The sequence below is a fragment of the Triticum aestivum genome, chromosome 2A (assembly GCF_018294505.1).
Source record: "Triticum aestivum cultivar Chinese Spring chromosome 2A, IWGSC CS RefSeq v2.1, whole genome shotgun sequence".
In the NCBI taxonomy this organism is placed as follows: Eukaryota; Viridiplantae; Streptophyta; class Magnoliopsida; order Poales; family Poaceae; genus Triticum; species Triticum aestivum.
In genome coordinates this window covers 94,289,174-94,361,262 of record NC_057797.1, presented here as the reverse complement: position 1 = coordinate 94,361,262, position 72,089 = coordinate 94,289,174, and the positions used below count along the sequence as shown (strand labels likewise).

Here is a 72,089-nt window from a genome sequence, read left to right as displayed (position 1 = left end):
CTCCCGGATACCGTAGGAATGCTTTGGGTGTGCCAAACGTCACAACGTAACTGGGTGGCTATAAAGGTACACTACGGGTATCTCCGAAAGTGTCTGTTGGGTTGGCACGAATCGAGACTGGGATTTGTCACTCCGTGTGACGGAGAGGTATCTCTGGGCCCACTCGGTAGGACATCATCATATGCCAATGTGACCAAGGAGTTGATCACGGGATGATGTGTTACGGAACGAGTAAAGAGACTTGCCGGTAACAAGATTGAACAAGGTATCGGATACCGACGATCGAATCTCGGGCAAGTACAATACCGCTGGACAAAGGGAATTGTATACGGGATTGACTGAATCCTTGACATCGTGGTTCATCCGATGAGATCATCGTGGAACATGTGGGAGCCAACATGGGTATCCAGATCCCGCTGTTGGTTATTGGCCGGAGAGGTGTCTCGGTCATGTCTGCATGATTCCCGAACCCGTAGGGTCTACACACTTAAGGTTCGATGACGCTAGGGTTATAGGGAAAGTATGTACGCGGTTACCGAATGTTGTTAGGAGTCCCGGATGAGATCCCAGACGTTACGAGGAGTTCCGGAATGGTCCGGAGGTAAAGATTGATATATTGGACGAAGGGTTTTGGAGTCCGGGAGTGTTCCGGAGGTACCGGGTGATGACCAGCATGACCGAAAGGTGTTTCGGGAGCCCCGGCAAGTGTTGGGGGGCTTCATGGGCCAAGGGAAGGGGGCAAACCAGCCCACTAAGGGGCTGTGCGCCCCCCTCACCTATTCCCACGTGACCAGGGGGTTTGGGGCGCCCCATCTAGGGTTCCCACCTCCTGGCTTGGGGGCCAAGTCACCCAAGGGGGAGATCCCATCTGCCCTGGCCGCCGCCCCCCCTAGGGAAAACCCTAGGGCGCCTCCCCTACCCCTTGCCCCTATATATAGTGGAGGTTTTGGGGCTGCCCAAGAGAAGAGATGGACTCTCCCAAGGCGCAGCCCTACCTCTCTCCCTCCTCGTCTCTCGTAGTGCTTGGCGAAGCCCTGCTGAAGTTTCGCGCTCCTCCACCACCACCACGCCGTCGTGCTGCTGCTGGACGGAGTCTTCCCCAACCTCTCCTTCTCCCCTTGCTAGATCAAGGCGTGGGAGACGTCATCGGGCTGCATGTGTGTTGAACACGGAGGTGCCTTCCGTTCGGCACTAGGATCATCGGTGATTTGGATCACGGCGAGTACGACTCCATCAACCCCGTTCACTTGAACGCTTCCGCTTAGCGATCTACAAGGGTATGTAGATGCACTCTCCTTCCCTCGTTGCTAGATTACTCCATAGATTGATCTTGGTGTTGCGTAGAAAATTTTGAATTTCTGCTACGTTCCCCAACAGCTTCCCCCTTGACCGCTTCCCGAACTATGGAAATTGCCAATTTGCAGCGGAAGCTTGATGTGGCAGGGGATGATCTTGCTTTAATCAATATGCATCTTGACGAGTCACAAGGTTTGTATTCGGGGTAATCCTCATACATTTTTGTGGTATAAGCATGATGCTGAGATTTAGATGCTGGAATATGCATGGCTGCAGATGGTGCTGCCGCCGTTGAAGTTTTTCGAGCGGAGTAGGCCCGGGCCAAGGAGCAGGCCCGTCGTAGTAATGTTGCTGCCGAAAAGGCATCAGCTGGATTAAAAGCCGAACAAGCTCCACGGCGCCAAGATGAGGAGAAGATATCCACTATGATTCTCGGACTGGAGAATGCTACCGGCTGCTGTGAATTTCTAGAGAAGGAGAGTAAAGCCTTAATGGCTGATCTTGACAAGGCCTTAGAAGAGGCTAGATCAGCACGGTCGGAATCTAGAGCAGCCCATGAGGAGGTTCGACATGCGAGGGAGATTGCGTCTGGAAAGCCCTTTGTGATGCAAACTAAGTTCGGTGACCCGAACTATGACCAGCTTAACCAAGTATGGAGTTCTCCGGACGAGTTCTTGGACTTGCCGAGGAGTTCTGCCGATGCGGCACAGTATTACCAAGCGCGAGATGGATATGCAACGGAGAAGCTTTTTTGGTCGCAGTTTGGCGCATCAAAGCGCCTGAGGGAGTCCTAGATTAGGGGGTGTCCGGATGGCCGGACTATACCTTCGGCCAGACTCCTGAACTATGAAGATACAAGATCGAAGACTTCGTCCCGTGTCCGGAAGGGACTTTCCTTGGTGTGGAAGGCAAGCTTGGTGATACGGATATGTAGATCTCCTACCATTGTAACCGACTCTGTGTAACCCTAGCCCTCTCCGATGTCTATATAAACCGGAGAAGTTTTAGTCCGTAGGGCGAACAACAATCATACCATAGGCTAGCTTCTAGGGTTTAGCCTCTCTGATCTCGTGGTAGATCTACTCTTGTACTACCCATATCATCAATATCAATCAAGCAGGACATAGGGTTTTACCTCCATCAAGAGGGCCCGAACCTGGGTAAAACATCGTGTCCCCTGCCTCCTGTTACCATCCGGCCTAGAAGCACAGTTCAGGACCGCCTACCCGAGATCCGCCGGTTTTGACACCGACATTGGTGCTTTCATTGAGAGTTCCTCTGTGTCGTCACTTTTAGGCCCGATGGCTTCTCCGATCATCAACAGCGATGCGATCCAGGGTGAGACTTTTCTCCCCGGACAGATCTTCGTATTCGGCGGCTTTGCACTGCGGGCCAATTCGCTTGGTCATCTGGAGCAGATCAAAAGCTACGCCCCTGGCCATCAAGTCAGATTTGGAAGTTTGAACTACACGGCCGACATCCGCGGAGACTTGATCTTCGACGGATTTGAGCCACAGCCGAGCGCGCCGCACTATCACGATGGGCATGATTTAGCTCTGCCGCCGAACAGTGCCCTGGAGGCCGCACCTGTGTCCGCTCTTACCCCTAGCTCGGAGCTGATCACACCAATCGAGGATGGGTGGTTAGACACCGCCTCGGAGGCTGCAATCTCTACGGCGATCGAGCCGAACACCAGCCCTATTCTCTGCGAAGCCCGTGACTCCAAGGAGCCGGACTCCTCTCCAGACTCCGAGCCCTCTGCGCCCCGACCGATCGAACCCGATTGGGCACCGATCATGGAGTTCACCGCCGCGGACATCTTTCAGCACTCGCCCTTCGGCGATATTCTAAATTCACTAAAGTCTCTCTCTTTGTCAGGAGAGCCCTGGCTGGACTATGGTCAGCAAGGTTGGGATGCGGATGATGAATAAATTCAAAGCCCACCCACCACCCACTTCATAGCCACTGTCGATGATTTAACCGACAGGCTCGACTTCGACTCCGAAGACATCGACGGTATGGATGCCGATGCAGGAGACGATCAAGAACCAGCGCCTATAGGGCACTGGAAAGCCACCTCGTCATACGATATATACATGGTGGACACCCCAAAAGAAGGCAATGGCGATGGAACAACGGAGGATGACCCCTACGAGAAGCAACCTAAGCGCCGGCGTCAACGGCGCCGCTCTAAATCTCGCCAAAGCAAAAACGGTGATTCCGACACGGGAGATAATAACACCCCGGACAGTGCCGAAGACAACCACCTCCAGCAAGACTCAGCATAGGAGGATAGAGAAGCCAGCCCTCATGAGAGAGTGGCAGACAGAGAGGTCGAGGATGATAATTATATGCCTCCCTCCGAAGACGAGGCAAGCCTCGACGACGACGAATTTGTTGTGCCAGAGGATCCCGTCAAACAAGAGCGTTTCAAACGCAGGCTTATGGCCACGGCGAGCAGCCTCAAGAAAAAACAGCAACAACTTAGAGCTGATCAAGATTTGCTAGCCAACAGATGGACTGAAGTCCTTGCGGCCGAAGAGTATGAACTCGAACGTCCCTCCAAGAGCTACCCAAAGCGCAGGTTGCTACCCCAATTAGAGGAGGAAGCACCTAAACCTACATCACCAGCACATGATGCGGCCGACCGGCCACCCCGTGGCCGCGACAGAGAGGCCTCTCGGCCCTCCACTCAAGCCGCACCCCGGCGCCGCTCAAAAAATACCAAGGCATGGGAAAATGCGCCAGACCTGTGAGATATATTGGAGGACAAGGCAAGGCAAACAAGATTGATCTACGGATCACGTGGGCGCCCCACGGCACGAGACGGTACTCGTCACGCCGGATACAGTAAATCCGGCCGGGCCGAACACAGTAGACAAAGCTCGTCTGAGCTGCGTCGTGATATAGCCCAATATAGAGGCGCCGCACACCCACTATGCTTCACAGATGAAGTAATGGATCATCAAATCCCCGAGGGTTTCAAACCCGTGAACATTGAATCATACGATGGCACAATAGATCCTGCGGTATGGATCGAGGACTATCTCCTTCATATCCACATGGCCCGCGGTGATGACCTACACGCCATCAAATACCTCCCACTCAAGCTTAAAGGACCATCTGGGCATTGGCTTAACAGCTTGCCAGCAGAATCAATTGGTTGTTGGGAGGACCTGGAAGCCGCATTCCTCGACAATTTCCAGGGCACTTATGTGCGACACCAGATGCTGATGACCTAAGCCACATAATTCAGAAGCCAGAGGAATCGGCCAGACAATTCTGGACACGGTCCCTAACCAAGAAAAATCAAATTATCGACTGTCCGGACGCAGAGGCCCTAGCAGCCTTCAAGCATAACATCCGTGACGAGTGGCTTGCACGGCACCTAGGACAGGAAAAGCCGAAATCTATGGCAGCCCTCACGACACTTATGACCCACTTTTGCGCGGGAGAAGACAGCTGGCTAGCTCGCAGCAATAACATGACCAAGAGCCCTGGTAATTCAGATACCAAGGACAGTAGTGGCAGGTCGCGTCGCAAGAAGCAAAAGTGCCGCATTAACGACGACAACGCTGAGGATACGGCAGTTAATGCCAAATTTAGAGGTTCTAAACCCTGTCAGCGGAAAAAGCAATTCAAAAGAAATACTCTGAGCCCGTCAAGTTTGGACCGAATACTCGACCGCTCATGCCAGATACATGGCACCCCCGAAAAACCAGCCAATCACACCAACAGGGATTGTTGGGTGTTCAAGCAGGCAGGCAAGTTAAATGCCGAAAGCAGAGACAAGGGGCTGCATAGCGATGACGAGGAGGAGCCTCAGCCGCCGAACAACAGTGGACAGAAAGGTTTTCCCCCGCAAGTGCGGATGGTGAACATGATATACGCAACCCCCATCCCCAAGAGGGAGCGGAAGCGTGTGCTAAGGGACGTATACGCGATGGAGCCAGTCGCCCCAAAGTTCAACCCATGGTCTTCCCACCCGATCACTTTTGATCGAAGGGACCACCCCACTAGCATCCATCATGGCGGATTCGCCGCATTGGTTCTAGACCCAATTATTGACGGATTTCACCTCACTAGAGTCCTTATGGACGGCGGCAGCAGCCTGAACCTGCTCTATCAGGATACAATGCGGAAAATGGGCATCGATCCCTCGAGGATTAAACCCACTAGAACGACCTTTAAAGGCGTCATACTAGGTGTAGAAGCCAACTGTACAGGCTCAGTTACACTTGAAGTGGTCTTCGGATCTCCGGGTAATTTCCGAAGCGAGGAGTTAATCTTCGACATAGTCCCGTTCCACAGTGGCTATCACGCACTGCTCGGGCGAACCGCATTTGCCAAGTTCAATGTGGTGCTGCACTACGCATACCTCAAGCTCAAGATGCCAGGCCCTCGAGGCGTCATCACGGTCAATGGAAACACCGAACGCTCTCTCTGAACGGAGGAGCATACGGCGGCTATCGCAGCGAAAGTACAAAGCAGCCTCTCAAGGCAATTCTCTAGTCCGGCCATTAAAAGTCTGGACACCGTCAAGTGCGCCCGGAGTAACCTACACCAAGACCGCCCGGCACGTTCAGAGCAAGCGTAGCAATGTGTCCCCAACCCCAGCCCTCGCGAACTTGTGAAACCAGTGTTGCGCGTACATAATTGCGCTCTGGAAATACCATGGGCACAGGGGGAGGGGCACCATCATGGCATGCCTGAAACACGGCTTAAACCGCACTAGGGGCTGCCGATTTCTTAATTTTCTCTTATTTTCAGGACTCCATTCTTCGGAAGGCTTGTCCCGTAGTACAATCGCCGCACAAACGATACAACCAGGGAAGCAGAAAGTTACGCCGCACTATGGAGCTCTAAGGTGGTCTCTATAACAAGCAGTATACCTGTTTTACATACCATTCCGCAGCTCGCCCCTGGAAAGGACATGTTAAATAGTCCCATCTTTTGCTTATTGCACTATTTGTATCATTCTGCTTTGATCGCAGCTTTTTTAAAATAAACAATGCATAGCTTCCGTCTATTATTGCATTACCTTTTTTTACGAATATATGTTCATTAATGACATGTTGCACCCGTACACTTTGGTACGGCCAATACGCCAGGGGCTCAAGTACCCCACAATACGGCGTGAGAAATCCGAACACTTTCACAAGTGTGGCACCCCGAACTTATAGCATTATGTGCATCGGCTCCGAATCATGTCTTGGGTCAAATGTTGGGTTTGCCCGGCTCCTATGTTTTGGTACCTTACGTTCCATTATATCGGCTAAGGTAGCACTAGGAGAACTACTGCGATTGTGCCCCAGTTGATCTGGGCTAAGCACCTCAGTAGAGAAAGCTAAAACTGACTGTGATGATAAGGTGAGAGCTGGTCGCTGTTCGAGAGGTTTTCGAGTCCCTAAAGACTTATGCCGCTTAGAACGAGGAGTCGGCTTTGTCCGGCCTAGGCGTGGATAGCGCCCCGAACTCGGTCTTCCGAACACTAGGGGCTTCGCCGAAATTTAAAATTACAGAATTCTATGGCTAAGTGAGAGTGTTCAAGCATTATAGTCTGATTGCCTTGTTTGTTGTGTTGAGCGCCTCCCTCGAAGGACCCAAGAATGGGAAAAAGAGCGCTCATGTTTATCCCGAACACCCCAGCACTCATGGCATGGGGGCAAAAGCCAACGACTCGCCATCTCTCAAATTTGATAAACGGCCGCACAGAAGGTAATATTTTAAATTCAAAAGCGTTGCTTAGCGCATATGAACAAGTTTTCAGCGTACAGGATCACAAATGTGAGTTTACTCAAAAATTACATCTTTGGAGCATTCATCCGCTATAAGGCGGGCACCCTTCAGGACGCCCTCATAATACGCTTCCGGGACGCGATGCTCCTTGCCCGGCGGCGGCCCGTCCTTCACCAGCTTCTCCACATCCATCTTGCCCCAGTGCACTTTAGCACAGGCAAGCGCCATACAGGCACCATCGATGCAGACACAGCACTTGATTAATTCAAGCCGTGGACAGGCATCCACCAGCCGCCTCACTAGCCCGAAGTAGCTCCCAGGCAGAGCCTCTCGAGGCCACAGCCAAACTATGAGGCCCTTTATGGCCTGTTCGGCAACCTTGTGGAGCTCGACCATTTGCTTCAGCTGGTCGCTCAAAGGCACCAGGTGTCCGGCCTCAGCATACTGAGACCAGAACACCTTCTCTGTCGAGCTCCCCTCTTCGGCACGGTAGTAGGCGGCGGCATCCGACGCACTGCGGGGCAAATCTGTGAATGCTCCAGGAGAGCTCCGGACTCGGGTAAGTAACAAGTAATTCACTTTCATGTGCTTGCTTTGCATAATGAATGCCTCACCCGCCGCTATCTTCTTCATCTCTTCAATTTCTTTGAGGGCTTTCTGGGCTTCGGCCTTGGCAGACTTCGCGCTTTTAAGGGCTGCCGCAAGCTCGGACGCTTGCGTCTTTGAGTTAAGCTCCAAACTCTCGTGTTTTTTCACGAGAGCCTGGAGCTCTTTCTGCACCTCCTCCACCCGCGCCTCCTTCTTCCCTCTCTCCGCGCGCTCCGCGGCCGCTCTGTTTTCGGCCTCAGATAGCGCTTGCTTAAGGGTTTCCACCTCGGTCGTGGCCCCTATAATACCACGTTGATCCTTTCATTTTTTGCAACCACATCTTCTCTATATACTTGCGCAAGGTATTACTTACCTTCCTTCTCCTCGAGTTGCCTCTTGGCATGGCCGAGCTCGTTCTCGGACCGCGCAAGGTTTTGCTTCAGCGTATCCACCTCTGCAGTCAGTGCGGCGGAGGCCAGCAGTGAAGCCTGCATACGCATATTGACTTGATTATGTTAGACTCCTGGGAATGTTATTAGATCCTCTATTCGGCTTTTCTTTCCGAACGCCGAACAGAGCATCAGGGGCTACTGTCTATGCGGTAATATTTTTACATATTCTTTACTTACCTCAAAGCCTGTTAGAAGGCTAGCACAAGCTTCAGTCAGTCCGCTCTTGGCGGACTGAACCTTCTGGATCACCGCACTCATAATAGTGCAGTGCTCCTCGTCGATGGAGGCGCTGTTAAGCGTCTCCAGCAAATTGTCTGGTGCCTCCGATTGGACGGAGGTCACCGGCTCGGTAGGCTTGCTCCTCTTGGAAGGAGGCTGCCTACTGGAGTCCGGAACCATTGAAGGTTCCGGCGCGGTGTCCGGCTCAAGGCCGGACTCGGAGCCCTTGGGGGTTTTATCCCCTTTGTGCCTGGAGTCCGGGAGGTCGCCTTGCGGCGCCTCCAGGACCACCTCCTCCTGGCTTGGAACCTGTTGGGACAGCACCTCGGCGTCGTCTGTAGGGTGGGGGAGGTAGCCGTCGGAAGCGAATTCACATCCGACGAATCTAGGGAACCGCTCGATGACACGTCGAGGCGGTCTTTGGGTGGACTGCATAAACATGTTCAACATAAGGAAAAGCTGTGCAATGGAGGAATAGTATGAATCACTCTGGTATCCGGACACTTACGATCTCGCCAGGGGCTTGGCCCTGTGCGGCCACTCCTCTTCGCCGTCGTCGGTGTTGGTGGAGCCGTCCGGAGGAAGGGTTTTCCCCTTCTTGGACCCTTCGGCCTCCCCAGTTGGGGCGGCATTCCTTTTCTTCTCTCCCCGCTGGATGGGGAGAGGTCTCTTCTTCCTCCTCCTCGTCTTCACGGGAGGAGTGCGTCTTGGAGTCGTTGGATGATGAATCTGACACCCCCAGGCGCCGGTCACTCTTCCGAGTCCTCGTGGCCTTCTTCTCCGGCACCACATAGGGTGCTGGAACCAGCAGCTTCGCCAAGCGAGCGTCCGCTGGGCCTTCGGGCAAAGGAGCCGGACAGTTGATCTGTCCGGACATCTCCTGCCAATCCTGTCACAGGTAAGGGAGCTTAAGATCCCGCATGGAGTCAAACTATGAAAAACTAATACCCTATAAAAGGTAAAAACATCTTACCGCACGATCGCGACGCTGCGTGCTGAATCTGCGATCCTCGGTAGCGGATGTGGGGGCCTCGGCGCCCTTGAAAAGCACCTTCCAGGCATCTTCGTACGTCATGTCGAAGAGCCTGCTCAGAGTTTGGTGCTGCGCTGGGTCAAATTCCCACAGGTTGAAAGCCCGTTGTTGACACAGGAGGATCCGGCGGATGAGCATAACCTGGACTACCTTGACAAGTTTGAGCTTCTTGTCCACCAGGGTTTGGACGCATGTTTGGAGTCCGGTCAGCTCTCCTTCTTTACCCCACGACAGGCCCGTCTCTTTCCAGGAGGTGAGCCGCGTAGGGTGTCCGGATCGGAACTCGGGGGCTGCGACCCATTCAGGGTTGCGCGGCTTGGTGATGTGAAACCACCCCGATTGCCACCCCTTTAGGGACTCCACGAAGGAGCCCTCAGGCCATAGAACGTTGGGCATCTTGCCCACCATGGCGCCTCCGCACTCCGCCTGGGTGCCGCGCACCACCTTCGGCTTGACGTTGAAAGTCTTGAGCCATAGGCCGAAATGGGGGCGGATGCAGAAGAAAGCCTCGCACACGACGATAAACGCCAAGATATTGAGGACAAAGTTCGGGGCCAGATCGTGGAAATCCAGGCCATAGTAGAACATGAGCCCCCGGACAAATGGATGGAGAGGGAAGCCCAGTCCGCGGAGGAAATGGGGGAGGAACACCACCCTCTCATGGGGCCTAGGGGTGGGGATGAGCTGCCCCTCTTCGAGAAGCCGGTGCGCAATGTCGTTAGACAAGTATCCGGCCTTCCTCGGTTTTTTGATGTGTCCCTCCATGACGGAGGAGACCATCCACTTGCCTCCCGCTCCGGACATGGCTAGAGAAGGTTGAGGTGGGGTGTGCGGACTTGGGCATTGGATCTCGAGTGCACGGAAATGGATAGGCAAAGGAGGAAGAAGGCGTGGATGAAAAGGTGGATCCTTATCCCCTTATATGGGCGGACGCGACTATGCGCCCCCACCAGCCTGGTAAAACTCGCTTATCTCCCAAGCGCTGTAGTCAATGGCGCGGTTGGGTTACCCACACCCGTATTTATGAGAATCCCGGAATAAGGGGACACGATCTCTGCTTTAACAAGACGTGCCAAGGAAACTGCCTCGCTAAATGCGCTGAGGTGGGACAGTAAAACGATTCGAATAAAGACTTGGCCGTGGTGTGATGTCACGCTACGGAATACATCAGCAGATTAGATTTGTGTAAATATTATTCTCTCTATGGCAATATGTGGAAACTTATTTTGCAGAGCCGGACACTACCTTTGTGTTCAAAATCTTCTATGAAGTACTTGGAGGAGGAACCCGCCTTGCAATGCCGAACACAATCTGCCGCCGGACTCGTCGTCATTGAAGCCTGGTTCAGGGGCTACTGAGGGAGTCCTAGATTAGGGGGTGTCCGGATGGCCAGACTATACCTTCGGCCGGACTCCTGGACTATGAAGATACAAGATCGAAGACTTCGTCCCGTGTCCGGAAGGGACTTTCCTTGGCGTGGAAGGCAAGCTTGGCAATACGGATATGTAGATCTCCTACCATTGTAACCGACTCTGTGTAACCCTAGCCCTCTCCGGTGTCTATATAAACCGGAGAAGTTTTAGTCCGTAGGACGAACAACAATCATACCATAGGCTAGCTTCTAGGGTTTAGCCTCTCTGATCTCATGGTAGATCTACTCTTGTACTACCCATATCATCAATATCAATCAAGCAGGACGTAGGGTTTTACCTCCATCAAGAGGGCCCGAACCTGGGTAAAACATCGTGTACCCTGCCTCCTGTTACCATCCGGCCTAGACGCACAATTCGGGACCCCCTACCCGAGATCCGCCTGTTTTGACACCGACAACGCCCTTTGTTGCTCAATGAACAGATGTCCGAATGGGCCGAACTTCATAGGATATCCGGCGCTGCTATGAAGGATGTCATAATCCGGTTGTTGTTGGGTAACATAGTAATTTCAAAAAAATTCCTACGCACACGCAGGATCATGGTGATGCATAGCAATGAGAGGGGAGAGTGTTGTCTACATATATACCCTCATGGACCGTCCGCGGAAGCGTTGTATCAACGCGGTTGATGTAGTCGTACGTCTTCACGATCCGACCGATCCAAGTACCGAAAGCACGGCACCTCCGAGTTCTGCACACGTTCGGCTTGGTGACATCCTCGCCTTCTTGATCCAGCAAGAGGGGCAAAGTAGTAGATGAGTTCCGGCAGCACGACGGCGTGGTGACGGTGTTGGTGAAGAACAATCTCCGCAGGGCTTCACCTAAGCACTACGAAAACTATGACGGAGGATAAACTAGAGGGGACGGGGTTGCCGGCACACGGCTTGGTGTTTCTTGATGTGTCTTGGGTGTTATCCCTACCCCTCTATTTATATGTTGAGCCTTGGGGTCGAAACTTGGAGTAAAAGCCTCCACAAAGTCGGTTTCACCCGAAAGGCAAGAGTCCTTCTCGGACTCCAGGGCCAGGCGCCAGGGTTCACGGCGTCTGAAACCAGACGCCAGGGACCCTGGCGTCTGGCCCCTGGACTCCGCAAAACTTCCTTTTGCGCTTTCCAAAAACCTTGTGGGCTTTCCCCTTTGGCCCAAATAAATTGTTCTCGTACCCAAACATTTTGGGAAACAACTGGAACCCCTTCCGGTGAATTTCGGAACCCTTCCGGAGTCCAAACACTATTATCCCATATATCAATCTTTATCTCCGGACCATTCCAGAGTTCCTCGTCATGTCCGTGATCTTATCCGGAACTCCGAACAACATTCGGTCACCAACATACATAACTCATAGTACTATATCATCAACGAACGTTAAGCGTGCGGACCCTACGGGTTCGAGAACTATGTAGACATGACCGAGACACCTCTCTGGTCAATAACCAATAGCGGGACCTAGATGCCCATATTGGCTCCTACATATTCTATGAAGATCTTTATCGGCCAGACCGCATAACAACATACGTTGTTCCCTTTGTCATCGGTATGTTACTTGCCCGAGATTCGATCGTTGGTATCTCAATACCTAGTTTAATCTCGTTACCAGCAAGTCTCTTTACTTTTTCCATAATACATCATCCCGCAACTAACTCATTAGTTGCAATCCTTGCAAGGCTTATAGTGATGTGCATTACCGAGTGGGCCCAGAGATACCTCTCCGACAATCAGAGTGACAAATCCTCATCTCGAAATACGCCAACCCAACAAGTACCTTCGGAGACACCTGTAGAGCACCTTTATAATCACCCAGTTACGTTGTGACGTTTTGTGGCACACAAAGTGTTCCTCTGGTAAACGGGAGTTGCATAATCTCATAGGCATAGGAACATGTATAAGTCATGAAGAAAGCAATAGCAACAAACTAAACGGTCAAGTGCTAAGCTAACGGGATGGGTCAAGTCAATAACATCATTCTCCTAATGATGTGATCCCGTTAAACAAATGACAACTCATGTCTATGGTTAGGAAACTTAACCATCTTTAGTCAAGTAAAGGCATACTAGTGACACTCTGTTTGTCTATGTATTCACACATGTATTATGTTTCCGGTTAATACAATTCTAGCATGAATAATAAACATTTATCATGAAATAAGGAAATAAATAATAACTTTATTATTGCCTCTAGGGCATATTTCCTTCACTCTCCCACTTGCACTAGAGTCAATAATCTAGATCACATCGCCATGTGATTTACATCAATAGTTCACATCACCATGTGACCAACACCCAAAGGGTTTACTAGAGTCAGTAATCTAGTTCACATCGCTATGTGATTAACACCCAAAGAGTACTAAGGTGTGATCATGTTTTGCTTGTGAGAGAAGTTTAGTCAACGGGTCTGCAACATTCAGATCCGTGTGTATTTTGCAAATTTCTATGTCAACAATGCTCTGCACGGAGCTACTCTAGCTAATTACTCCCACTTTCAATATGTATCCAGATTGAGATTTAAGAGTCATCTGGATCAGTGTAAAAATTTGCATCGATGTAACCTTTTACGACGAACCTTTTTGTCACTTCCATAATCGAGAAACATATCCTTATTTCACTAAGGATGATTTTGACCGTTGTCCAGTGATCTACTCCTAGATCACTATTGTACTCCCTTGCCAAAATCAGTGTAGGGTATACAAAAGATCTGGTACACAGCATGGCACATTTTATAGAACCTATGGCCATGGCATAGGGAATGAGTTTCATTCTCTTTCTATCTTCTGCCATGGTCGGGCTTTGAGTCTTACTCAGTTTCACACCTTGTAACACAGGCAAGTACTCTTTCTTTGACTGTTCCATTTTGAACTACTTCAAAATCTTGTCAAGTTATGTACTCATTGAAAAACTTATCAAGTGTATTGATCTATCTCTATAGATCTTGATGCTCAATATATAAGCAGCTTCACCGAGGTCTTTCTTTGAAAAACTCCTTTCAAACACTCCTTTATGCTTTGCAGAATAATTCTACATTATCTCCGATCAGCAATATGTCATTCACATATAGTTATCAGAAATAATGTAGTGCTCCCACTCACTTTCTTGTAAATACAGGCTTCACTGCAAGTCTGTATAAAACTATATGCTTTGATCAACTTATCAAAGCGTATATTCCAACTCTGAGATGCTTGCACCAGTCCATAGATGGATCGCTGGAGCTTGCATATTTTGTTAGCAACTTTAGGATTGACAAAACTTTCTTGTTGCATCATATACAACTCTTCTTTAATAAATCCATTAAGGAATGTTGTTTTGTTTATCCATTTGCCAGATTTCATAAAATGTGGCAATTGCTAACATGATTCAGACAGACTTAAGCATACATACGAGTGAGAAACTCTCATCGTAGTCAACACCTTGAACTTGTTGAAAACCTTTTACGACAATTCTAGCTTTGTAGATAGTAACACTACTATCAGCATCCGTCTTCCTCTTGAATATCCATTTAATTTCAATGGCTCACCGATCTTTTGGGCAAGTCAATCAAAAAGTCTATACTTTGTTCTTATACATGGATCTCATCTCATATTTCATGGCCTCAAGCCATTTCGCGGAATCTGGGCTCATCATCGCTTCCTCATAGTTCGTAGGTTCGTCATGGTCAAGTAACATGACCTCCAGAATAGGATTACCGTACCACTCTGGTGCGGATCTCACTCTGGTTTACCTACGAGGTTCGGTAGTAACTTGATCTGAAGTTACATGATCGTCATCATTAGCTTCCTCACTAATTGCTGTAGTAGTCACAGGAACAGATTTCTGCGATGAACTACTTTCCAATAAGAGAGTAGGTATAGTTACCTCATCAAGTTCTACTTTCCTCCCACTCACTTCTTTTGAGAGAAACTCCTTCTCTAGAAAGGATCCATTCTCAGCAATGAATATCTTGCCTTCAGATCTGTGATAGAAGGTGTACCCAACATTTTCTTTTTGGGTATCTTATGAAGACGCACTTCTCCGATTTGGGTTTGAGCTTATCAGGTTGAAACTTTTTCACATAAGTATTGCAACCTCAAACTTTAATAAACGACAACTTTGGTTTCTTACCAAACCATAGTTCATACGATGTCGTCTCAACGGATTTAGATGGTGCCCTATTTAATGTGAATGTAGTTGTCTCTAATGCATAACCCCAAAACGATAGTGGTAAATTGGTGAGAGACGTCATAGATCGCACCATATCTAATAAAGTACGGTTACAACATTCGTACCACCATTACACTGTGGTGTTCCAGGTGGCATGAGTAGTGAAACTATTTCACATTGTTTTAACTGAAGGCCAAACTCGTAACTCAAATATTTTACTTCTGCGATCATATCGTAGAAACTTTTATTTTTGTTACGACGATTCTCCACTTCACTCTGAAATTCTTTGAACTTTTCAAATGTTTCAGACTTGTGTTTCATCAAGTAGATATACGCATATCTGCTCAAATCATCTCTGAAGATCAGAAAACAATGATACCTGCCGCGAGCCTCAATATTCATCGGACCACATACATCAGTATGTATGATTTCCAACAAATCTGTTGCTCGCTCCATTGTTCCTGAGAATGGAGTATTAGTAATCTTGCCCATGAGGCATGGTTCGCAAGCATCAACTGATTCATAATCAAGTGATTCCAAAAGCCCGTCAACATGGATTTTCTTCATGCGCTTTACACCAATATAACCTAAACGGCAGTGCCACAAATAAGTTGCAGTACCATTATTAACTTTGCATCTTTTGGCTTCAATATTATGAAAATGTGTATCACCACGATCGAGATCCAACAAACCATTTTCATTGGGTGTATGGCCATAGAAGGTTTTATTCATGTAAACAGGACAACAATTATTCTCTAACTTACATGAATAACCGTATTTCAATAAACATGATCCAATCATATTCATGCTCAACGCAAACACTAAATAACATTTATTTTAGGTTTAACACTAATCCCGAAAGTATAGGGAGTGTGCGGTGATGATCATATCAATCTTGGAACCATTTCCAATACACATCGTCACTTCACCCTTAACTAGACTCTGTTCATTCTGCAATTCCCGTTTCAAGTTACTATTCTTAGCAACTGAACTAGTATCAAATACTGAGGGGTTGCTATAAACACTAGTAAAGTACACATCAATAACATGTATATCAAATATACCTATGTTCACTTTCCCATCCTTCTTATCTGCCAATTACTTGGGGTAGTTCCGCTTCCAGTGACCAGTCCCTTTGCAGTAGAAGCACTCACTTTCAGGCTAAGGTCCAGACTTGGGTTTTTTCACTTGAGCAGCAACTTGCTTGTCGTTCTTCTTGAAGTTCCCCTTTCTTCCCTTTGTCCCTTTACTTGAAACTACTGGCTTTGTTTACCATCAACACTTGATGCTTTTATTGATTTCTACCTTCGTCGATTTCAGCATCACGAAGAGCTTGGGAATCGTTTCTGTTATCCCTTGCATATTATAGTTCATCACGAAGTTCTACTAACTTGGTGATGGTGACTAGAGAATTCTGTCAATCACTATTTTATCTGAAAGATTAACTCCCACTTGATTCAAGCGATTGTAGTACCCAGACAATCTAAGCACATGCTCACTGCTTGAGCTATTCTCCTCCATCTTTTAGCTATAGAACTTGTTGGAGACTTCATATCTCTCAACTCGGGCATTTGCTTGAAATATTAACTTCAACTCCTGGAACATCTCATATGGCCCATGACGTTCAAAACGTCTTTGAAGTCCCGATTCTAAGCCGTTTAAGCATGGTGCACTAAACTATCAAGTAGTCATCATATTAAGCTAGCCAAATGTTCATAACATCTGCATCTGCTCCTGCAATAGGTTTGTCACCTAGCGGTGCATCAAGGACATAATTCTTCTGTGCAGCAATGAGGATAAACCTCAAATCACGGATCCAATCTGCATCATTGCTACTAACGTCTTTCAACTTAGTTTTCTCTAGGAACATATCAAAAATAAAAGAGGGGAGCTAAACGCGAGCTATTGATCTACAACATAGATATGCTAATACTACGAGGACTAAGTTCATGATAAATTTAAGTTCAGTTAATAATATTACTTAAGAACTCCCACTTAGATAGACATCCCTCTAATCCTCTAAGTGATCACGTGATCCATATCAACTAAACCATGTCCGATCATCACGTGAGATGGAGTAGTTTCAATGGTGAACATCACTATGTTGATCATATCTACTATATGATTCACGCTCGACCTTTCAGTCTCAGTGTTCCAAGGCCATATCTGTTATATGCTAGGCTCGTCAAGTTTAACCTGAGTATTCCACGTGTGCAACTGTTTTGCACCCGTTGTATTTGAACGTAGAGCCTATCACACCCGATCATCACGTGGTGTCTCAGCACGAAGAACTTTCACAGTGGTGCATACTTAGGGAGAACACTTGTACCTTGATAATTAGTGAGAGATCATCTTATAAAGCTACCGTCGAACTAAGCAAAATAAGATGTATAAAAGATAAACATCACATGCAATCAAAATATGTGACATGATATGGCAATCATCATCGTGTGCCTTTGATATCCATCTCCAAAGTATCGTCATGATTTCCATCATCACCGGCATGACACCATGATCTCCATCATCTTGATCTATATCAATGTGTCGTCACATGGTCGTCTCGCCAACTATTTCTCTTGCAACTATTGCTATCGCATAGCGATAAAGTAAGGCAATTATTTGGCGCTTGCATCTTATGCAATAAAGAGACAACCATAAGGCTTCTGCCAGTTGCCGATAACTTCAACAAACCATGATCATCTTATACAACAACTTATATCTCATCACGTCTTGACCATATCACATCACAACATGCCCTGCAAAAACAAGTTAGACGTCCTCTACTTTGTTGTTGCAAGTTTTACGTGGTTGCTATGGGCTGATCAATAACCGTTCTTACCTACGCATCAAAACCACAATGATAGTTCGTCAAGTTGGTGATGTTTTAACCTTTGCAAGGACCGGGTGTAGCCACACTTGGTTCAACTAAAGTTGGAGAAACTGACACCCACCAGCCACCTGTGTGCAAAGCACGTCGGTAGAACCAGTCTCGTGTAAGCGTACGTGTAATGTCGGTCCGGGCCGCTTCATCCAACAATATCGCCGAACCAAAGTATGACATGCCGGTAAGCAGTAAGACTTATATCGCCCACAACTCAGTTGTGTTCTACTCGTGCATATTACATCAACGCATAAAACCTGGCTCTGATGCCACTGTTGGGTAACATAGTAATTAAAAAAAAATTCCTACGCACATGCAGGATCATGGTGATGCATAGCAACGAGAGGGGAGAGTGTTGTCTACATACCCTCGTAAACCGTTCGCAAAAGCGTTGTATCAACGCGGTTGATGTAGTCGTACATCTTCACGATCCGACTGATCCAAGTACCGAAAGCACGGCACCTCCGAGTTCTGCACACGTTCGGCTCGATGACGTCCTCGCCTTCTCGATCCAGCAAGAGGGGCAAAGTAGTAGATGAGTTCCGGCAGCACGACGACGTGGTGACGGTGTTGGTGAAGAACAATCTCCGCAGGGCTTCACCTAAGCACTACGAAAACTATGATGGAGGATAAACTAGAGGGGATGGGGTTGCCGGCACACGGCTTGGTGTTTCTTGATGTGTCTTGGGTGCTAGCCCAACCCCTCTATTTATATGTTGAGCCTTGGGGTCGAAACTTGGAGTAAAAGCCTCCACAAAGTCGGTTTCACCCAAAAGGCAAGAGTCCTTCTCGGACTCCAGGGCCAGACGCCAGGGTTCCCGGTGTCTGGACCCACACGCCAGGGACCCTGGCGTTTGGCCCCTGGACTCCGCAAAACTTCCTTTTGCGCTTTCCAAAAACCTTGTGGGCTTTCCCCTTTGGCCCAAATAAAGTGTTCTCGTACCCAAACATTCCCGGAAACATCCAGAACCCTTTCCGGTGAATTTCGGAACCCTTCCGGAGTCCAAACACTATTATCCCATATATCAATCTTTATCTCCAGACCATTCCGGAGTTCCTCGTCATGTCCGTGATCTTATCCGGAACTCTGAACAACATTCGGTCACCAACATACATAACTCATAGTACTATATCGTCAACGAACGTTAAGCGTGCGGACCCTACAGGTTCGAGAACTATGTAGACATGACCGAGACACCTCTCTGGTCAATAACCAATAGCGGGACCTGGATGTCCATATTGGCTGCTACATATTCTACGAAGATCTTTATCGGTCAGACCGCATAACAACATACGTTGTTCCCTTTGTCATCGGTATGTTACTTGCCCGAGATTCGATCGTCGGTATCTCAATACCTAGTTCAATCTTGTTACCGACAAGTCTCTTTACTCGTTCCGTAATACATCATCCCGCAACTAACTCATTAGTTGCAATGCTTGCAAGGCTTATAGTGATGTGCATTACCGAGTGGGCCCAGAGATACCTCTCCGACAATCGAAGTGACAAATCCTAATCTCGAAATACGCCAACCCAACAAGTACCTTCGGAGACACCTGTAGAGCACATTTATAATCACCCAGTTACGTTGTGACGTTTGGTGGCACACGAAGTGTTCCTATGGTAAACAGGAGTTGCATAATCTCATAGTCATAGGAACATGTATAAGGCATGAAGAAAGCAATAGCAACAAACTAAACAATCAAGTGCTAAGCTAACGGAATGGGTCAAGTCAATCACATCATTCTCCTAATGATGTGATCCCATTAATCAAATGACAACTCATGTCCATGGTTAGGAAACTTAACCATCTTTGATCAATGAGCTAGTCAAGTAGAGGCATACTAGTGACACTCTGTTTGTCTATGTATTCACACATGTATTATGTTTCCGGTTAATACAATCCTAGCGTGAATAATAAACATTTATCATGAAATAAGGAAATAAATAATAACTTTATTATTGCCTCTAGGGCATGTTTCCTTCAGTTGTGGCCAACCGAGCCTGTTCCGAATAGTTATTCCGGTTTGGTGTAGAGGCTTGTTGATGCGGTGTCGCGTATCGATGCTGTGAAGCGATCATCGTGCATTGAGGGTGCGTGAATGACTTTTGCCCGAGTCAAAACATTCCGGGGGAAGATGAAGGACATCGATGTTGCGACGAAGAGTCCGCCCAAAGGCAAGGACCGCCCAAAACCGGAGCATTATTTTGAAGACGTCCTAGAGGCTGCCCGCTTTATGGAGGGTCAGTGCTCAAAAGACATAATGTTCGAGTGAGGTGTATGAAAATTGTAAAAGACAATTTTATAGTTAATCTATTTATGTTTTGCTTGAAAGCTTGAATTCCTCCTGTGAGGCCGTTTTGATATAATCTAAAAGTTTTCCAGTCGTCGGCTTCAACCCCCTCGTAGGAAGTACAGGGGTGTTCGGAAAGGCATTAAATCATTCTTTATCCAACGTCTTGGTCCATGAAGGAGGTGATAAATGCGGTGAACCAGGCAATCGGACTATAGGGCGTTAACGCTTTCACTTATCCATAGGAGTTTTATTGTGGGGCTACGACATAGCCCATGGTATGTATGTGGCATATGGTGCCTTACATATTTGATTTGAAAAAGATCCCTCGTGTGACACGGAGAATCGCTAAAGATTCCAAGAAGTCGTCAAGTGGTTGACCAGCTCACGCCGCATCATGACAGTCAGTTTTCGGCTTTCTCTACTGATGTGCCCATCTGGTTTAGACCAGGGCACAATCGCAGTAGTTCTCCATTTACTACCCTAGCCGAAAGAGCGAAATGTAGGATAGCAAGCACAGGAGCCGGGCAACCCAACTATTGACCCAAGACAATGATTCAGAGATGATGCATATAAGGCCAAACTTGCAACGCTGAAGTATGCTATAGAGCTATTCGGACTTTTACTGGCAACTCATTTGTTCCCACACCAAGCCCCTGGCAGGTTATGCCAAGGAATTTATGTGAAATAACCGTAGGAGCCATATTTGTTGGGGAAACAATGCAGGTGATTAGTTTGGATATTGTTTAATGGGAACTGAGCGATATGCCAATGATTACTTATGATATATACTCCCGGCTATTTGACATGCTCGGGGTTGGAGGCGGAGGAACATGCATAGTACAGACTCGAGAAATAGAGAGTGCGGTCTACGAAAAGTTATTTTGGACCTCCTGTCGCACGTCTGCGCCGCCAGTCCTCGGTGGGGGGAATCCTTGATGGAAATAGCCCCTTAGGTGAGTGTACGGACCCGGACTCTGATAGAGCCAGTTTCCGATGTTTATCTTGTTCGTCACCTGTTTTTAAAGGATAGCGAAGGAAGAAATAAAAAGAAAATAAATTATAATAATAAAAGTTACTGGAGTTCTTGCAGGCTTGTCCGTATTGTGCTTCCGCTAATGCCCATGGTATCTTGAGTGCGTAATGATGTATGCGTGGTACAAACTTTGTAGGTGTACGGAGTGGGCGGCGGAAGCCGGGTTGCTATTTCCGTTATAGGAGTAGTTGATCCTCAGGTGGAGACTGCTTCTGACCCCCGGTGTTTCGTTGGTGAACCTTTCCATCATCCCTGTCGCTTGGCAGCCTCCTCCCCCTGTGTTCGGCGTTGAGCTTGCCGGCCTATTTAAAGACCCAGCAGTTTCTGTTGGTATGATTAGCTGGTTTATCGGGGTGGCCATGAATCTGGCAGGGTCGGTCCAATATCATGTCCAGGTTGGATGGTTCGTCTCGATCCGCCTTGAATGGCTTCTTCCACTGACCGGGCTTGGGGTTGTTGAATCCGGCGTTGACCATTGTGTCGCCTGATCTTTGATTGTCATTGCGACTGTTGTTTTTGCTTCCTCGTGGCTTGTCGTTGCCGTCTCGGGTTTCGGAGGTGCCCTGGTTGCTGGCGCTATTGCTTCTACAAGCGAGCCAGCCGTCTTCTCCCGCGCAAAAGCAGGTCATCAGAGCAGTGAGGGTTGTCATGGATTTAGGTCCTTCTTGGCCGAGGTGGTGTGCAAGCCATTCGTCCCGGACGCTGTGTCTGAAAGCCGCAAGGGCTTCCGCGTCCGGACAGTCGATGATTTGGTTCTTTTTGACTAAGAACCGAGTCCAGAGCTGCCTGGCTGATTCTCTGGGCTGTTGGACAATGTGACTTAGGTCATCGGCATCCGGTGGCCGGACACGTGTTCCTCGGAAGTTATCGAGGAAGGCCTCTTCCAAGTCCTCCCAGCTGCCTATGGAGTTTTCGGGCAGGCTGTTTAACCAGTACCGAGCCGGCCCTTTTAGTTTTAGTGGGAGGTATTTAATGGCGTGGAGGTCGTCCCCATGGGCCATGTGGATGTGGAGGATGAAATCTTCTATCCATACCGCGGGATCGGTTGTCCCGTCGTATGATTCAATATTGACATGTTTGAATCCTTCAGGGAATTCATGATCCATTACTTCATCAATGAAGCAAAGCGGGTGTGCGGTGCCTCTATGTTGGGCCACACTGCGACGTAACTCCGAAAGAGTCCCTTTGCGGTTTTCGGATCGGGCGTGGCGAGGTTTGACACGTCCAAATAGGTAGCCATCGTCGCATGTCGAAGCATGCTTTCACGATCCGTAGATCGGTCTTGCGTTTCCTACTCTATTGTCCAAGTCCCTCTGCAGGTTGTCTGGGTAATCATGACCTGCGTTGTTCTTGCCTTTACGGCGAAGTGGGGCGGTCTGGTGTTCGGCTTGAGTTGCCTCTTTATCCAGACAGAGTTGTCGGCGACCTGCCGCATTGTGTGACTATGGTATGGGCTCCAACGCCCCGTCATCGGACTGGTATAGCGATCTGTGCTTTGGCTAGGCCACTAAGGCCGTATTCTTCGGCGACCAGGATTTCGGTCCATCTGTCATTGAGTAGGTCTTGGTCAGCTTGAAGCTGCTGCTGCTTCTTTTTCAGGCTCCTTGCCGTAGCTATCAGCCTGTGCTTGAAGCACTCCTGCTCCAGGGGCTCTTCGGGTACGATGAAGTCTTCGTCGCTGAGGCTTACCTCATCTTCGGAGAGCGGAAGGTAGTTGTCGTCCTCTAAACCGTCGCTGGGCGGGTCCTGTTCATTGGGGATGGCTTGTCGGTTTTCCTGTTCCTCCTGCTCGGATATTGCTCCCACAGGGTCTTCATTGCTTTCGGCACCGTCCGGAGTACTATTTTATCCAGCGCCATCGTTTCTGCGGCATGACTTGGGGCGGCGTTTTGGGCACCGGAACTTAAACTGTGTCTCAGGAGTTTTAACTGGATCTCCCTTGTCCTTGCCGTGAGGCTTTTTAAGTGTATCGATCATGTACACGTCATATGAAGGGGTGGTCGTTCCACGCCTGCTGACTGGCGGGTCTTGGCCTTGCTCCTTATCGGCATCGCCGTCTATGCCGTCAATGTCTTCGGATCCAGAAGCGGGCATGTTGGTGAAGTCCTCGACAGTGGCTATGAAGTGGGTGGCGGGTGGGAAGCAAAATTCTCCATTGTCAGCCTCAAGCTCGAACCGTACATAGTTCGGCCGTGAGTCCCCCATCGGGGACAGGTTTTTCAACGAATTCAGCACATCGCCAAAGGGAGAGTGTCGGAAGACATCAGCGGCGCTGAACTTGATGATTGATAACCGATCCAGCTCGGTGTCCGGGAGTGCGCAAGGTTCAGAACTTATAGTCGGAAACAAGTCCGAAATTCCGTTGACGCTGATATTGCCTGGTGTTGAGTTTGTGTGCGGCTCCAACGCCGAGGACTCTGTGGCTTCGGATGGTGCAAACTACTCCGGATCTAAGGTCGTAGCAGTTATAGGAACCATCCCCAGAACCTGGTCCGATGACAGATTTAGGTCACGTTCATCGGAGCGAGGGGGAGAGATCGCCGCGGTCTCAAATCCATTAAAGATCAAGTCTCCACGGATATCTGTGACATAGTTCAAGCTTCCAATTCTGACCTGATGGCCAGGGGCATAGCTATCGACCTGCTCCAGACGGCCAAGCGAGTTGGCCCGCAGTACGAAGCCGCCGAACGCGAAAATCTATCCGGGAAGGAAAGTTCCGCCTTGGACAACGTTACTATAGACAATTGAAGGGGCCATCGAACCTTTTGTCGACGGCACAATGGAACTCTCAATGAAAGCACCAATGTCGGTGTCAAAACCGGCGGATCTCGGGTATGGGGTCCCGAATTGTGCGTCTAGGATCAATGGTAACAGGAGACGGGGGACATAATGTTTACCCAGGTTCCGGCCCTCTCTATGGAGGTAATACCCTACTTCCTGCTTGATTGATCTTGATGAATATGAGTATTACAAGAGTTGATCTACCACGAGATCGTGATGGCTAAACCCTAGAAGCCTAGCCTGTATGACTATGGTAATGAGTATATCCTTTCCGGACTAACCCCTCCGGTTTATATAGACACCGTGGGGGGGAATCTGGGGCTACATAGAGTCGGTTACATAAGAAGGAATCTTCATAGTTGGTCGCCAAGCTTGCTTTCCACGCCAAGGAGAGTCCAATCCGGACATAGGTACAGTCTTCGGCCTTCATGTCTTCACAGCCCATCAGTCCGGCCCATGAATAACAGGCCAGACGCCCGAGGACCCCTTAGTCCAGGACTCCCTCACCGACTACCGAAGTGCATGCCGCGACCCGAGCTCCTCTCGACGCCATGATCGTTGCCAAAACAAAAACCAGCGCCCCGCCTCAGCTAACCACGCGGCGAAGATGCCGCCATCCACCGGTCTCCCAGTCGTAGCCGGCTCCAATACTATGCCCCCAAGGAGGAGAAAGACGCGAAGAAGTCTTCCTCGCCTGATCCAGCGGATCTGAGGTTTCCCTCCAGAACCCAAGACGTGGAGAGGAGGAAAACACCTCCACGACGACGCTTCCAATAAAGGGTGCGACACCCGCGGGTGCCGTCGCCGGCTCCGATGCAGACCGGAACAAGGATTTCTCTCAGAGGTGCGCCGACCACCTACTGCCACCGACCGCCGCCCACCAATCACCACACCCCTGCCGAAGCCGACTCCAATCTGGCCGCGGGATCCCTCGATCCGCCACGCCCAGGCACGCACCGCCCCCTGACCGAAGCTGCCACCACCAAAACCCGGGGCCGCCGCCCCGGCAACACCATTAGCCACGAGTCCCCACAACCGGAACTCAGTCAGGGAGACAAGCTGCAGCGAGGACGCCCTCAATGGGGTCATGGCGCCCGTGGACGCCGCCATCGTCGCCCCGTCCATAGACAAGCATGGTTTTCACCAACAGCCGCACCATATGACTAAAGATCGGCTGATCCACCGGCACACCACGGCCACTGCTTCACCCTAACGAACACCGCAGCCGTCGTCACCCATCATCGCCCTAGGGCTGCCGCCCTAGGATCCAGACCGCAGACCTCCACCGCGCGGCCGCCGCATGCTGCACAACAGAGAAGAAGCCCGAGCAGGGAGGGAGGGCCGCCACCCCACCTCAACTCGCCGGACAGGCTGCCAGATCCGCAACCCGCCAGCCGAAACACCAGCCGGCACCACCACGGCACCAGGCCAGAGGAACGCAGCAAGGGCTCTTCCTGGACGCACAACAGGGGGCCGAGCCTCCCTCCACCCCAGCACCACCGACCGCGCTGGCCGTAGCATGCGAGGATCCAGATCGGGCCCTCATGGGCGCCACGACCACGACCACTCGCCCGCAGCGGCGCACCGACCGCCGCGACCGGATCCCGCGCCGAGCGCCGGAGACCATCTTCGCCATGAGCCAGGACACCACCCCAGAGCCAAGGGCCGGTTAGCCGCCGTCCGCACGCGATATCCCCATCTCACGCGCAAGCGGCAGCCAGAGAGCGCCCCGCCGCCGCCGGCTCCTCGTAGGCTTTGCCTGCCGGAGGCCGCCGGCGACGGCGAGGGATAGAAGGCGGAGGGAGGGAAGAGGCTGCGGGGACGGGGGCACCGCCCGTGTCGCCCCGGGGAGGGAGCGGCATGGGGGAGAGATGCGTGGTTTTGGCACCTGAGGAATCCCTGACGGGGATTTCAGCGGAGGGGGAAGAGGGAGATTTGGGGGAGAGACAGGGTGAGGGCGACAATTGCATAGGTATAGGTTTTTTAGATTTTACATGCCACGCTTAAATAGAACAACTAAATATATCAAGAAGTATTTCAAATGCTAGAATTTTTTACCCATTTGTGATAATAGGCTTAATAGCCACATGATACACAAAATAATAGGAATCTAATAACGCCCGGACCTCAAGTATGAGCACATGGCAAATTGAACGTTTTTTATGGCGAGTTTAGTTTTATGAGGAGTTGGCAAGCACGGCCACTTCATGCTTTAGTCTCTTTTTTGACAGAAAATTGTCGTGTGTGTTAACTAACTTGTCATTCTTGCGTCATTAGAATTGCCATAAAAAACGTTCAATTTGCCATTTGCTCGTACATGGCATCAGGTACTTATCATTTCGGAAAGAATATTGCCTAGTACACCGCATACTCACATGTTAGGGTGACCGCGTGAGAGTCCAACGTAAATGGGGATTTGCTATCATTTTCTCAAAACAATTTGATTTAACATACAATCACCACTGGAAAATTTCATCGCCACACATTCAATTGTTCACCGAATCTCTGGGTTGCACATAAAGTTTGGTCCAAACCGTGTGCAATGAGGGGTATCAAGAGACTAGTTTCCATAGTAGTGGACCGAGTTTATAGGAGTTATTATTGCGGAATCGATAACCTCCGAACGTTCGGTTTCTGGGCGTCCCGGCCCGAACGTCCTCATCGCCGTCCATCGTGTCGCACGAATTTTGGAGCATACAAAGTCGCCACGTCAGCCCACAAACTCGTTCGGGATGAAACGAACTCTCCCGAACGCCGTCCACTCCTCTGCCTCACTCCTTTTCCCCACTCTTCCCCTATCCTCCCCCGGCTGCCTCTAATACGGTGAGGCCCGCGGATCCCGGCGACTCCCGGCGAGTAGCCCGCGCTAGATGCGTGGTAGGAGAGCCCCGGATGGCGGTAGATGGCTGGATCCCACCCAAGCACGCCAGGGCACGGAGACGAACCGTGCGGCCGTCTTCATGAGTGGCGGCTCGCCGGAGGCCGGGCGGCCGCGTGGGTATGACCGGGTCAAGGCGCTCACCGCCGATCGCGCGCGCCTGGAAGCGGAGAACGAGAGGCCCTCCATGCGCGGCCGTCTTCATGAGCCGCGGCTCGCCGGAGACCGGGCGGTGGCGTGTGTATGACCGGGTCGAGCCGCTTGTCGCCGACCACGCGCGCCTGGAAGCGGAGAACGAGGCCCTCCACGCGCGACCGTCTCCATGAGCGGCGGCTCGCCAGAGGCCGGGCGGCAGCGTGGTTACGTCCGGGTCGAGGCGCTCGCTGCCGACCGCTCGCCGCGTTTTCTACAAATTGTGCAGCTCGTGTCTAAGGTATGAATCGTGCCCACGCCTCTCCCATTCCAGTTCTTCTACTAACTAGTGTGAGTTTTCTCGAGACGAGTTGTCGTCCTGCCGATTGTTGGATTTTTAGAAGATAATCAACATGGGGTGTTGCTTAGTGTAGTACTTTGGGGACTGGAACGTATGTATTAGCTGCAGGAGATGAATCCTCTATAATTTGTGTCCTGCTAATTTGCACAAATGTGGGTAGATGTTGCCATGGCACATTTTTGCTGCAACATTTTGTTGCAGGCTGCCATTTTTGTGGTTTTGTTCGGGAGCACATGGAAAGTTACAGATTAAAATGTCCCCCTCCCCCTAAAAATGATGGCAAATTTGTTTCCAGTGACGGCAAGTTGATATGCACCCCGACTGCAATTTTGTCATGTTTTGTGCTTCGCAAACATCAATATTTGCCATGGCAAAAATACTTGTATTTCACATGGAAAATTTTAGATTAAGTTGCCATGGCAAAAATACTTGTATTTCACATGGAAAATTTTAGATTAAGTTGCCATGGCAAATTTTATTTTAAGTTACCATGGCAAAATTTTACTCCATTTTTGCCATGGCAAATTTAACTTGATTTTTTGCCATGGAAAAAAATACTTTCATTTTCACATGGCAAATTTTGGATTAAGTCGCCGTGGCAAATTTTCTTCTAAGTTGCCATGGCAAATTTATTGTAAAGAGCATGGCAATTTTTATTTAAATATTATGGCAAATTTGCGTTTATAGAACATGGCAACTTTTACTATGTATAATTGTGTAGCCATGATATTTTTAAGTTATTTCCATGGCAAAAGTACTACATTTTTGCCATGGCAAATTTGACTCCATTTATGGCATGGAAAACTTCTTTAATTAACTTGTCAAAAAACATGCAAACTTGCCATGGAAAAGTTATAGATGTTCAAAAACATGGCAAACTTTTCCATGGTAACTTTAGATGTTCAAAAACATGGCAAACTTTGTAGATGTTCAAAAATATGGCAAATTTTCCATGGCATTTTAAAATGTTCAAAAACATCGCAAACTTTAATGTGTGCAAAAAGATGGTAACTTCTTTTAATTAAGTTTGTTCAAAAACATGGCAAACTTTTTTTAATTAACATGTTCACAAACATGCAAACTTGCCATGGCAACAAAAGATGTTCAAAAACATGGCAATTTAAGATGTCAAATACATTTTACAAACTTGCCATGGCAAACTTAAGATGTGCAAAAACAAGGCAAACTTCTGTTTTAATTAAGTTTGTACAAATAGATGGCAAACATGAACATGACAAACTTGCTATGACAACTAAAGATGTTAAAAAACATGGCAAGCTAAGATGTTCAAACCCATGGCAAACTTGCCATGGCAACTAAAATCAGTATTTGTTTATAGATGCGAATTTTTCCATGGCAACTAAATGCATTTTTTGCCATGGTTCGTTGTGTCTTTTTGCCATGTCCATCCGTAGAATGTTAGTCATGGCCATTTTTACAAATTAGTTTGAGAATACGGCAAGTTTGTTTTTTCAAATTTGTTTTTGCCATGGCAAAAAGTTTTGATCCTTTGAAATTTGTTTTGCCATGGGGATTACATGAACGATATCATTACAACTTAAGATGTTTTCTTTATATTTTTTCTGAATTTTTTCTATGTGTCTACACAGAACCTTTTTCATCATATCACTTCATGGCAACTTTTTTGTTTTTTTGTAAATTTCGTAGTGATGGCAACTTTTCATACCGTAGCGATGCAGATTGCCATGAACTTCTTCCTTTTTTTGTGCCATTTTTGAAAACATAAACTTGAACATGGCAATTTATTTCATAGAATGCCAATAGTCAATGACATTTTTGTCGTGCAAAAGACCAGTGTTTATTAGTCACAGGAAACTGAGCTTTTTACTAGTCATAACTCAATATGGGCTTTATTTTTCGTTTTTCTTTTCACAGGAAAAAGGCCTGTAGGCCCACTTTCTCTACTGGATCGTGTGTTTTGCGTAACGACAAGTTTGATCGTTAGGGGGGGTGAGGCGTTCGGGCTGGAGGTTCTTTTCCACCGAACGAGTTTGTTCGGTCCTTCACTACTCCAGCACGAACGAGTCGTTCGGTCTGGTCCCTCCCTAGACCGAACGTTCGCCAGTTATCGGCGTCCGTATTAATAACATCTTACAATATCCCGGAAATACATAATAAGAAGAGATTTCATGACAAATTATTGATATTGATTTGGTATGGTACTGTGAATGTTGATACATCTTTGTACAAACTTATTCGAAGTTTAAATATTTGACTTAAACAAAATCCACAATCCTTGCAAACCCGAACGCAACAGTAATTAACCCGTGTAGATTTGGTGTAAAAAGAGAAAAGAAAGAAACAGTACAGATTTTGGTGCACTGGTGAGAATAGAACACAAACAAACAGCAGTCCTTACGAAAGCAGCATACCCTTGGACTCCATTTGCTCGACCGGGTGGAGCAAATTACAAAAGGAGCCGATATTGCTCCTCCTATATGGCCTTGACATTGGCGGCGGTCGGACCTTTTGGGCCGTTCTCGATGGTGAATTCGACATTCTGGCCCTCGGCGAGGTTCCGGAGGCCGGGGCCAGCGATTGCCGAGTAGTGGACGAAGACGTCCTTGCTGCCGTCCGAGGGGGTGATGAAGCCGAACCCCTTGGATTCGTTGAACCACTTCACCTGACCAGTAAGCGACATTTTCTCTCGGTATGTATCTCTGCAGTCTCTTCTCTCTCAAGATCTCAACCTGTTCGCTGTGCCTGTGCTTGGGGGTGGGGGTCTTGGCCAGAGGTGGACTGTTATATAGCCGGCGGTGAGGCGAGCAAGGCGAGGAGAGGTGGTGGTGCGACCGGGTATTTTAGTGCAGGATGTCATGTACGATTGATTTCATGTAGCTGGAGAGGTGGGTGCATATCAGGATCAAATCACACACGCAAACCTGCCCAGATACTGTCGCGCCGTTCACGTGCTCCAACGTGCACGCTTTTTTTTTTTGAGAACTGTGTGGCACGCCGACAGTGATGGAAATCGGGCCGGCCCAGTCGGGGGGCTTTCCTCCAGTACAACGTTTTCTTGTTTGTTTTTCTGTTTCCGATTTGGTTTTTCACTCCGGTTTTTGTTATTACGTTTTTCTCCCTTATTTTTAATCACATTTTTTGCGAATAATTTAAATTTGCATTTCTTTATCAAAGATTTTTGAAAATGCACATTGAACTTTTTTAAACACGGTGAATTTTTTTATTCTCGTTTAATATTTTTTAGGGCATTTTTATACATGAACATTTTTCTAATATGCGGTGAATGCTTTTTGCAAAATATGTTGAACATTTTTAATACCTGATGAACAATTTTCAAACACACAATGATTTTTTAAAACACACATTGAACATTTTTTAAAATATGAGAAAAATTTAATACACGTTAATTTTTAAATATGTCATGCACATTTATTAAATAGACGATGAACTTTCCAAAAATCATGCTTTTTAAATAGAATGTTTACACACTTTTTAAGCATGTAACTTGTTTTACTTTGGTTAGAAAATACACCTTTGTATAAGAACCACATACAATTCTTTATCTTTAATGGGGCCATCAACTTAAGAAACATTTGTTTTTTAATGTCGATCCAATTTTTATAATACCAACGTACGCAAACTTAATAGAAAAGCACCCAAATTGGTGAGCTTCCACCGGAAAGAGTCTTCATCAAGCGGGAGGTTATCCGCCGTCAACATTTGGAGCAAATGAACCCAAACGATCCACTTATCCCCAATAAGTGCTTGTTGAAACATAATATTCAACAAACGTGGCTCTAACACAAAAGCCACAAACATGTTATTTCGCTACTTTTTTTTAGCATCAGTACAGACACAAGCGCTCATATACACGCGCATAACCGTAGGCGCCTCGTCGTCGACAGGAACGTCTCCTCCCACTGAAAGCGTATCGCCGGAAATCCTAAAATAAATCCAGGAATAATGCGAGCACTAGTATTTGAACCCTGGTGGGTTGGGAATACCACTGCCCACCAAACCAACTCAACCACAGGTTGATTCGCTGTTATTTCGCTACTTGATGGTATAATGGTTTGGGTATTTAAGGCCTACCCGAGCATCTCTATCCAAGTATCTTCCCAAAATTGTTTAGTTTGACTATTGCCTATTACGAAATCCCCTCAGCTAAAAAAATCAACCTTCATCCTCAACCGACCCTTGCAAAAGGGCGACTTTGTTGGTTTAGCCGTCACCTGGGATAAAGTCTTTTGCGTGTAGGTATTTGTTACGAAGTACTTCTTGCCAAACATATTCCTCTTTGAGTAGCTTGAATAGTCATTTATATGAAGTCACGTCCCCTGCATCGTCTCGCGCAGGCGACTCGGGGGCGATTAGGTTTTTTACCCCAAGCGCCGCCACCCCTGCTACCTCCCCTTGCCGCCGTCACCGGCGGCCTCCGACCGGCCCGCGGCGGCGAGACTCCTTCCACCTCCTCCTCCTCCCTCCATCCTCGCGTTGGCCTCGTCCCTGCTCGCCCGCTTCGTGCTCGGTGGCACGGGGGCTGCGTGGAGGTCGGCGCCGCTGGATCTCGTTCAGGTGGCCTCCCTGCGGGCTGGGGCCATGCCTCTTGCCGCCAGCCGACATGGGGAGCAGGCATGGTCGTTGCTGACTGCTGCCCCGTCCGGTGGGTCGCTCCTTGTGCTTGGAGCGGCCAGATCTAGATCACGGTGCTGGGGTGCTTGAAGGAGGTCGTTCCAGGTGGGGCCTTGGAGTGGTGCTCGCTGCGGTGGATGGACCGGCCGGCTTCACGTGAGCTGCTCGTTTCTTCGGAGACGGGTGAGCGTGGCTCTCTGGATTTGGGCGGCGGCCCTTCCGGTGAGACTCCATTTGCTTTGCAGTGAGAGATGGAGTAGGCGTGGTACCAGTGGCCTGGCCATGCGGCGGGGGTTCGGTGGACTATGGCCTCGGCATGCAGCCCTGGAGGCTGGCGGTGCTAGATCTGCCTGTTGCTTATCTTCCCCTGTTCGGTGTGCTCCTGTAACGCCCTCGATGCGGCTATATCTTCCACGTGTCGAAGCACGACTTAGAGGCATAACCGCATTGAAAGCAATGTCGCAAGTGAGGTAATCTTCACACAACCCATGTAATACATAAGGGAAAAAGATACATAGTTGGCTTACAATCGCCACTTCACACAATTACATGAATAAAGCATTACATCACCAGATACAATCAAGGTCCGACTACAGAACCCAAAATAAAAGAAGACTACCCCAAATGCTACACAGATCCCCGATCGTCCCAACTGGACTCCACTACTGACCAACTGGAAACGGAACAACATAACGAACACGATCTTCATCGAGCTCCTCCTTGAGCTCGGTTGTGTCACCTGCACGGTTTCATCGGCACCTGCAAACTGGTTTTGGAAGGAATCTGTGAGTCACGGGGACTCAGCAATCTCACACCCTCGCGATCAAGACTATTTAAGCTTATAGGTAGGTAAAAGGGTATGAGGTGGAGCTGCAGCAAGCACTAGCATGTATGGTGGCTAACATACGCAAATGAGAGCGAGAAGAGAAGGCAAAGCACGTTCGAGAATCCATGATCAAGAAGTGATCCTAGAACAACCTACGTCAAGCATAACTCCAACACCGTGTTCACTCCCTGAACTCCGGGAAGAGACCATCACGGTTACACACGCGGTTGATGTATTTTAATTAAGTCAAGCTTCAGGTTCTCTACAACCGGACATTAACAAATTCACATCTGTCCATAACCACGGGCACGGCTTTCGAAAGTTCAAAACCCTGTAGGGGTGTCCCAACTTAGCCCATCACAAGCTCTCACGGTCAACGAAGGATATTCCTTCTCCCAAGACAATCCGATCAGACTCGGAATCCCGGTTACAAGACATCTCGCCAATGGTAAAACTAAACCAGTAAAGTCACCCGATGTGCCGACAAATCCCGATAGGAGTCGCACGTACCTCGTTCTCAGGGCAACACCGGATGAGACTAGCTACGAGTAAAACCAGCCCTCAAGTTTCCCCGAGGTGGCCCTGCAGGCAGCTCAGTTCGGACCAACACTTAGAGAAGCACTGGCCCGGGGGGTTAAAATAAAGATGACCCTTGAGTCTGCAGAACCCAAGGGAAGGTGGTAGGTTGTTAGTGCAAATGGTAAAACCAAGGTTGGGCCTTGCTGGAGGAGTTTTATTTAAAGCGATCTGTCAAGGGGTTCCCATTATAACCCAACCGTGTAAGGAACGCAAAATCAAGGAACATAACACCGGTATGACGGAAACTAGGGCGGCAAGAGTGGAACAAAACACTAGGCATAAGGCCGAGCCTTCCATCCTTTACCAAGTATATAGATGCATTAATTAAATAAGAGGTATTGTGATATCCCAACAAATATTCATGTTCCAAACATGGAACAAGCTTCATCTTCACCTGCAACTATCAACGCTATAAGAGGGGCTGAGCAAAGCGATAACATAGCCAAACAACGGTTTGCTAGGACAAGGTGAGTTAGAGGTTTGACATGGCAATATGGGAGACATGATAAGCAAGTGGTGGGTATCGTAGCATAGACATAGCAATAGAGCGAGCATCTAGCAAGCAAAGATAGAAGTGATTTCGAGGGTATGGTCATCTTGCCTGAGATCCCGCAAGGAAGAAGAACGAGTCCATGAAGAAGACAAACGGACGTGGTCGAACGGATCCTCACAAACGCGACGTTAACGGAACTAATCCGAAGAAGCAATACCGGAAAGAAGCAAACACCATGGTAAACAACCATCACATAACCATCGCATGATGCACAACCAAGTATGATGCATGTCCGGTTTAAAGATACATGGCATGGCAAAGTGCACAAACAATTCTACAAATTAAGTGGAGATCAATATGCAACGAGTTGCATATTGACGAAACACCACAACAATTTATTTAGTTCGATCTCATTTATGTACCCAACAATATTAAATATTGTTAAACATGGCAAGAGGTAGAGCATATGAAAACTACCTATCTAGGCAAATTTAAATGAGGCCGGAACAACAAGCAACAAGTCCGGAAAAATCCTCATGTGCATATTTTAAATTTGGTACTGTTCTGCCCTAAAGCATATTTTGGAGTTGTTAAACATGCAAAGCATGCCACCATGTTAATCTAAGCTTTTTTACACCCCATTTACATATAAAGTTTGTTAAGTTCGGAGCTACGGTTATTTATTTATGAAATAAATCATTTTAACATGGCATTTGAGTAAATTTAAGCAAACATTAATTTAAACATCTTAAACATGAATGAAAACATCATATTATGAAACTAGATGCAATTCTAAACATTTTACCTATTTAAAACATTTTAAACCGATGCACGGTTTGTGAGATATTAAATGCATGAACATGAAGGACTGTTCTGTAAATATGCAGTTTTCTGGATAATTGCTAAAATCGCAGCAGCAGAAAAAAAAAACAGAACAGGCTGAAACTAGCTGCCCCGATAGTGCACAGGGGATCTCGGGCGGCTGCTCACATAGCGGGCCATGGCCCAGGACGGCGAGGCCGGATCTGGATGTGGCCCTGGAGCGGTGCAGTAGAAGCGGCCCAAGGCGAAGAGGCCACGCGCATGATGCAGGCCCAGGAACGCGAAGCAGAGGGCGGTCAACGGGATCGGGCGGTTCCAGGCGCGGGGGAACTGCTCTGCTCGTTTTTGAAGACAAACGACAGCGACGGGTTTCAGAGCGACGCCGGTCGGGAACGGGCAAGGGCGGCGGAGGTGATGGCTCGTCGGCGTCGGGGCTCGAGGCGGCCGGGTGCCGCATCCTCCGGCGACGGGGATGACGCCGAAGCAGAGGAGGCGAGCGGAACTGGGCGTCGGGCGGGGATGGAGGTCGGGGCGCCGGTGTCCCGTGGCGGAGGAAGACCATAGTGGTGGCGGCTTGATCCCCTGTCCATGAAAAAAACAAAAAAAGGAGAGAAAGAGAGCTGAGCGACAGGAGAGGGAGAGGTTCAGCAAGGAAAAGGAAAGGGAAGGGAGCAGAGGCCTCGCGGCGCTGCTGGTGGTGCTCTCCGGCCGCGGGAGGACGGTGAGGGAGTCTGGCGGGCAAGGCGCGGACGAACTAGGCGGCGAAGGGCGCTACAAGGAGACGGGCCTCCACGAGCTCGGGCAGGAGAAGGAGGGTCGAGGAGGTCCTGCGGTGGCACTGCCGGCGATGTGCTGGACTTCGGTGAGGCGAAGAGGCAGAGGGCGGATGCGGGGAAGACAGATCCGTCCGTTTCTCTGCTGGAATGGGTGCAAAACAGTGGCGAGGCGGAGCTCTACTACGGGGAGTTGGTTGCCGGCGGCGCGACAGACGGCAGGGTCGAGGGGCTTGCCTTGGGAGGAGCTCGTCTCCCTGAACTCAGGCGGGATCGGGAAGAGGCGAGGCCTCGGGCGCACGAGGCTGTGGGTGCGGGACACAGCAGCTCGATGGTTGGGCGAGGGGATCGAGGGAGATTTGAGTGAGGGGATCCCGATGTGGAAGATGAGACACGGGGTGGCGGCGACAGAGAAGGATGGATGGGACATCTCCCTAAAATTTAGGGTTTTGGTCTGATTTTGTTAGGGGTTGCCCACTATATATAGTAGGTGGCTAAAAAGAGAGGGGATTAGAGCCTCTAGATTTTGATCGAACGGCTTCGGGTGGTCTAAACAAAGAACAGATGATGTTTAGGATAACTCGGGATTGTTCCGGACCCACTGGTCATGACCGTGCGGATTCGGGTTCGGGGAAGTTTCGGACATGGTTGCGAAGGGTTTCGATGCACTGTGCAAAGAGGGATTCCGACAAAAGGCCACGGAGGCAAGGGCGGGTTAGGATGGGTTTCGGAGCCTCTGATCGCGACCGATGGATCCGATCGGGAGGGGGGATAGGTGGGCCTAGGTGGGATGATTGTGACTGTGTAGAAGGCCGAGGGCTGCGGGAGAGAAGAGAGAGAGAGAGAGACCCAGCAACAGTTTTCGGAGACCGAAAACGTCCGACGTTAGACCGGCTATATTGCCGCTATAGTTTAACGGCTGGGCTATCAAACGAGCTCCGAATGCGATGAAACTTGGCAGGCGACCTACTAACAACATAACAACACCACATGCCAACTTTCAACCCATTCCGAGAACATTTTCCGGCCACTTATAAAATAATATTTCGGACATGCCGCTGGCGCGTGCAAGTGTGTCTGGGCTCAGAACGGACAACGGACGGAACGAGGAGAACTCGGACGGATGCAAGTTTTGAAAACATGACGATGCAATGCAGATGATGACATGGCAAGATGCAACACGCAAGCAAATGACATGGCAACGACAGCGAATAACTGAAAGACACCTGGCACATCGGTCTCGCTGGCGTGCTAGTCGACCTTCGTCCGGGTTGCGGTGGGAGCTGGTGGTGGGAATCCAGACTGGGAGAAATCCCTGGTCGGCTTCGGCCGGCCGTGACGACGATGACGCCCGAGGGTGTCGTAGTTCTTCATGGAGACGTTGGCCAAGTCTGCTCCACCTCTTCCTTGCCCAGAGCCTCCCAGGTGAAAATCCTAACAGCGGTGGGCGGCGGCGGTGCTCTGCGTCGTTTCCTTCTTGAAGGCGCTGCCTTGGGAGCTTTGCGGTGATGGGCACTATTGGGTTTGTTCGAGGCGGCAACTGGTGTGCTCTTCTTTGTCCAAACATGTGCTTTTCCTCCGACGTGGTCTCGCCATGTGCAACGTGGCCTCTGCTTGCTCTTGGAGTGCCAAGACGGCGCATCCGGTGTGCGCTAACCCTCTCTAAGTGACCCCCGGTGGCATTCATCCATGTCCTTGGAACTTTCCGAACTTCCGACGGTGCGACGCCTTGCGATCCAGGCGAGGAGGTTGTGGCCTCCTTCAGAGATGGATTTGGATGGACGGATTGCGCCGGGGTCCTTAGTGTTTGGTGATGGCACGCCATGTTGATGCTTACTCATTTCTTCTCCAGTGTTGGCATGCTACTTGTTATGGTTCTGCTGTGGAAGAGGACCTCGACGTTTTAAGCTCTTAGTTTCTTTGTATATCCTTCCTGTGCGAAGCGTTTGGGGCCTTGTTAGGCCTTGTACAATGCTAGGTGCTTAGGAAGCTGCTTAGAAAAATAAACCGGGTTTTCTCTGAAGCACCAGTGCCTATTTCTATAGAAGAGACGCCTAATTAAGCATCTACCCTGTACAAATAAGCATTGATGCTTAAGAAAAGCCTGGTTTATTTCTTCAAGCACCTCTCCTCAGCACCTTGCATTGTACAAGGCCTTAGGTGCTTTCCAGCGCCTTTGTATCTTTCCGTTTCCTATTTGCTCTTGACGGTTGTTTGTTGCAGTTGTATCCTAGCCGGTTGATAGTTTTGTTAATTCAAAGTCGGGCAAGGTGCGAATCCTCTTGGACTCGGCTGCGTCTTTTCTCTAAAAAAGAATAGTCACTTATACTGAGTGAACACAAAGGATGATGGCGGTGCTAGTTGGAGCTAGTTGGTTTTTTTTTTTGAGCGGGAAGCTAGTTGCCCCAAAGGATTTCAGTTGAGGAGAGTGGGAAGGGGGGGTGGGGGTCGGGGGGGTTGTTAAATGCTGGAAATTTTGATCCTTTTGTGATAATGGCATCATCACATTACAAAACAGTAAAACGGAGCTACCCACGCCCCTTCACAGCAATTTGACGTCCTCTGCCGTCGGATCAGGCTAATGGACGCTACAAATCTGCCGTTCGTTCCCTCGGCCGCGCCTGCGCGTTTTTCGCTCCGTCATCGCGCCCCACTTACCCACCATAAACGGGCTGCTGCTCCGCTGATGGACCTAGGCATTCTGTCCTTAATCGGGCTGACTAGTCCTGAGAAACATAGGTTAGGTCCAGGAAAGTAGAGTACACATGCCCGTTCCGTGCTTTCTATCATCTCATGACTTTTCCGCCACATTGCCTCGGTTCTTCCCAAGGCGGCGGCGTGCGCCGTCGGCTTCATTCCTCGCAGTTCAGCGGTCCTCCTAGACGTGCGTTGTCGTCTTCATCCCTCATGGTTAATCCTTCTTTTTCTGAAGGAGCCCTATTCCCCCGATCGGCATACCAGATTAGCCTACAAAGTTGTACTGTTGTACAGTCCGCCCACGTAGAAGAAATTCTTGATGCATGGATTGATCCTTCTTTTTCTGAAGGAGCCCTATTCCCCCGATGAATTCGCATGCGTGATGCATCCTCACGAATCTCATCTTCTGTAGGTAAACACATCTCACCTACCCTTTATTTGGACTATTGAGGAATCGCGTAACAGATTGGTTCGTGCCCTGGTTCCATTGAATTTTTTTTCTTCTTGTGAGCTTGTGAGTCCTATGCTTCTATTTCTTCCCTCAGGTCATGTTGACTCTTGTGCATGGATTGATAATTGAGAAAGAAATCAATGAATTCTAGAAGAAATCGCTTGCCAATGTCACGGGTCCATATGATTCTGCTATGACCACGATGGCAACAATGAAACAAATATACCAATGCCTTTAAAGGTAAATTGTTGTTCTGCTTTACACTTTATAGTAGAAAAAAAATTGATGCCTGATCATTATTATTTTTAGAGTATTGGTTCTTATCCCATTTTTTTTTCAAGCATGTTGTCATTGATCAGCTATCAATCTGTTTCTTCTCAATTTGCAGAAGAGAAGTGAATTCAGAAAAAGTTAAGCATGGGAATGTATAAACCAACTTATGTTATGATCGAGCAACCAGGGATCGCACATCACAGCTCCAAAAACACAATGGTGCCATGGGGTAATTTTTATCATTTACTTCTTCAACACAAATATCAGTTTTTTGGTGCTTGTTGAAAGAGCTGCGTGGATCTTCCATGATTCCTCCCAAGGTGATATAATCTATTTCTATCTCTATCTTCTTTTATTTTGCGTGTGATATTTCTCTGTTTCGGTTGCAAATCAATAGATTTGGAAGTAGTGCTATCGGTGGATGCAAATCCATCGACCTGTAAGTGATGTTGATGCTAGATGTTTAGTTTTGCTCTATATGTATAAATCTGTGCTTGAAAACTGATTGAATTGATCAGATTACCACTTGTATTTGTTCTTTGCCTGATATCATGTGCAAATGCTCTGACACTTCTTGTTCATGACTTCTTATAGTGTAGCCCATTCATGAGAACGTATATGCACTTCTTGTTCTTGTTGAGATTATACACTACCAAAAAGGGATGATTTCATCGATTCAACATTGGTAAGGAAAATTGTGCTACTGGTAAGAACAGATGCTTCACATAATCATTTCTTCCTCGTTTGTCCTCCTAATAAGAATAGGTACATGCTGAATGCGTTTCTTTCTGGCTCATGGTTAAAACAGATGTTCTTTTTGCATTTTTCTGCTGGTAAGAGTAGATGCATCGGTCGAGTCTTCTCTTTTTGTATTTTTTATTGAGTAAAGCTGCTTAACCTGGGTGTATCTTTTGTTGGTCTCTTCTGAAGTGATGTTACACATGTAGATAAATACAAGAAATTATGAGGCCAATTCATATATACACTTGTCATTGTGAAATTATGTCTCAAATTCTTTGACAATGATAAAATAACTATGTTTGTGCATGCCTAGGATCTTGTGCCACACTCATTGCTATGAGACTTGCATTTTGGTTTCATGTTTCTGCAGTACTATTGTAACATACTCCCGCTGTCCTTGAAAGATTGTACTTCCAACTTTGTTGGAGGGTTAAACTATCTCTAAGTTTGACCGAGTTTGTGGAAAAATTTATCAATGTTTATGAAACCAAATAGGTATATGATGAAAATATATCGTGTCATGAATCTAATTCTACTAATTTGATGGCATAAATGTTGATGTATTATTGTATAAATACGGTCAAACATAATAAAATTTGACTTTCCAACAAAGTTGAAAGTATACTCTTTTAAGGACGGAGGGAGTATATGCTTTGTGTTTATCTCTTCTTAATGAAGGTGATCAAGAAATTGTTGAAAACAAGTTACTGCAAAGAGGCTGTATGGTGCAAAGTTTACATGTCAAATAGACGCCGAAGTCAACCTATATTTACAATGCAGGGACGGGCGCGGCAACGCGTCTTCATGGTCTAGTATATATAAAAAACTTGCCTACTACGTTGCATACATGCGTGCTAGGGCAACAGAGTCTGTGTCCAACTTCGATGAGGTTTGGTATCATTTTCTTCGGACAACTTTTCTTTTGCGGGGAATTTCTTCGGACAACTTGATTTGTCATATAACGGCCACTGAAATTTTTCATCGCTACATATGTAGTTGCTTATAAAATCTCTCGGTCGCGCATACCGTTTGGTCAACACCGTGTGCAATGAGGGGTATCAAGAGACTAATTTCCACAGTAGTGGACCAGGTTTATATAAATAGTTATTATCAAAATTTACAATACCCAACAAATACGTTACAGAAACACATTTCATGATAATTCTATTGATACTGATTTGGTACTGTAATTATCAATATTTCGTTGTATACACTCATTTAAAGTAAAAAAAAACATTTGACTCAAACAAAAAACCATATTCCTTGCAAGCCCGAACAGAGCAGTAGTTAACCCATGTAGCTTGATGTAAAAAAGAAAAGGAGAAACGGTACAGATTTTAGTGCACAGGTGAGAAGAGAATACAAACAATAGCAAATCCTTCCGAACGCAGCATAGGATATCACGCATCGCACGATGTGGATGGGTGGAGCATCCTCTTACAATTTGCTCGAAATCCTTTTATCCTCCTCTAGCTCTAGGGCCTTGACATTGACGGCGGACGGGCCTTTTTGGCCGTCTTGAATTTCGAATTCGACACGCTGGCCCTCGGCGAGGGTCTTGAAGCCCTTGCCATGGATTGCGCTGAAGTGGACGAAGACGTCCTTGCTGCCGTCGTCGGGGGTGATGAAGCCGAACCCCTTGGATTCGTTGAACCACTTCACCTTACCAGTAATCTGCATTTTCTCTCCGTATGTATCCGTAGCCTTTTCTCTGTCTAAATCTCACTCTGTTCGCTGTGGTTGGGGGTGGGGGTCTTGGCCAGAGGCCGACTATTATATAGCCGGCGATGAGGCGAGCAAGGCGAGGTGGCGGTGCCCCTTACTTGACTGTAGGACATCATGTATGATTGATTTCGTGTAGCTGGAGAAGTGGGTGCATATCAGGATCATTCCTGATTTTCTTGTATGTGGATCGTATCAGGAAGGACTCCAGTTGTGATTAATGGAAGCTCGTTTCCCCACCAAAAGATCGCGATCGTGCTTGCACGCGCTGCAGTCGCGCCATTCACGTCGCCTAAACGTGTTCAACGTGCAAGCATGTCCATGCCCGTGCGCACCGACTCGCAAGTCGCAACCACCGCGCGATGCCCGGGCCAACTATTCGAACGGTCCCGCATCACCGCGGGCACGCGACGAGGCGCCGTCCGCCGTGACGCCGCAACGCAGCACCGTGCTGCCGCTCGCAACGCCTGTGCTGCACGCTGCATCGTCGGTCGTCGTGCTTCCGCCGCACGCGCTGAGCCTCGCTGCCAGTTGCGTCGCCGCCGCGCGTGCCCCGGCGCACCACCCGCCGCCGCCGAGTGCCATTGTGGGCTTGCCCCCAGGCGAACAGACCACCTGAGGTGGGGAAAACGCCGGCCCAATCAGATAGAGAACTCCGTGTTGGACTTCTTGTAACTGAACCTAGCGTCTGTTTCTGAACCTTTCGTATGGTGTAGTACACCAACGATCGGTCTCCTTTGTAACGCCACGATGGGGGCTCTTCCCATCTATATTAACACGCAACCGGGACCCGAGAAAGCATCCCGTTTCCTGCAATTTCACATGAAATCAGAGCCTGTTAGGAGCTAGGGTTCGGACTCCTCTGGGACGTAGGTGGTAGGGAAAGGAGGGAGTTGGGCGTGGGCTAGAACGCGGCGGCTGGCGGGGAGGCGCCGTCCTTGCGGCTGGGCGGCGGCGGCGCAGGAGAGAGAGGGCTAGGGTTTTAGGGTTCCGGCTCCTCTGGGAGTCGGGCAATAGAATAGTCTTATTGCTTAATCCTCAAAATAGTCTTATAACTTGTATATATAATCATAAATCTGAAAATAAACTAAGATAACTTGGGCCTTAAGCCTGCCCAGTGGGCCCCCGGCGGCCATAGACCTGGCCGGTCATAACATCTCTCCCCGCCTGCTCAAACAGCTCGTCCTCGAGCTGAAAGTCGGGGTAGTGCTGGCGGAACTCCTCGCATTGGTCCCAAGTAGCGTCCTCCTCTGGTAGTCCAGCCCACCGAATCAACACGTACCAGGAGCCTCGGCGCAGCGGAGCCTTCAGCGCCTTCTCCGGTGCGGGAAGGAGACGCCCGTCCGTGAGCGGCGGAAGCGCCGGCGGTGCCGCGGGTGGAACGTCGCGGAATGGCTTGAGCAGCCCGACATGGAAGACATCATGGATCCGTGCGCCTGCCGGAAGCTGAAGACGGTACGCCACTTTGCCAATGCGTTCCAGGATAGCAAAGGGACCGGCATAGTGAGGACCGAGCTTCTTCCTCGCGCGTGGGTCCAACGACTGCGTAGAGCGATGAAGTAGACGCAGCCAGACCCAATCACCCACCGCGAACTCCGCCTCGCGATGGTGGCCATCATAGTATCGTTTGGCCAATTGCTGGGCCTGGAGGAGTCGTTGCCGAACCTCCGCGAGCATCTCATCACGGCTCCTCAAAAGAGCCCCGGCTGCCTCGGTCCGCGCCGAGGCCGGATCAACCGGCAGAATCGGTGGGGCGGCCGGCCATACACCACCTCAAAGGGCGTAGCACGGAGGGCGGAGTGGTAAGAGGTGTTGTAGCAGTACTCTGCCCACGAGAGCTAGTGCACCCATGCGCGAGGGCGATCACCTGTAACACAACGCAAATACATGGAAATCACCTTGTTAACGATCTCAGACTGGCCGTCTGTCTGAGGGTGGAAGGCGGTACTCAGGCGGAGCTTCACGCACGCCAGTCGGAAGAGGTCGCGCCATACATGGCCCGTGAATACAGGATCCCGATCACTGACGATCGAAGAAGGGAACCCGTGGAGACGGACAATGCCATCGAAGAAGGCCCGCGCGACAGATGCCACTGAATATGGATGGCCAAGGGCGATGAAATGAGCATACTTGGAGAAGCGGTCGACCACCGTGAGAATGATGGATTTGCCGCCCACCTTGGGAAGGCCCTCGATGAAGTCCATGGAGATGTCCGCCCAAACCTGAGACGGGACCTCCAAGGGCTGAAGCATACCAGCTGGTCGCAGGGTCTCCGTTTTGTTGCGCTGGCACGTCACACAAGACCGTACCCAGTCGCGGACCAGGGCACGATCACCTGGAATGTAGAAGTCGGCGCGGAGGCGATCGAGCGTCTTCTGCACGCCCTCATGGCCCGCCGAGTGGGCGAGACGCAGCACCTGCTGACGAAGATCGTCGTGGGCCGGAACGAAGACGCGGCGCCCGTGGAGAAGCAGGCCGTCGGCTAGACGCCACGGCTCCTCTAGCTCGCCCGCCGCCAGCTGCTGCTGCAGGAGGAGGGCGTCGGCCGCGGCAGCGGTCGCCCGGCGAATGTCGGCGTAGATGGCGAAAGAGGGCCCGATGATGATGCAGAAGGCAGCCCCTTCCGCCGCATCATCGTCCACATCGGCGTCACGCCGAGATAGGGCGTCGGCGACGGTGTTGAGGCGACCTGGCCGGTACTCGACGGTAAAATCAAAGCCAAAGAGTTTACTGATCCACTGGTGCTGGGGAACCGTCGAGAGCCTCTGATCCAGCATGAACTTGAGGCTGTAGTAGTCCGTGCGGATCCGGAAGGAACGGCCCCAAAGATAGGGCCGCCAATGGCGTACTGCCTGCACCAACCCAATGAGCTCACGCTCATATGCCGCCAATTTAAGATGGCGAGCAGCAAAGGGGTGGCTGAAGAAGGCGAGGGGTCCATCGCCCTGGTGCAGGACCGCACCAAACCCCACACCGGAAGCGTCACAGTCGACGGTGAAGGGAAGGTCGAAGTCCGGCATCTGCAGTACGGGTCCCATCGTGAGGGCCCCCTTGAGGGCCTCGAACGCTGAAGTGGCCTGCGTATCCCAAGAGAAGGCGTCGCGGCGGAGGAGACGCGTGAGCGGGGCCGTGATAAGGACAAACTCCCGGATGAACTTCCGGTAGTACCCGGCAAGACCAAGGAAGCCGCGAAGAGCCCGCGGAGACTGGGGAATGGGCCAGGCGGCGATGGTCGCCACCTTGTCGGCGTCCATGGCCACACCCTCGGCCGAGATGACATGGCCGAGGTAAGCGACCAAAGGTGTCCCGAACGAGCACTTCGAGCTCTTAAGATGAAGATGATGCGCCCGAAGCTCATTGAAGACGATGGCCACATGCTGGAGGTGCTCTGCCCAAGAGGCGCTGTAGATAAGAATGTCATCAAAGAAAACGAGCACAAACCGACGTAAGTAGGGCCGGAGGACATCGTTCATCAAGGCCTGAAATGTCGCCGGGGCGTTGGCGAGGCCAAAGGGCATCACCAAGAACTCGAAGTGGCCGTGATGGGTCCGAAACGCTGTCTTGGCGATGTCGTCAGGATGCATGCGCACCTGATGATACCCCGACCGGAGGTCCAGTTTGGTGAAGAAACGCGCACCATGTAGCTCATCCAGGAGTTCATCGACCACCGGAATAGGAAACTTATCCTTAAGTGTGAGAGCATTAAGGGCGCGGTAGTCGATGCAGAAGCGCCAAGTGCCGTCCGACTTACGTACGAGGAGGACCGGCGCCGTAAAGGGTGATGTAAAGATACGGATAATGCCCGCGGCAAGCATGATGGCGCACTGCCGCTCCAACTCGTCCTTCTGCAACTGAGGGTACCGGTAGGGCCGTACTGCCACCGGAGCCAAGCCCGGCAGGAGATGAATACGGTGGTCGTAGACCCAAGCTGGCGGAAGGCCCTGGGGTTCAGCAAAAAGATCACCGTGTTGCTGCAGGAGGTGATCCAGTAGCGGATGCTCGGCCTCCGTGGTGGCCGCGGCTAGCTGGAGTGGGGGCGACGCTGGGGTGCCGCCAACCCCCTCCCACCGGATGCGGCGGCCGAGGCGCCAGAAGGTCATCGTCAGGGCGTCGAAGTCCCAAAGGATGGGATCGAGAGTCCGCAAAAAGTCGACGCCGAGGATGAAGTCGAAGCAGCCCAAGTCGATGCCGGCACACGTGATGGTGAAGTGCTCGTCGCCGATAGTAATGGGAACGTCCCGAGCGAGCGCATGGCATCGGAGGTGGTCGCCATTAGCGACGGTGACCCGCAGCTGCTCCCCTCCCGTCGGCTGTAGGGCAAGGCGCCGCATAGTAGCCTCCGGAAGGAAGTTATGTGTAGAGCCCGTGTCTAACAGAGCCACCAGAGTCTCGTCGTGGATCATGAACGGAATAAGCATAGTCCGCTCATTGCGGATGCTGGCCAACACGTGGAGGGAGACGACAAGGGCCGTAGTCGGCGCAGGCGCGGGTGCCGGCGCGACCTCGGCGGCGGCTGGGTCACCGAGTCCATCGTCGGTGGCAGCGTCCTCGGTCTCGTCGACTGTCTCCAAGTAGAAGAGGCGCGGGCAGACATGGCCCGGGGCATAGGGCGCATCACAGTTAAAGCACAGCCCCAGGCGGCGGCGCTCGAGCTACTCGGCCTGCAAGAGGCGCCGGAAGGGCCACGTCGCGGCCGGAGTGGCCGTCAGTGAGGCGGCTGCAGAAGCTGGTGCGGCCGGCGGTGGTCGTGGAGGCACTCGGCTCCCCCGAGGTGGTGCGGGCCGTGTTAAGGCCTGGGCACGCTGCTCGAACGCCCGAGCGTAGTACATGGCCGTCTGCAGGTCCTGGGGTCCCTTCATCTCGACGTCCACGCGGATGTGGTCGGGAAGGCCGCCGACGAAGAGCTCAGCCCGCTGTAGTGCCGTCACCCCCGGTGCATGACACGCCAGAGCCTGGAAGCGGTCGGCGAAATCCTGGACCGTGGAGGTGAAGGGTAGGCGGCCCAGCTCGGACAAGCGGCTGCCGCGCCGTGGTGGTCCGAAGCAAAGGAGACACAGCTCGCGGAAACGATCCCAGGGGGGCATGCCGCCCTCGTCCTGCTCGAGGGCGTAGTACCATGTCTGGGCGGCACCCCGGAGGTGGTATGACGCGAGCCAAGTGCGCTCGGACGCGGGTGTGCGCTGCCCCCGGAAGAACTGATCACACTGGTTTAACCAGTTAAGAGGGTCCTCCGAGCCATCATACGTGGCAAAGTCGATCCGGGCAAAGCGAGGTGGTGTCGGAGTCGATGCGCCAGTGCCCACCGGTTCGTCGATGCGAAGGGCCGAGGACGGCGCGCCGAACTGTAGCGTGGGCACCGCCGGTTCGCCGGCCTCTGTGTAGACCGGCGGTGGCGACGTTCCGGTGAGCCAAGCCGGAATCGGAGAGGGCGACGGTGGAAACCGCACCTGCTGGATCGGAAGCCCCCCGGAAGGGCCCTGACTCAGGCCGGCGCTAGGCGGTGGAGACGGCGTGGGGGCCGGTGCAGCCGGCGCGGAGGGGGCGGGGACAGACCAGACCGGCCACGGGGTTGGGGCGGACGCGGCCAATGCCGCGGGTGCTGGCGCGGGCCAGTGTGGCCCAGCCGGCGCTTGAGCGGCCTGCTGCTGTAGCGCCGGGTAGCCGCCGGTGAGCGTGGCGGGCACCGAGTACCACGGGAGCGTCGGCGGCCTGGAGGGCGCAGGCGGCGGGGGCGGCTGTGGCGGTCCGTACGGGCTGGCCAGGAAGAGCCGGATGCCCTGGACCGCGACGACCAAGTCATTGAGGACCCCCGCCATGGCCTCCGGGGTGTAGTGGGCTGGTAGAGTTGATGGCGACGGCGGCGTAGTGGTGATGGGGGCCGGCGGATGGCCGGTTGACGCGCCGGGGATGAGGTCCAGCGGCGCGGATGGGAGGACCAGCGACCCCGTGGCGAGGGGCGCTGACGCGGCGGTGGTGGTCACGGGCAGCGACGGCGATGGTGGTGAGGATGACATGGTCGAACCAGAGCTGGCTGATACTAAGGTGTTAGGAGCTAGGGTTCGGGCTCCTCTGGGACGTAGGTGGTAGGGAAAGGAGGGAGTTGGGCGTGGGCTAGAACGCGGCGGTCGGCGGCGAGGCGCCGTCCTTGCGGCTGGGCGGCGGCGGCGCAGGAGAGAGAGGGCTAGGGTTTTAGGGTTCCGGCTCCTCTGGGAGCCGGGCAATAGAATAGTCTTATTGCTTAATCCTCAAAATAGTCTTACAACTTGTATATATAATCATAAATCTGAAAATAAACTAAGATAACTTGGGCCTTAAGCCTGCCCAGTGGGCCCCCGGTGGCCATAGACCTGGCCGGTCATAACAGAGCCACCTCTTCCGAGGTCTAGCGATCTGATCTAGCCAAACACACACGCCAAAAACCTGATCGCTGGTCAAGATCATCGATCGATTCCCTCCCTCCTTCCCCATGGCGACCTCCTCTTCAACACTGGCGGCGCTTCTGGGATCTCCTCCCTCGGAGAAACTCTCTCGGGAAAATCACATCTACTGGAAAATGCAGGTTCTTCCTGCCTTTCGCGGTGCTCGGGTCATGGGGCTACTTGATGGTTCCGATTCAGCACCTGCAAAACATTGGAGGTTGAAGCTGAAAGCACGAGGACCACTGTGTCGAATCCGGCCTACGAAGCCTGGATTGAGAGGGATCAACAAGTGGTGAGCTATCTCACAAAATCAATAAGGATGTTCTTGCTCAATTTTTTGCGTTAGAACATGCTGCTGAAATCTGGGCTACAATTGAAGCCTCGTTTGCCTCACAATCCAAGGCACGCATCAATATGTTGCGTGGAAAACTTGTGAATACAAAGAAGCGTGATATGCCTGCAGATAAATATATTGCTTTGATGAAAAGTTTTGCTTCAGAACTTGCTGCAGCTGGTCGGCTAATTGATGATGATGAACTGAAGGAGTATATCCTTGGTGGTCTTGATGGAGAATATAACTCTGTGGTTGCCTCTATTAACACTATTCCTACCACCACTCTTGCTGATGTTTGTGCACAGCTTACGACATATGATTACAGGCAGCAAATGCTTGCCGAGTCAGATCAAACCGTTGGGGATTTTCAGTCTTCCGCTAATTAATGCTGCTACATGAGGACGTTCCTTCAATAATAATTATCGGCAAAACTCTCGTGGTGGATATGGGCAATACCGTGGTCGTCCGCAGCAGACACATCCAACACACGGTCGTAATCCACAGAGAGGTGGTCATGGTCGTGGTCGTGGCCGTGGTCGCATACCTTCTCCTCGCCAGGATATTACATGTCAGATATGCAAAAAATATGGGCACCCAGCACGTGATTGTTGGTGGAGGTATTCTGACAATGGTGATGATGATGACTCTCACTCGGAAGACAATGGTGCGCATCTTGCATCTTATGGAGTGGATACAAACTGGTATGTTGATACAGGAGCAACAAATCACATCACCAGAGAATTACACAAATTCACCACTCGGGAAAATTACAATGGACGTGATGAAGTCCATACGGCAAATGGAAATGGTATGGCAATAACACACGTTGGTCATTCTACTTTGCACACCTCTCATAATTCTCTTTCTCTTAACAATATTTTGCATGTTCCTAGTGCATCCAAAAATCTTTTATCTGCTCATCAACTTGCCTTAGACAACAATATATTTCTTGAAATTCATCCTTTCTTCTTTTTGATAAAGGATCGGGTCACGAAGGACACACTGTTTAAAGGTCCTTGCCATGGTGGTCTCTACCCGATTATGCCCTTGTTCACGAGGTCTCCCAAGTGTGCCTTCGTCACCATCAAACCCACTTCATCCATATGGCATAATCGTCTAGGGCATCCATCCTCTTTCATTGTTCAACAAGTACTTCGGAAGAATAAACTCTCTTATGATCCACAAATAAATCCTTATGTATGTGATCCATGTCAGCAAGCTAAAAGCCATCAGTTTCCCTATCCCATCTCTACTAGTGTGTCTACTGTTCCATTGGAACAAATATTCTCTGGTGTTTGGGGTCCTGCTCCAGCTTATGTTGGGAAACACTTATATTATGTGAGCTTTATTGATGATTTTAGCAAATTTACTTGGACATATTTTCTTAAGAAGCGTTCTGATGTTTATCAGGTCTTTCTTAATTTCCAACAACTTGTTGAACGGAAATTTGGTCGAAAAATAATTACCATGCAAACTGATTGGGGTGGTGAATACGGAAAACTCAATGCCTTCTTCCAAAAAGTTGGTATTACACATCATGTGTCATGTCCTCACGTCCATCAACAAAATGGTTCATGTAAGTGCATCTAGTGCCACCCCTAGTTGGTTTTGGAGTATTGACGACATACCTAGTTGAGGGACTAATGTGTTTGTGAGAATTGCAGGATAACACAGGTAGAAGTCCCTCATTGATTCGGTTTTACTACCAGAGATGACCCCTAAAAATGTATGAAGACATTGAAGTCAAAGGTGGTATATGAAGATATTCACGTTGAAGACTATGACAAAAGAAGACACGTTATGAAGCCTATGGAGCTCGAAGACTTAGATCTTTCGTAGTTCTTTTCCTTTGTGTTGAGTCATAGGAACCACCGTACTGTTAAGTGGGGTCCAGGAGAACCAGTTAGAATGACTGAAGTGATGCCTAAACCAAAAACCTATGTCTTTGAGTGAAGACAATGAGAGCGAATCTTGTCCAGAGCCGGACAAGTCAGCTTTGCTTGTAGCCCAAGTAAAGTTGCCATGAGAGTTTGAAATCTGACCGTTGAGACACGTGTCAGTTCCTTAGTGACCCAGGGTCATTTCGGACAAATCAGGTCGGGTTGCCAAGTGGCTATAAATATCCCACCCCCTACAACCATAAACGGTTGGCTGCTTAGATTTCAGTGCACGGCTTTTGTCGTTTGAGAGCAACCCACCTCGAAGCCTTTGAGAGAGAGAATTCCTTGCGAGGATAAAGCCCTAACCACCCAGAGCCAGAGTAAATTGGGCATCACTTAAGTCTTCTTGTCTGAGTGATCTGAAGACTTATTTCACTTGAGGACCGTGCATCCTCCAGACGGTTAGGCGTCGCGTTCAGAGCATCCAAGAGACATTATGGATTGCCAGTGAACGAAGTCTGTGAAGGTTTGGGAGTCTACCTTGAAGACTTACCAGAGTGATTGGGCGAGGACTATGTGACCTTAGCTCAAGGATAATATGGTGAGGACTTGGTGTCCTGAGCTGCGTGTTCAGGACTGGGTGTCTGGGACTGTGTGTCCTAAGGTTTAAATACCTAGCCGCTCCAACCAGACGTACAGTTGTCACAGCAACTAGAACTGGTCCAACACATCATTGTCTTCAATGAGTCACTGGTTTCATCTTCACTTCCTTTTACTTACTGTTACTCATTGTGAAGCCATTGCATGCTTGCTATATCTTTTGTCTTCACAACGTAACTGTATGATTTGTTTGGCTTCATAACTCCTTCCTACCTGATCCTTATTACACTGCAGCTACTTGTCATTGTGCTTTCACTCTATTGAATACTTGACCATGGCTTGCCTAGTGTAATCTAACTTCCGCTGCATAGTGATAGGCATATCTCTACTGTTTGTCTTCATAACTTCCACGTTTTGAAGACTTTCATAAAAATCGCCTATTCACCCCCCTCTAGTCGATATAACGCACTTTCAATTGGTATCAGAGCAAGGTGCTCCCTTGTTCTGTGTGATTCGGTTTAACCACCTGGAATTTTAGCTATGTAGACTACAGGGATAATCAAAGTCTCCACTGTGTGCCCCGTCTTCGATGGAACTGAATATCCCTACTGGAAGAATAAGATGTGCATGCATCTTGAAGCCATTGACGTCGACCTATGATATGTCGTCGAGAACGGCGTTCCCAAGGCTGGAGAAGGTGTCACTGCTGCTGATGTCAAGAAGTTCACTCAACTGGACTCTACTGCCAAGAATATCATCTGCAGTCATCTGACCAAAGGACAGTATGGCCGTGTGAGTGCCTTGAAGACATCCAAGCTGGTCTGGGACTGGCTCTCCAAGGTCAATGAAGGCATCTCAACCCAGAGAGATCAAAGAATCAGTGTCCTTCGCAATCTCTTCAACCGCTTCAAGCGAAATGACAATGAGAATGTCCAGCACACATTTGATAGACTCACTGACATCACAAATGAGCTTCAATCCCTCGGCGCTACTGAGATCACCAAACATGAAGTCGTCAAGACGCTGCTGAGATCACTTGATAGTTCGTTTGACATCCTAGCCCTGATGATTCAAGAACGTCCTGATTTCAAGACACTCAATCCATCTCACATACTTGAGAGGCTCAACACACATGAGTTTTAGCTTTCTAAGAAAAGAGATATCTACGGTCCAAACTATGGGCAAACTCGTGCCTTGAAGGCAAAAGCTGTTTCCTCATCTGAAGAAGAATCTGACAGCAGTTCTGATGATCCTGAAGACATTGGAAGGGAACTTGCAATGCTTGTGAAGAAGTTCCAAAAGTTCACCAAGAAGAAAGGCTTCAGAAAGTCTTCACGATCAAGCTCAAGGAATGATGAGGCTTCTGCTCATGACTACAAGAAGAAAACATGCCACAAGTGCAAGAAAACTAGACACTTCATCTCTGAGTGTCCACAGTGGGACAATGAGAACAGAAGGAAGAAGAAGAGCAAGGAATATGACTCTGACGACAAGAAGAAGAAGAAATACTCAAAGTCTTCTTCCAAGTCTTCCTCAAAGTCTTCATCACACAAGAAGAGCTCATCTGGCAAGGCACGTGCGTTTGTTGGCAAGGAAATGGATTCTGAGGAGGAATCCGCGTCTGAGGAGGCAGAGGTGGAGTCTGAGGAGGAGTCTGATTCTGGCATTGCAAGTCTGGCTACAGCATACGTTGCCAAGTCCATCTTCAACACTGAAGACAATGACTTCATCACCGACACCGATGCGAATGACAAGGACGACTCCACTCCTACCTACTGCTTCATGGCACGCGGTGCCAAGGTAAACACACGCACCACTCGCTATCAAACATCCAGTGACGATGACTCTGATTGTGATTCAAAACCCAGTTACAAAACACTTGCTAAAATTGCAACTGAACAACAAAAGGCCATGGAACATATTCAAAAACTGTTAGACAGAAGCGATGATCTGTTGGGTGCTGAAATGACTCGATTTGAATCCTTAATTGAAGACATAAAAAATCTTCACGTTAAGTATCAGGAACTTGAAGATCGTCTTGATACTCTCTCAACAACTCATGTAAAGCTTTCCTATGATTATCTTCAAAGGAAGCAAGAACTTGAGAAATTGAGAGCGGCTCATGAAGATCTTCAAAAGGAAAACGAGTCACTTCGCGCCGAACAGATCAGTTCCGCTCAGGAAGGATTTGAACCACCATGTCTTAAATGCATTGAGCGTGATAATGCTACTTTTGTTGCTGAATGTTCCACTGCTACTGCTGTTGCAATATCTTCAACTGTTGATGTGGTAACTAACCCCTCTGTTGAGGATACCACTGCTATTGCTGATGAGAATGCTAGGTTGAAGACATTGCTTGAAACAGGGATGTACAAAAGTCTTAAAGGACATCAGACATTATGTGATGTCCTCAAGAAGCAGATTCTGAACCGAAACCCTAGGAAAGAGGGTGTTGGGTTCGTAAGGAAAATAAATGCAGATGGCTCTTACTGGAAACCTGAGCAGTACCCCAAAACCAAGTGGGTTGCTGCAAAGGAACCTTCAGCAGATCCATCCAATTTATCTGGCTTCACTTGTGCTAACCCCATTATCATTGATGAATCCTTTGATGCAAACTATATACTGTTTAAGAATCAGAATGGTGAAGTGTTTGCCAGGTACATTGGTACTAACTGCAGAAATGGACCACCTATGAAGAAGATCTGGGTTCCGAAAAAGTGTCTGGAAAATCTTCATGTGAATGTCTTCATGACACCTCACTTGAAGAAGACAAACCTCAGACCAAAGGCTTCATACGGTCCAAAGGCTTCATACGAACAGAGGACTCACCTGAGTCACACTAACGCAAATGTTTTGCAGGGAAACCATACTCAGGCATATGAATATGAGAGCGGTTCATCAAACCGTCATGTTCATATGACCAAAAATTATTCTGCTTATTCTTATGAGTACTATTGTCCACCTGCAAGACTGTTTGCTAAGGCTTCAAAGCCAAAATTCTCAGATGCTGCACTTAGACTTATTGCTTCTAAGCCACCCTTGAAGATGTGGGTGGTTAAGAAGGCTTAACTCTTTTTTTGCAGGGAAAGGTCTCCAGCAGAAAACCAAAATCTTCTGACGCTATTGCTGGGGACCTTAAAAATCTTGTAGGGCGCAAGATAAAATGCCCGAATGGCATCATTATGTACTTCGTTCCTGAATCGCATGCTACTCTCCCTATTAGTCCTAATCTGGATCTAAGCTTTCATAACCCACTGGTTCGTCAAATGTTTTTGCTTCACAATTCTCTTCGTGAAGCCTATCCCCCTAACTGCACTGTAGGGTACGACACCAACGTCTTCAAAGTCTTCAGAATGGATTATTGACAGTGGATGTACAAATCACATGACTGGCAAAAGAAGCCTTTTTATGAACTCAACCTTACGTCCACCCGACAAGAGCCACATCACATTTGCTGACACTGGTAAAAGTAAGGTATTGGGTCTAGGTAGAGTTGCAATCTCAAAGGATCAACACATGGATAAAGTCATGCTTGTTGAATCCCTTGGCTTCAACTTAATGTCTGTCTCAATGCTCTGCGATTTGAACATGATCGTAATGTTTGGAAAATATCGTTGTCTTGTACTAATGGAATCTGACAAGTCTCTAGTGTTTGAAGGGTATCGAAAAGATGATCTGTATGTGGTAGATTTCTCAGCAGGACCACAACTTGCAGTATGTCTTCTTGCAAAAGCTTCAGAATGCTGGCTTTGGCATCGGAGGCTTGGGCATGCTGGCATGAGGAACCTCCACACCCTTGCGAAGAAGAAGCATGTCATAGGCATCGAGGGCGTCAAGTTCAAGAAAGATCACTTATGCGGTGCCTGTGAAGCAGGGAAGATGACGAGGGCAAAACATCCCTCGAAGACAATCATGACCATTACTCGACCCTTCGAACTGCTTCACATGGATCTTTTTGGTCCCACCCACTACTCAACTTTTACTACTACTGCTTGCCTCTATGGCTTTGTCATTGTTGATGATTACTCTAGATATACTTGGGTGCACATAATCCTTTACAAGACTGAAGTGCAGGATATCTTCAGACGCTTCGCCAATCGAGCCATGAACAATTACGGCGCCAAGATAAAGCACATCAGAAGTGACAATGGCACTGAATTCAAGAACACTGGCCTTGATACATATCTTGATACCTTGGGAATCACACATGAATTCTCAGCTCCATACACGCCACAGCAGAATGGAGTCGTCGAACGTAAGAACAGAACACTCATTGAGATGGCCAGAACGATGCTAGATGAATACAAGACTCCAAGAAAATTCTGGACTGAAGCCATTGACACTGCATGCCATACAATCAATCGTGTTTATCTTCACAAGCTTATGAACAAGACATCTTATGAACTCCTAACTGGCAAGAAGCCAAATGTCAGTTATTTCAGAGTATTTGGCGCAAGGTGCTGGATCAAGGACCCACACCACACCTCAAAGTTTGCACCAAAAGCACATGAGGGTTTTATGCTTGGATATGGAAAGGATTCGCACTCCTACAGAGTCTTCAATCTCTTTCATTACAAAGTGGTTGAAACAGTGGATGTGCGGTTCGATGAGACCAATGGGTCACAAAGAGAGCAACTGCCAAATGTGCTAGATGAAGTTCCAGCTAGTGAATCAATCAAGCTTATGGGAATTGGAGAGATTATACCTTCTGAAGCTCATCCTGAAGAAGAACTTATCATCTCAGCACCTGACCCACATGAAGACAATGCTCAGCCTGAAGACATTCCTCCCAACGACAACACAGATCAGTAAGAGCAAAGTCTTCGCCCTGTACATCCTCGCGTTGCCAATGAAGTGCAGATTGAAAGAATAATTGATAGCATCAATGCACCAGGTCCACTCACTCGTTCAAGGGCAACTCAGCTAGCAAATTTCTGTGGGCACTTCGCATTCGTCTCAATATCAGAACCCAAGAAAGTTGAAGAAGCCTTCATGGAACCTGAATGGATTCAAGCTATGCAAGAAGAGCTTCAACAGTTTGAGCTGAATAATGTATGGGAACTGGTTAAGCGTCCTGATCCACGGAAGCACAACATAATAGGCACCAAATGGATATACCGCAACAAGCAAGATGAGCATGGTCAAGTTGTGAGAAACAAAGCTCGTCTCATTGCTCAAGGATATACTCAAGTGGAAGGCATTGACTTCGATGAAACATTTGCTCCTGTGGCTAGGCTTGAAGCCATACGCATACTGCTGGCCTATGCAAATCATCATAACATACTTCTATATCAAATGGATGTGAAGAGTGCCTTTCTCAATGGCAAGATTGAAGAAGAAGTGTATGTTGCACAACCGCCTGGCTTTGAAAATCCAAAACATCCTGACATGGTATACAAGCTCAACAAGGCGTTGTATGGCCTCAAACAAGCCCCTAGGGCCTGGTATGACACACTCAAATACTTCCTTAAGAGCAAAGGCTTCATACCTGGTTCCCTAGATCCCACTCTTTTCACGAAGACATATGATGGTGAACTATTTGTGTGCCAAATATATGTGGATGACATTATCTTCGGCTGCACAAATCAGAAGTACAGTGAAGAGTTTGGATATATGATGCAAGAGCAATATCAGATGTCCATGATGGGGGAGCTGAAGTTCTTCCTTGGTCTTCAAATACGACAACAACGCAATGGCATCTTCATATCTCAAGAGAAGTATCTCAAAGATTGCCTGAAGAAGTTCGGTATGCAAGACTGCAAAGGCTTCACAACACCAATGCCAACCAAACATCATCTGGGTCCTGACGACAATGGTAAAGAGTTCGATCAAAAGGTATACCGCTCCATGATTGGTTCTTTACTTTATCTATGTGCATCTAGGCCAGATATTATGCTTAGTGTTTGCATGTGTGCTCGATTTCAAGCGGCACCAAAGGAGTCGCATCACTTAGCTGTGAAGCGAATTCTTCGATATTTGGCTCACACCCCAACTCTAGGATTATGGTATCCAAAGGGCTCAGAGTTTGATTTGGTTGGATTCTCGGATGCTGATTATGCTGGTGACAAAGTTGATCGCAAGTCTACATCAGGCACATGTCACTTTCTGGGACGATCACTTGTATGTTGGTCTTCAAAGAAGCAGAACTGTGTATCTCTCTCCACTGCTGAATCTGAATACATTGCTGCCGGATCTTGCTGCGCTCAGCTTCTGTGGATGAAGCAAACACTCAAGGACTATGGCATTCATCTGAAGCAAGTGCCACTTTACTGCGACAACGAAAGCGCCATCAAGATTGCCAACAACCCAGTTCAGCACTCGAAGACAAAGCACATTGAAATTAGTCATCACTTTCTCAGAGATCATGTTGTGAAGGAAGACATTGATATCATACACGTCAACACTGAAGAGCAATTGGCAGATATCTTCACCAAGCCCATGGATGAGAAGAGGTTTTGCAAGTTACGGTGTGAGCTAAATATCCTGGAATCCTCAAATGTCCTGTGATCAGGCACACATCCTAACCCTTATGCATGTTGATGACTTAGATGTGCAACACACGAAGTGAAGTATATCTTCAATCAATGAAGACATACATTCTAAGTGTGAATACATTAATATGGAATTTGACTTCGGAGCGCCACGATAATTGTGCGCCGTGTCTGGGTCTAATACTTCCTATACGGTGGGTAACGCCACCACCAAACGTTCTATTCTGAAGTATTTCTCTCATGGTGGTTACCTTGCAATGTCTTCACATTTGGTTTGGCTTCGAACTCAACATGTCTTCATGATTATCTTCACTATGTTGATTGTATATATATATATATATATATACTAGTGTTCTGTCCTCTACAGCATTCACTTATAGCTATGTCTTCATGTTGAATCTTTTGAACTAAGTGAATGTGATTGGACCCCAAACTTCTCTATGCTTTCTATCTCAAACTCTATCTCTCTAAGTCATATGCATTCTATTGAAACTGTCGAATGTCTTCACTGCGTCCTTGTCAGCAGAAGATATAGAGATAACCATAAAGTCCGTTTTCAATGCTCATTCCTCCACATAAAATCCGGAGAAGCAGGAACGACCGCCTGACAATCCAGGCGTGCGTGGGATGTGGAACAAACCCCAAACTTCAGCAAACTGGCCACGCGTTCCTCAGATGCGAATCGCCAGGGGCACCTGTGTAACAGCACAGTGCCGCCCCTGTGCCTATAAATTCACACTTACTGCGGTCATTATCTCCTTCTTCCACCCTCGCACGAACCCTAGTGCCACCGCTAGCTCTCGACGACGCCGGCGACGAAGTGCTTCGCTGCCGCAACTTCTCCGACGCCGTCTACACGCCGATCGCGGACATCGTCCTCTCCGCCGTTGCCGCAGGTGTCTTCCGTCGCCAAGTTAGGGCACGGAGGATTGAACTGCTCGGCGTCATCTCCCACTCCGTCTAGCAGTTCCAAGTGTGGTAAATAAAACTTCTTTTTACAGCCCCTTTTGATCTCATGGTTCTGTCACTTTCTACCATAAGAAGTTTCTCTTCACACAAGTTAGATCTCTCAATCTGCATCTCATAACATGCCTAGTATGTTCACTTGTGCTTCATGAAGTAGTTAGATTCCTCACTTGTACTGATCTGTGGGTTCGTACAAATCTGGAACCAACTTCTTATCGATGAGTGAATGTCTTCGCACGATGAGGTCAATGTCTTCTAAACTGATTAATCTTCAAAACCTTCTGAGAATGCATATGACCTCTTCCCCTTCCCTCGCACCTTAATGCTGTCACAGGTACATGTCCATGTCCATTGCGGAATTCCTACAGCATCACATAAATTCTCCTGAAGCCAGTTCCTGTTGGTCCAGCAAAAGAAAGCCTTTGAAGCCTTTGAAAGTTTTGAAGCCTTTCAAGTTAAAGTTTATGGCTTCAGAAGCAGCAGCAAGGAAGGGGGGCAGACAGCGACGTGGAGGAACTTCCAAAGATCTGCCTGAAGACCTGGCAGAAATGTATAAAACAGATCCTGAAGAGAATTATGGGCAGCACAAGACCCGAATCCAATGGATTCGACGCTACTGGGCAGAACAATGGTTCAAATACCGCTTCACAACCCAAGAGTATGCTGAGAAAAGTGCCATCAAAAGACCGTGGGGAGACATCTTATACAAGAACCTTGTACCCAGGTCCAGAGATGAAGCTATTGCCCAAAGCTTCTATCCATGCATGGTTCGTGGGCCACAGCCTGATGATGCACATCCGTCGTCACTACTCTGGTGTCGTGATGACAATCTGTTCAAGCGCAACTTTCAGTTTGCCCAACAATCAGCGAAGCAGAACAAGAAGAAGTTGGGGTTAGACTTCAACCCTGGTCCCTCCGCACCAAGGGCAGATGGCACACGCGACGCAGAACCCAATATCATTGGTCCGTATGCCAACCTTGAGGGCCTCATCACCCGCATCTTAGTCCAAGGGACTGCCGTGAATGACCCTCCAGCTGACTCTGGGTCTGATGAAGCTCCTGTTGTACCGAAGCCAAAACAGCAGAAGAAGCCAAAAGCTTCAAAGCCGGCCCCTTCATCAAAAATCTCAAGGGCGAAGCCATTGGCAACTACACCTCTTGAAGACAGTGTGCAGACTGAAGACGTATCCCGCGTCTCCAAGCCCCAGAAGGCCAAGATGCCTCAGCCACACACCGGCAAAGAGCTCACAGCTGCTGCCATTCTGCGCAGCGAAGCCATTGATCTGTCAAGTGATGAAGATCTTGGAGATGACGCTCTCGAGCAGCTCATCAAGAGCAAAGAAGAAGCTGAAATCTTCAACAATTTACCTCTCTTTGATGTCGCCATCATCCACAACTTCCTCGACGAATGGTTTGCCACACTAAACATCAGCTTCGAAGATCTGCAGCTGCCCGTTGGCCTCAGCGTCGCCTTCCAAGGCGCTATTGCTTCAGAACTTGCAATTGCCCAGCGCATTTTTGAACTGAAGAAGAAAATTGATCATGAAAAGGCTCAGTTCAAGAAGCTTATGGCCAAGCTCAGCGTGCAAGAAGTGAAGAGCTTCAAGGTCATGATGCACGAACTAAAGGAAAACTTTCTGAAGAAGCATGCAGAAGCTCAAGGTTCGCGGGAGTGAATGAAGTCTCTGGCAGACAGATGTGTGCAGGCCTACAATGAGGCCGAGAAGCGCAAGGCACTTGGGCGTCCCGGCATCGACCCCAGGATGGCCGCGAAGAAGAAGAAGAAGAAGCCTTCTATGGCTGAACCAGAGGCACCAAGGCAAGAAGCAGTTCCAATTGCCTTCCCAACTGCAACGACTGGCTCGAAGCCAAAGAGCCGGTCAACCGCTTCAGAGCTCAAGAAGATGCGAATTGCAGAGGCTGAAGCTAGGAAGCGGAAACATACTGAAGCCTCTCCTTCTGCTCCCACTCAGAAGAAGCGAAAGATCAAGAAAGCTCGGGCTGCTCCCACAGAGCCCTTGATGGTTGAACCCCTCTCTGTCGTCCATCCCGACGCAGAACGACAACTGATAGTTCATGAGCCTGCTTCCACAGAGGCTCCTGAAGCTGAAGACATACCAGCAGCCGACCCCATCGCTGCTGAAGACATTGGTCATCAGGACAATGTACAAGATGATGCAGCCCTTCCTCAGTATGAACACAGCGAACTCATCAGCATTGGTCGTCCTTTGACGCCAATTGCACAAGATGTGTCATCGGCGGATCGCCCTCAAGAGGAAGAAGACTTTGAGGCCCAGCCCTTTCCAACCCCACAGGCGTCGTCTGCGTTCCGCAGGCTTCGCAAAGGTCCGAGGCCTCAAGTCTATGCTGAAGACATTACGGCTGCATCAGCCGAAGAAAATGAAGAAGTACCACAAGATCCCACTCCTCTGCTCCACCAAGAAGCAGTTCTCCAGGAGAACATGCTTGTGACCGACCCTCCAGCTAGTCAAGCGGAGGCTGAAAATACTGAGGCTGCCACAACCAACACTGAAGCCAATGTGGAGCCCTCCCCACCAAAAGCTTCTGCAGACAGCGAAGCTACTGATCCAGACACTTCTGTTCCTGAGTCTGCTGTAGGTCCTCAATTTGATTACCATGTTGAGCACAGGCCCTATGTCCAGAAGCCAGTCCCAAGGCTGCCGAGGTTCCCAGGTCCTGCATCAGCACCTGGCTCCTTTAACATCAATAGCTTCAAGGCAGATAATACGTTCTTCAACAGCTCCAAGAACCCCTATTCAAGGGAAAGGATTTCATCAGATAGGTTCTGGAGCTATCCTCAGTGCAGCTACTATTCATGCATCCTATACAACCAAGGTCGCATCTTCCCGCACAAGCGCCTTGATATTGAAGCCCTTGCTGGTCTGCCCTGTTTAGAGGAAGCATTGGATTGCTTCAAGCAAGTGGGTCTGCTGAAGTTTGTAACCGATGAAGAGCACTGGAATGAAGAGCTTCTGCTGCAATTCTATGCCACCCTCCACATCAAAGGATACAACAGAGATCCGAAGACTTGGGCCCTGGAGTGGATGACCGGCAATGTCCATCACGAAGCCAATGCATTTGATATCATTGAGCTCACCGGCCTGCCCACTCCTGGCGAATTCTTCGAGGAAGGCTGTCCACTACACACTGAAGCTCTTGAGAGCATATTCCAGAGGCCTGGACCGAATATGAGTTAGATGCTCTCAATGATGAAGCCATTGCCCCACGATGCTCCTTATCCAACAGAGTTCTTTGTTGAAGACTTTGAGTACCTGCCCAGAACCATCTATCACATTATCCGGCGGACTCTCTGGCCTATCAAAGGGCACTCTCCAAATGCCAAGATCGAGGGTGCAATGAAGACTCTGCTGTTTTGTATCCTTCATGGCAAATGCTTCAACGCACAGGACTTCTTCATACGCCAACTAGCTGCATCAGGCTCAGATCTACTTGGTTTGAAGTTCTATGCTCCTTGGGTAATGAGACTGATCAAGCTTCACTCTGCGATCTCATATCAGCCCTCAGCCCGCAACCATCGGATCTTCTTGCCAGATGTGGATACCTCTGCTGAAGCTATATATCCTGAGCCTGCCAAGCAACCTTTGAGTCTTCAGAATGCAGAACACCAGAGCTTCACTCAGAACGATGAAGGTGTTGAAGCCATCTCCAGGGTGTATCCTTTGGCTGGCACTACACGTGCGCCACACCCTGCTTCAATTGAAGCCACTGACAGTGCAACTGCTTCAAGACCCAAGAAGCGCGCTCGTGTTCTCAATGACCGAGAGCTTCTTGTGGCCCTTCATCAAAAGCAGGATAGGCATCATGACTGGTTGAAGAGACAAATGAAGAGCCTCTTGGTGGATGTCAATCGCATCCAAAATCTTGCCACCAAGAACGCTTTCGTTGCCCATGAAACCTGTCGCCGCACATGGAAAGGGCTATCAATGATATGTACTGAAGCTGAACTTGAAGAGGATGGCTTCACTAAGCGATTCAAGTTTGACACCACACCTCCTAGAAGGGCTGTGATGCGAAGCACACCATCACTTGAAGACTCTGAGTTTTCTTCATCTGCTGCCACAGTCACTGCCAGAATCATTGATGAAGAAGACGATGCTACCTCACCGCCACCTGCTTCAGCACCTCCAAGCTCTTCTGCACCGCCAAACACCTCCAACGACCCTGCTGCTCCTGAGAACGAGTAGACACTCTATGTCTTCAAACCTTTTTGTTCCTTGCTGACAAAAGGGGGAGAAGCATATGGGTTGATAGTCTTCAAGCGGGTCCATATGGGCGGGTGCTTTATGTTTTGTTATATTTTGCTTTGTGCTTACAACTCTTGTTCTACATTTGGTTCTTATGAGTTGTAGCACTTAAACCAGATGGTTGTCTGCTACTTGTTTGCCACCCTGCTTTGTGAAGATAAATTCTGCATGTGCGACGATGAATTCCGCACTTATCTCATTCTGCAGACGTCCATTTTCCATTATGCATGTCATTATCTTCATATATCTTCACATGCATAGTGGATTGTCATCATAAGCTGAAGTGGATCTCCACAAGTACAACCTGCCATGTGCATTTGCATTCCAAAAGCAAATTAACTTGTATACACATCTTCAGGGGAGCCCTTGCAACTTATGAAGACAATTCCTTATCCTTTACAATTTCACAGACTATATTCCCCGTTGAAAACTTCAACTAGTTTGTCATCAATCACCAAAAAGGGGGAGATTGTAAGTGCATCTAGTGCCACCCCTAGTTGGTTTTGGAGTATTGACGACAAACCTAGTTGAGGGACTAATGTGTTTGTGAGAATTGTAGGATAACATAGGTAGAAGTCCCTCATTGATTCGGTTTTACTACCAGAGATGACCCCTAAAAATGTATGAAGACATTGAAGTCAAAGGTGGTATATGAAGATATTTACATTGAAGACTATGACAAAAAAAGACACGTTATGAAGCCTATGGAGCTCGAAGACTTAGATCTTTTGTAGTTCTTTTCCTTTGTGTTGAGTCATAGGAACCACCGTACTGTTAAGTGGGGTCCAGGAGAACCAGTTAGAATGACTGAAGTGATGCCTAAACCAAAAACCTATGTCTTCGAGTGAAGACAATGAGAGTGAATCTTGTCCAGAGCCGGACAAGTCAGCTTTGCTTGTAGCCCAAGTAAAGTTGCCATGAGAGTTTGAAATCTGACCGTTGAGACACGTGTCAGTTCCTTAGTGACCCAGGGTCATTTCGGACAAATCAGGTCGGGTTGCCAAGTGGCTATAAATAGCCCACCCCCTACAACCATAAACGGTTGGCTGCTCAGATTTCAGTGCACGGCTTTTGTCGTTTGAGAGCAACCCACCTCGAAGCCTTTGAGAGAGAGAATTCCTTGCGAGGATAAAGCCCTAACCACCCAGAGCCAGAGTAAATTGGGCATCACTTAAGTCTTCTTGTCTGAGTGATCTGAAGACTTATTTCACTTGAGGACTGTGCATCCTCCAGACGGTTAGGCGTCGCGTTTAGAGCATCCAAGAGACATTGTGGGTTGCCAGTGAACGAAGTCTGTGAAGGTTTGGGAGTCTACCTTGAAGACTTACCAGAGTGATTGGGCGAGGACTATGTGACCTTAGCTCAAGGATAATATGGTGAGGACTTGGTGTCCTGAGCTGCGTGTTCAGGACTGGGTGTCCTAAGGTTTAAATACCTAGCCGCTCCAACCAGACGTACAGTTGTCACAGCAACTAGAACTGGTCCAACACATCATTGTCTTCAACGAGTCACTGGTTTCATCTTCACTTCCTTTTACTTACTGTTACTCATTGTGAAGCCATTGCATGCTTGCTATATCTTTTGTCTTCACAACGTAACTGTATGATTTGTTTGGCTTCATAACTTCTTCCTACCTGATCCTTATTACACTGCAGCTACTTGTCATTGTGCTTTCACTCTATTGAATACTTGACCATGGCTTGCCTAGTGTAATCTAACTTTCGCTGCATAGTGATAGGCATATCTCTACTGTTTGTCTTCATAACTTCCATGTTTTGAAGACTTTCATAAAATCGCCTATTCACCCCCCTCTAGTCGATATAACGCACTTTCAGTTCAGCTGAACGTAAACATCGACATATTGTTGAGGTTGGCCTTGCCTTAGTTTCTCATGCATGCATGCCTCTTAAATTTTGGGATGAAGCTTTTCTCACCGCCACATATCTCATTAATTTGCTCCCTACCAAGATACTCAATCACATGAGTCCTACGGAAGTTCTACTCCATGTCAAACCCAACTATGAACCTCTTCGTGTGTTTGGGTGTGCATGTTGGCCAAACCTTCGCCCTTATAACAAACGAAAACTCTCGTTTCGCTCCATGCGATGTGTTTTCTTAGGCTACAGTCCTCGACATAAAGGGGTCAAATGTCTTGATATATCTAGTGGTCGTGTCTACATCTCACGTGATGTTGTGTTTGATGAGAATGTTTTTCCCTTTGCTCTTCTTCATCCTAATGCTGGTTCACGTCTTCGTGAGGAAATCCTTTTATTACCTCATAACAGTCCATCCGGTAATGAGGGGGTGCACACTAATAATGACCATATGTTTGTTGTTCCTACTGTTGCTAACCATCCACAGCTCACAATGTCTGAGGCATCCGCTGATACAAATACAGAAGAACCCAGTGATGAAAATACAGGAAATGATCAAACATACTCAGAAATTGACCAAGAGTTGGGTGCATCTAGCATTTTTCAGCCTCCTGACGATCCTCATGATGATTCTGCTCTGGGTTCTGCCTCAGATCAGGAGCAAACATTCTCCCTGCAGCAGATTGATATGTCCAGCGATGCCACGTCGCGTCACCCGGCATCCAATGGGCCGACCGTGTCCCGCTCGCCCATGCGTTCCTCTGCGCGTGAATCAAGTGTCTCCATGTCATCAGACATGACACCTTGGGGTTCTCCCTCCTTCAGATCTTCTACATCACGTGGTGGCCACACTGCTACACCTGGATCCCTTGCTCCAAGCGGATCTGATTCGGTGTCCGACAACAGCAGCCTAACAGGATCTTCTGCGCCACCGAGCCCTGCAACGCCTCCAGTTGCTACACAAGACCTTCCTATTGCTGCTTGCACCCGTATAAAAAAAGGTATACGCCAACCAAGAATATTTACCGATGGTACTGTTCGTTATGGAATGCTTACTATTACAGGAGAACCACAAAATCTTTCTGAGGCAATTCGTGATAAAAATTGGCATCATGTTATGAAAGAAGAATATCAGGCACGTATGCATAATAAAACTTGGCACCTTGTACCCTCTAGTTCTAACAAGAACTTGATTGATTGCAAATGGGTCTACCGCATCAAGAAAAAGTCAGATGGTACAGTTGATAGGTATAAAGCCCGCCTTGTTGCAAAAGGTTTCAAACAGCGTTATGGTATTGACTATGAGGAAACTTTTAGTCCTGTTGTCAAAGCAGCTACTATATGTCTTGTGTTGGCTATTTCAATCTCTCGTGGTTGGAGCTTACGACAGCTAGACGTGAAGAAGCGTTTTTACATGGTGTTCTGGAAAAGGAAGTCTATATGAAACAACCTCCTGGTTTTGAAGATCCTCGAGCTCCACATCATGTTTGCAGACTTGACAAAGCTCTCTATGGTTTAAAACAAGCTCCTCGTGCATGGTACTCTTGGCTTAGCTCTAAACTTCACAGTCTTGGCTTTATATCATCCAAAGCAGATACATCCTTGTTTCTCTACAACAAGTCAAGCATCACTATTTTTATGTTGATATATGTGGATGATATTATTGTGACCAGTTCCTCAAACCAGGTGATCTCTGCTCTATTAAAAGATTTAAGCCAAGATTTTGCTCTCAAAGATTTAGGTGATCTTCACTTCTTTTTGGGCATGGAAGTTAAGAAAGTTCATGGTACATTGGTCTTAACACAAGAAAAATATGCCGCTGACTTGCTTAAAAGAGTGGGCATGAATAATTGTACACCATGTCCTACACCATTATCTTCTTCAGAAAAATTGTCACTTACAGATGACACACCTCTTGGTCCTGATGATACTACACACTATAGAAGTATTATTGGCGCTTTGCAATATTTAACCCTCACACGGCCTGATCTATCTTTTTCAGTCAATAAAGTTTGTCAATTTCTTCATGCACCTACAACAACTCAGTGGATAGCAGCCAAAAGAATTTTGAGATATGTTAAGGGCACCTTGTCAGTTGGCCTCACATTTGAAAAGGCCCCTTCTACCCTTCTTAGTGACTTCTCCAATGTGGATTGGGCAGGATGTCTTGATGACCGACGCTCTACAGGTGGTTTTTCTATACTTTTTTTGGTCCTAACCTCATTTCTTGGAGTGCTCGCAAGCAAGCAACAATATCTCGATCTAGTACTGAAGCAGAATATAAAGCTCTGGCTAATGCCACCACTGAGCTAATTTGGGTGGAGGCCTTGCTCAAAGAACTTGGTGTTCCTGTAACGCCCCGAGACCGATGTGCCAGGTGTCGTCCAGTTATTCGTTGTTGTTGCCTTGTCATTGCTTGCGTGTCATGCATCTCATATCATGTCATCATGTGCATTGCATCATCATGTTTTCAAAACTTGCATCCGTTCGGGTTTCCCCAGTTCCTTCCGTTGTCCGTTATGAGCCCAAACACACTTGCACGCGCCCGCGGCATGTCTGAAATAGTATTTTATAAGTGGCCAGAAAATGTTCTCGGAATGGGATGAGAGTTGACGTGTGGTCTTATTTTAGTGTAGAAAGACCGCCTGTCAAGTTTCATCGCATTCGGAGTTCGTTTGATAGCCCAACCGTTCAACTATAGTGGCATTATAGCCGGACACTCGTCGGACGTTTTCGGTCTCCGAAAACAGTCGCCGGGCCTCCCTCTCTTCTCTTCTCTCAGCTCGAGACCGTCTACACAGCCCACTACCTACCGCTAGGTCCTACCTAACCTCTCTCGTCAGCCCAAGGCCCTCCTCGCGCGCGCGTCCAAAAATTGTCCCGGACCCGACCCGAGCAGTCGTCACCGTCGTGTCCGGATCATCCCCAAACATCTACAAAACATCTCCCTTTTCTCATTTGGGCTCCCTAGCCTATTTTTCCCGACCGTCCGATTACGATCGGAGGGACCGGATTAGCCCCTAACCTAACCCACCTACTATATAAATCAGCAACCCTAAAATCTAGGGACTTGTCCCTTCAGCCGCCGCCGCATCTTCCTCGGGATCCCCGATCCAATCCATCCACTCCACCCGGCCGACCTAACCCCCTTCTCGATTTGCATCCCCGACCAACCACTGCAGTCCCCACGCGCCCGTGGATCCCCTCTACCTCGCCTGAGCTCGCCGGGGAGCAGATCACCACGGCACCCGATCTCCTGCGGGCCTCCTCACCTGCAAGCAGCTGGAGCAGCAGCTCCCAGTCGCCGGAGACGAGCACCACCGCCAGGCCATCGCCTCTCCCTGCTCCCCGTGCTCCCTCTTTTCTCTTCTCCCCCGTCCTCACTCCTCTCCATCAACTCCCTCTCCCCTCTCTCTACAGGAAGCCACCATGGACGCGAAGCCGCCGAGCCTCCCGAAAGTCGCCTGACCCTGCTTCCACCTCGTTCTCGTCGGAGCAAGAGCCTTCTCCTTCGCCGCGCCAAGTTCTGCAGCTTTGCCCGTCGCCGCTGCTGCCTTGCTTCGTCTGAACCAGGACCCTCCAGCGCCGCTGCCTCCGCCATGGACGCCAGGTCCCCGCGCCCGTCCTCATGGCGCCCTGCATCCTCTTCATGGCCCCGGAGCTCCTCTGTTGTCGTCCCTGACCTGCCTCGGTCCACAGGGAATCCATTCCCATCCTCCTCCGCGCCGGATACGACAGGCACCGGCCGGATTTTGCGCCGCCGCAAGACCCGCCGCCGGCCACCAAGTTCCCTGTGCCTCCTCTGCATCCAGGTCGCCTCGCCTCCTCTCGCTCTCACTCTGGCTCTCTCTCTCTCTCTGTCCCTGCCTCTTGTCTGAATTCTCCCTGCCATGGCCCTGCAGTTCCTCCCCACCTCTAGGGCTCCGCGCAGTGTCACCGGAGACCAGCTGCCGCCGCGCCTGTCCCCTGCCGGGCTGCCTCGACCTGCTGCTACCGTTTTCTTCAGAGATGCACAGAGCGCATGCAGTCAGCGCCTCCGCTGCACCTCGCGTTGACCCAGCGGCCTCTCCCAGTCCCAGCTAAAGCCTGTCCTCTCACCCGAACTGGCCCTTGGCCATGGTGAGACGCCCCCCAGCAAGGTCCCTTTTGTTTTTTTCCAGTTGGCCCACACTTGCACCAGATTTGGCCCATTTGTTTTTTTCAGATCTGTGATTTTAGCTTTTTCCAGAGGGTGTCAGTTTTACAGAAAAGACCCTCATGTTCATACATTTAATATCTCACAAACTAAGCATCACATGTAAAAACTTTATATATGAAACTTATCTAAAATTCTGTCTAGTTTAATAATATCCAACTTTCATCTATGTTTAAAATGCTTAAGATGTTGTTTGTTTAAACTTGCTTAATTAACTTGCTAAAATGATTTATTTCGTAACTAAATAACCGTAGCTCCAAACCTAACAAACTTTATATGTAAATGGGGTAGAAAAATGCCTAGTTTAACATGGTGTACTTGTTTTGGATGTTTAATAACTCTAAAATTGTGTTTAGGGCAGAACAGCACCAAACCTAATATATGCATATGGGGATTTACCGGAATTGTTGTTCGTTGCTTTCGGCCTCATTTAAACTTGACTAGATGGGTAGTTTTACTTATGCTTCACCTCTTGCCATGATAACAACATTTAATATTGTTGAGTACATAAACAAGATTGAACTAAATAAGTCACGTGGTGTTTCGTCACTATGCAACAGAGTTGCATATTGAGCTTTGTGCACTTTGCCATGCCATGCTTCATTATACCGTACATGCATCATACTTGATTGTGCATCATGCCATGTTCAAGTGATGGTTGTTTACTATGTTGTTTGCTCCTTTCCGGTGTTGCTTCTTCGGGTTAGTTCCGATAACGTCGTGTTTGTGAGGATTCGTTCAACTTCGTCTGTTTGTCTTCTTCATGGACTCGTTCTTCTTCCTTGCGGGATTCCAGGCAAGATGACCATACCCTCGAAATCACTTCTATCTTTGCTTGCTAGTTGCTCGCTCTTTTGCTACGCCTATGCTGAGATACCTACCACTTGCTTATCATGTCTCCCATGTTGTTGAGCCAAGCCTCTAACCCACCTTGTCCTAGCAAACCGTTGTTTGGCTATGTTATCGCTTTGCTCAGCCCCTCTTATAGCATTGTTAGTTGGAGGTGAAGATTAGAGCTTGTTCCATGTTTGGAACATGGATATTTTGTTGGGATATCACAATATCTTTTACTTAATTAATGCATCTATATACTTGGTAAAGGGTGGGAGGCTCGGCCTTATGCCTGGTGTTTTGTTCCACTCTTGCCGCCCTAGTTTCCGTCATGTCGGTGTTATGTTCCCGGATTTTGCGTTCCGTACGCGGTTTGGTTATAATGGGAACCCCTTGACAGTTCACATTGAATAAAACTCCTCCAGCAAGGCCCAACATTGGTTTTACCATTTGCCACCTAGCCTTTTTCTTTCCCTTGAGTCGGCCGGCTCAAGGGTCATCTTTATTTTAACCCCCCGGGCCAGTGCTTCTCTAAGTGTTGGTCCAACTGAGTGATGTCCGGAACTACCAGGGGAAACTCTGGGCTGGCCCACCCGACGTCTTGCTCATTCGGTGTGCCCTGAGTACGAGATGTGTGCAGCTCCTATCGGGATTTGTTGGCACATCTGGGTGGCTTTGCTGGTCTTGTTTTACCATTGTCGAAATGTCTTGTAACCGGGATTCCGAGCCTGATCGGGTCTTCCCGCTAGAAGGAATATCCTTCGTTGACCGTGAGAGCTTGTAATGGGCTAAGTTGGGACACCCCTGCAGGGATTGAACTTTCGAAAGCCGTGCTCGCGGTTATGGGAAGATGGGAATTTGTTAATGTCCGGTTGTAGAAAACCTAAAGTTTATCTTAATTAAAATACATAAACCGCGTGTGTTACCGTGATGGTCTCTTCTCGGCGGGGTCCGGGAAGTGAACACGGTGTTGGAGTAATGCTTGACGTAGGTTGTTCTAGGATCACTTCTTGATCATAGTTGTTCGACCGTGCTTTTGCCTTCTCTTCTCGCTCTCATTTGCGATGTTAGCCACCATATATGCTAGTCGCGTTGCAGCTCCACCTCATACCTTTTACCTTACCTATAAGCTTAAATAGTCTTGATCGCGAGGGTGTGAGATTGCTGAGTCCCCGTGACTCACAGTTACTTCCAAAACCAGCTCGCAGGTGCCGTTGAACCGAGCAGGTGACGCAACCAAGCTCAAGGAGGAGCTCGATGAAGATCTTGTACTTTGTGTTGTTCGTTCCAGTTGATCAGTAGTGGAGCCCAGTTGGGGTCGACCGGGGATCTGTGTAGCATTTGGGTAGTCTTCTTTTATTTTGGCTCCGTAGCCGGGCCTTGATTGTATTCGAATGATGTAATGCTTTATTCATGTAATTGTGTGAAGTGACGAGTGTAAACCAACTATGTATCTCTTTCCCTTATGTATTACATGGGTTGTGTGAAGATTACCTCACTTGCGACATTGCTTTCAATGCGGTTATGCCTCTAAGTCGTGCTTCGACACGTGGGAGATATAGCCGCATCGAGGGCGTTACAAGTTGGTATCAGAGCCTTCCCCGACCTTAGGAGCCCCCTCCTTGATCGAATCGCTGGCATTATTGAGTCTAGAAAAAAATCTTTTGAGTCATTTAGGATTATATATATCGGAGAGTTAGGAATTCTTTTTACTCCTCAGTCCCTTCATCGCTCTGGTGAGGCATCCTGACGTAGAGTTTTGACTCTTCTCTCCTCAAATTTTCATTGATTTTTTTTAGGATCACGTGGGTATCTTGGAATCGTTCCGATCGATTTGTGATGAGAACATTGTTCTTGGTGCCTCCTATCATTTAGGGGTTGTGGCAGTGTCCCGGGGAGTTGACCTCCGAGGTGTTGTCGTCACAATTTTATCGTTGCAGTTCTGGAATACCTGAGTTTAGTTTCGCCGACATCGAAAATCTCTTTTATGCAGTTGTTGGTGAGATAACCTCGACGCCACCTAGTACTGGGGCGGGAGTTCGGGAGTATTGCCATAACTCGTATAACGGATGCTTTTCGAAGGTTGAGGTAGATGATTTCCGAAGGTTTATTGGTTATGTGTTGAAGGATGGATACAGCTGAATGTAGGATTTGCTAGTTTTGGGTGAGATATTATGCTTCCCCTGTATCCCCAACACCTGATTGCATAACCGGAAAGGTTCGGGAGTTTCATAGGTGGGATTCAAGTAGTTCTTAGTATATCTTTCCGACAGATGTATGATATGAAATTGGGGTTCGACGTCTAGTGGTCCGCCTATCCACGGTTGGTTTTACAGTGGTCTCGTTGTGTCTTAAAGAGTCCTTGGCTATGCTGACTCGGGGACGATTCGTATGTCATGTGCACTGCCTTGTACATGATGGTGATGTACGATCGAGCCCGTGTAGGCCCCACCACGAAAACTTCAGACGAAATCTCTATCATATGTTTGTTCTGGCCTATTCTGCAAGCCAATCCTTTGTTTTGTTTTGGGTTGTGGTATTCGAGTTGCTTCGAAGTCAAATGTTGATTCCATACCTTTCCTAAGTGGTGTTCTCATACTCCTATGTGAATACTAATCCTTCATAATAATCGAGATTGTCATGTCAATCTTTTTCAACCGGTGTGCTTCTCTTCAAGTGGATCCGATCATTTCAATATCAGCAAGATCTATTACTAGTTCTTCTCAACGGCGTTTGTTTCGTCCGTTCTAAGTTGTCTTTATTTTTTTCCCACCCTTCCACCCTTGTTTGCCTTGAAGGATTCAGATTTCTTAATCACTATCCATTTTATTGATGGAAGTCTCTCCATTCGTTTTCCTTCATGTTTTTACCCGGTGTTTCTCATGAAGATGCTCTACTCGTTCTTCATTCTCCATTCTTTTCTTCTCTGGTGGATTCAATTCAAGCTTTTGGTGTTGATCATATCCTTTCCT

At 48.7% G+C, this 72,089-nt stretch overlaps 1 protein-coding gene, 1 long non-coding RNA gene and 1 pseudogene across 4 annotated transcripts; 2 read left to right on the top strand and 1 right to left on the bottom strand.

Moving 5' to 3' along the window:
- The first annotated feature begins 26,623 nt into the window (after positions 1 to 26,623).
- Positions 26,624 to 39,831, top strand: LOC123187762 (uncharacterized). 3 transcript variants are annotated; one of them, XR_006494120.1, is made up of 3 exons: positions 26,624 to 27,190; positions 38,290 to 38,745; positions 38,894 to 39,831. It is a non-coding gene; the product is annotated as an uncharacterized lncRNA (long non-coding RNA). The 3 variants fall into 3 exon arrangements; XR_006494119.1 differs by lacking the exon at positions 26,624 to 27,190 and having other exon boundaries at positions 34,325 to 38,745; positions 38,894 to 39,098; positions 39,373 to 39,831; XR_006494118.1 differs by lacking the exon at positions 26,624 to 27,190 and having other exon boundaries at positions 34,273 to 38,745.
- Positions 39,832 to 40,657: 826 nt separating this feature from the next.
- On the bottom strand, positions 40,658 to 41,359 carry LOC123187761 (cold shock-like protein CspC). The gene has a single exon (XM_044599691.1). It carries the CDS (start codon positions 41,197 to 41,199, stop codon positions 40,957 to 40,959), a length of 243 nt encoding a protein of 80 aa, XP_044455626.1. The 5' UTR covers positions 41,200 to 41,359; the 3' UTR covers positions 40,658 to 40,956.
- A 6,820-nt stretch (positions 41,360 to 48,179) lies between these two features.
- On the top strand, positions 48,180 to 48,315 carry LOC123038464 (uncharacterized; annotated as a pseudogene).
- The last annotated feature ends 23,774 nt before the right edge of the window (positions 48,316 to 72,089 follow it).

Bases quoted from the DNA above. Each gene is read 5' to 3' on its own strand.
- LOC123187761 (XM_044599691.1), bottom strand. From the start codon at position 41,199: ATGCAGATTACTGGTAAGGTGAAGTGGTTCAACGAATCCAAGGGGTTC.